Source organism: Ovis aries, chromosome 23, assembly GCF_016772045.2.
Source record: "Ovis aries strain OAR_USU_Benz2616 breed Rambouillet chromosome 23, ARS-UI_Ramb_v3.0, whole genome shotgun sequence".
In the NCBI taxonomy this organism is placed as follows: Eukaryota; Metazoa; Chordata; class Mammalia; order Artiodactyla; family Bovidae; genus Ovis; species Ovis aries.
The window spans coordinates 14,009,852-14,081,940 of NC_056076.1; positions in this window are offsets into that span (position 1 = coordinate 14,009,852).

Consider the following 72,089-nt stretch of genomic DNA (forward strand, 5'->3'; position numbering starts at 1 on the left):
AGCAATATCTATTCTAACTTGCTGTCCCAGAAGAAGTATCTCCATCCTCCACCCCCTCCAAAGGCAACCACATATTTTCCATCCTGCAAGACTGTCAGTAATGCTCACCTTCTTCCTCCTTAGACTCTTGCTGATTACCCTCTCCTCTTGACCTTTCCCTGAATCCCAGCATACATGAGTATATACGACCTTTCACAATTCTTAAAGGTAACAGTAAACTGCTCCCCACTAAGAACTTGGAGGCGGGGGGGGGGGGGGGGGAAAGAAGGAAATGAGCTAAACTGTGATCACATGTGGATCATATGTTACAGACTGAAGTGGAAATCTACAAAGTTACCTTAAAGAGACAGAATGGCTCTAAGGTCATCCATTAAAACTTGGTTAAAATTAGATTAGTAATATTCATACATGCATGGAAACAATATGGTATTTGCTTAAAAATTAGTTTAGAAAATCAGCAGAGGACAAAAGTACAGTGTTAGAAAAGGGGTAAGTGGTTACCATGGGCTGGGATGGAGGGGGTTTATGGGAATTGACTGCAAAGAGCACAGAGAATATTTTAGGCTGATGGAAATGTTCCAGAGCTTGATCATTTTGGTGGTACATGACTACATACACTTGTTAAAGCTCATTGAATTGTACTTTTAAAATTGGTTGATTTTTACTGTAGATAAAGTATAACTAAAGATAACTTTAAAATAGTTATCACTATAACAGTGTTTATAAGTAGTAACAAAATCAGAATGACATATATTACAATAGATTAATAAAAACGGGTGGGCACAGCATCCTATCTATGGTGCTGAATAACAAGAATATATGATCCTTCCTGCTACAACTCTTAGGGTCAGCATGCTCTTCCCAATCTGTGCTAGTTGCTTTGAAATTGCTTTCCTTTGGGAGCTCCTAGCTCTGCACAGAAGCTTTAGTGCATTGCATCATAATAAAATAAAAATCTTGTGCTTTATTTGAATATATTGAGAATGTCTCTCTTATTCAAACTGTACTCCTGGAATTGCAGCTTTTCAGAGAGCTTAAAGGACACATACAAATCTTTTATTTGTCATCAGATAGTATCTCACCCACACTGGGCTTCAAAATATCAGTGGCAGTGGAAAATGCCTGTCCTTCACTTTTCTTCTTCTATTTCTCAGGTAGGAGATGGGGAGAAGACCCCTCCCCCCCAAAAAAATGGTCTAATTGCATCCAAAATATATTTTTCTCTTTTGTTAGGCAAATAACAAACCCAGGAAATTCTAAATTCTAGAAGCTCATCTGTCAGCAGCTGGTTCCCCAGAGACCAAAAGAACGCTTTCATTTAGCTAAAGGTTGCTATAGGTAGCCACATGCCTGCCTGGGAAAATACATCATTTTTTGAAAATGTGAATATGACTGCTAAAATGAGGCAAAGACCTAGTTACATGTCCCATTTCAGAGCCTTCAGCCCCAGCTGCCGTGACCAAATAGGACAGTGATGACCCTGGGGATTCAGGAATTCAGTTTCTATGTGACATCCTCACAATCCCTAGGTCAAATTCAGGAAGAACTGCTACTATCATCAGCTCAGAAATGCCATCAAAGGCAGAGAGCCAGTCTTGACTCAAAAGGAGGCATTGCCAGCCTCTCACTCAGCTTTCACATGAGGGACGCTTCAGAGAACTATGTGTGAATTCAGTTCAGTTCAGTTCAGTTGCTCAGCCGTGTCTGACTCTTTGCGACCCCATGAACTGCAGCACGCCAGGCCTCCCTGTCCCTCACCAATTCACGGAGTTCACCCAAACTTATGTCTATTGAGTCAGTGACATCATCCAACCATCTCATCCTCTGTTGTCCCCTTCTCCTCCTGCCCTCAATCTTTCCCAGCATCAGGGTCTTTTCCAGTGAGTCATCTCTTCACATCAGGTGGCCAAAGTATTGAAGTTTCAGCTTCAACATCAGTCCTTTCAATGAACACCCAGGACTGATCTCCTTTAGGATGGACTGGTTGGATCTCCTTGCAGTCCAAGGGACTCTCAAGAGTCTTCTCCAACACCACAGTTCAAAAGCAACTACGAGTGAGCACAGCCACAAAAGTTGGTTCCAAGCAAACAGCTGCAGGAAGAGCAAGTATCTTCTTGCCTCAGCATCCAGCTAAACTGCCCAGCCTTGCCTATCTGTTCCTCAGTTTAGTACAATTCCTGACTCCGTAGCCCTGACTCCCATCTGTCACTCCCCATTTCTGAAAGCTCCCTCCCACCTCACTCCACATCTTGGCAACATTAAGGCTGAGCAGGTGCAAGCCCAACATGATTCAATTCCAGCTTTGTTAATCATAAATATGTTCATAGACTCTTTCTCTTGCCCACGTTTTACACATAGTACTTTAATACATATTTCTTTCATAAACAGGAAATAAAAATTTTCCACAAGAATTACTAGATACAAGATAATGATGAGAAAGGAAACACTCAGCCATTCTGAGATACAAATGCTGGGTGGGCAGTGGATCTACACATGAACTAAACCATATCACGAGGCTTTTTGCACTTGCTTCTCAGTGTGTGGACTTTCCAGGTGGCTCAGATGATAAAGAATCCACCTGCAATGCATGAGACCCAGGTTCGATCCCTGGGTCAGGAAGATTCCCTGGAGCAGGAAATGGCAACCCACTCCTGTATTCTTGCCTAGAGAATCCCATAGACAGAGGAGCATGGCAAGCTGGAGTCCATGAGGTTGCAAAGAGTTGGACAAGACTGAAAGATTAACACTTTCACTTTCACTTTTCTCAGCATGTACAATTCAACTTTGTGCCTTAAACCAAGTGCAAGTGGCCAGGAAGTTCCAGAATCCTTCACAAACACAGAAGGCTATGACTGTTGTATCTTGGATCATGGTATATCTTTCCATTTATTTGTTTTGCCTTCAATTTCTTTCATTAATGTCTTTCAGTTTTCAGAGTACAGGTCTTTCATCTCCTTGGTTAAGTTTGTTTCTAGGTACACTGACCCTTGAACAACGCTTTTGATAAAGGCACCAACTTCCCAGTTCGATCAAAAGTCTGTGTATAACTTTATAGATGGCCTTCTGTATCTGCAGTTTTACAGTCACAGATTCAACCAGTCATGGATTGTGTAGCACTGTAGTATGTATGTATTGAAAAAAATTATGTATAAGTAGACCTATGAAGTTCAAACCTGTGCTGTTCAAGGGTCAAATGTATTTTGTAATATGATTATAAATGGGATTATTTTCTTGCTTTCTCTTTCTGATACTTATTAGCAAGTAAAATACAGCAGATTTCTGTATTTTAATCTTGTGTTCTGCAACTTTACTGAATTCATTTGTTCTAATAATTTAGGGCTTTCTATGTATAGTATTATGTCATCTGAAAATAGTGACGATTTTGCTTCTTCCCTTCCAATTCGTGTGCCTTTGTTTTTCTAGCCACAGCTAGGACTAGCCGCAGCTAGTACGTTGAATAACAGTGGTGAGTCTGTACATACTTGTCTTGTTTCTGTTCTTAGAAGAAAAGGTTTTATCTTTGCTCTGTTGGATATAATATTAGTGGTGGGTTGTCATAAACTGTGTAAAGGTATGTTTCTTATATACCCCCTTTGTTGAGAGTTTTCATCATGAATGAGTGTTGAATTTCATTAAATATTTTTGCTGCATCTGTTGAAATGATAATATGGTTTTAATTTTTTCTTTTGTTAGTGTAATATATCACATTGATTGATTTGAGAATATTGAATTATACATGCATCCCTGAAATAAACCCCACTCAATCATTATGTATGATATTTTTAATGCATTATTGAATTTAGTTTGCTAATATTTTATTGAGGATTCATACATCTATATTCATCAATGACATTGGCTTGCATTTTTCTTTTTCTTTTTTTTTTTTTTGTAGTGTTTTTGTCTGATCTTAATATTGGGTTAATTCTGGCATCATAGAATAAGTTTGGAAGTGTTCTCTCCTCTTCAGTTTCTTGGAACAGTTTGAGAAGTATAGGTCTTAGCTCTTTGTTAAAGGTTTGGTAGAATTCCCCTGAGAAGCTATACGATCTTGGACTTTGCAAGCAGTGTTTTTCTAAATTGCTGATTCAATTTCATTACTGTAATCAGTCTGTTCAGATTTTCTATATCCTCCTGATTCAGTCTTGAAAGATTATATGTTTCTAAGAAAGCAAAGAGGAACTAAAGGGCCCCTTGATAAAGGTGAAATAGGAGAGTGAAAAAGCTGGCTTGAAACTCAACACGTATGTACACCTGTGGCTGATTCATGTTGATATATGCCAAACTACCATAATATTTTAATTAACCTCAAATTAAATTAATTAATTAATTTTTAAAAATTCAGCATTCAAAAAACTAAGATCATGGCATGTGGTCTCAACACTTCATGGCAAGTAGATGGGAAAACAATAGAAACAGTGACAGACTTTATTTTCTTGTGCTCCAAAATCACTACAGACGGTGACTATAGCAGAGGACAAGATGGTTGGATGGCACCACCGACTCAATGAACATGAATTTGGGCAAACTCTGGGAGATGGTGAAGAACAGGGAAACCTGGTGTGCTGCATTCCATGGGGTCACAAAGAGTTGAACACGACTGAGTGACTGAACAACAACAACAAGAACTTATCCATTTCTTCTAGGTTGTCCAAATTGTTGGCATGTAATCATTTGTAGTATTCTCTTATGACTATATATCTGTGATTTTAGTTATAACTTCTTTTTTATTTCTAATTTCATTTATTTGGGCATTCTTTCTTTTTTTATTGATGAGTCTGGCTAAAGGGTTTATCAGTATTGTTTATCTTTTCAAAAAGCAGCTCTTGGTTTCATTATCCTCTCTCTTTGTCTCTGTCTCTCATTCTCTTTCTCTCTCTTTGGTCTCTAGCTCATTTATTTACACTCTAATCTTTATTTTCTTTCTTTTACTAACTTTGGACTTTGACTATTCCACTTCTTCTAAGGATAAAGTGAAATTGTTTGTTTGAGTTTTTTGTTTGTTTGTTTGTTTGTTTTATGAGTCAGGCCCATATAAAGATATAAAGATTTAAATTTTTTAGAATCTCTTTTGCTGTATTTCATACATTTTAGAAAAATGTGTCTGTTTTCATTCATTTCAATGAATTCTTTCATTTCCTCTGATTTCTTCACTTATCCATTGGATTTTTGCTGGTAGAATGTGTATTCTGTTTGAGAATGGACTGTTCTGTAGATATCTATTAAATCCATCTGTTTATTGTTTATTTGTTTTTTGGCTGTGCCATGGGGCATGTGGAACCCTACTTCCCCAATTAGGGGTTGAACTCACTCTTCCTGCATTGGAAGTGCAGAGGCTTAACCACTGAAATCCATCTGTTTAATGTATCATTTAAGATCAATATTTCCTTATTGGTTTTCTATCTGGATGATCTATCCATTGATATTAGTGGGCTGGGCTTTGAAAGTCCTCTATAATTATGTAGTATTATCAATTTCTCACTTTATCTGATAATATTTGCTTTATGTGTTAGGTATTTCTATTTATGAATGAACTTTTTATCATTATATAATGCCATTCCTTGATTTTTGCTATAATCTTTATTTCAAAGTCTATTTTCAAAGTAAGTATTGTCACTCTATGTCTCTTTACATTTCCACTTGCATAGAAACTCTCTATACAATCCATTACTTTCCTTTTTATAGTTTACTTATTTATTGCATTTATTTATTATTTTATTTCTTTTCTTTCCCAGTGATACAAACACATGTATCTACTCCATTTCAAAGTCTTTTCCGAGGAACTGTGCTCAATATAATCCTTTATGGCCAGTCTGTATGTATTATATCTTTAGCTTTGAAGTGAGTCTTGTAGGCAGCATGTAGATGGGTCACATTTTCTAATCCATTCAGTCACCCTATATGTTTTGATTGGGACATTTAATCAATCTAAATTTAAAGTGATCATTGATAGGTTTATATTGTCAACTTGTTATTTCTTTTCTGGTTGTTTCTGTAGCTCTTCTCTGTTATTTTTTTTATGCTATTTCCTTGTGGCATGAAAATTTTCTTTGTTTTATATTAGGGTTCCTTTTCCTTTATGTAGTATATTTTTTTCATTTGTAATTACCACAGGGTTCATATATATCAATATCCATTAGTTCAGTTCACTCAGCTGTGTCTGACTCTTTGCAGTTCAATGGACTGCAGCATGCCAGGCCTCCCTGTCTATCACCAGCACCTGGAGCTTGCTCAAACTCATGTCCATAGAGTCGGTAATGACATACAACCATTTCATTCTCTGTTGTCCCCTTCTCCTCCTGCCTTCACTCTTTCCCAGCATCAGGGTCTTTCCCAATGAGTCAGCTCTTCCCATCAGGTGGCCAGAGTACTGGAGCTCCAGCTTCAGCATCGGTCCTTCCAATGAATATACAGGACTGATTTCCTTTAGGATGGACTGGTTGGATCTCCTTGCAGTCCAAGGGACTCTCAAGAGTCTTCTCCAAAAACACAAATCGAAAGCATTAATTTTTCAGTGCTCAGCTTTCTTTATAGTCCAACTCTCACATCCATACATAACTACTGGAAAAAACATACCTTTGACTAGACGGACCTTTGTCAGCAAAATAACATCTCTGCTTTTTAATATGCTGTCTAGGTTGCTCACAGTTTTTCTTCCAAGAAGCAAGCATCTCTTAATTTCATGGCTTCAGTCACCATCTGCAGTGACTTTGGAGTGCAAAAAAATAAAGTCTGTCACTTTCCACTGTTTTCCCATCTATTTCCCATGAAGTGATGGAACCAGATGCCATGATCTTTGTTTTCTGAATGTTGAGCATTAAGCCAACTTTTTCACTCTCCTCTTTCACTTTCATCAAGAGGCTCTTTAGTTCTTCTTTGCATTCTTCCATAAGGTATCATCTGCATATCTGAGGTTATTGATATTTCTCCCAGCAATCTTGATTTCAACTTGGGCTTCTTCAAGCCTAGCATTTCACACAATGTACTCTGCATAGAAATTAAATAAGCAGGGTGACAATATACAGCCTTGACGTACTCATTTCCCAATTCGAAACCAGTCTGTTGTTCCGTGTCCAGTTCAGTTGCTTCCTGACCTGCAAGTGGGTTTCTCAGGAGACAGGTCAGGTGGCTTGGTATTTCCATCTCTCGAAGAATTTTCCACAGTTTATTGTGATCCACACAGTCAAAGGCTTTGGTGTAGTCAATAAAGCAGAAGTAGACGTTTTTCTGGAACTCTCTTGCTTTTTTGATGATCCAATGGATGTTGGCAATTTGATCTCTGGTTCCTCTGCCTTTTCTAAATCCAGCTTCAACATCTGGAAGTTAATGGTTCACATACTGTTGAAGCCTTGCTTGGAGAATTTTGAACATTACTTTGCTAGTGTGTGAGATGAGTGCAATTGTGTATTTTGAACATTCTTTGGCATTGCCTTTCTTTGGGATTGGAATGAAACCAGTCCTGTGACCACTGCTGAGTTTTCCAAATATGCTGGCACATTGAGTGCAGCACTTTAATAGCATCATCTTTTAGGACTTGAAATAGCTCAGCTGGATATCCATCACCTCCTCTAGCTTTGTTCATAGTGATGCTTCCTAAGGCCCTCTTGACTTTGGACTCCAGGATGTCAGGTTCTAGGTGAGTGATCTCATCAGCATGCTTATCTGGGCAGTAAGATCTTTTTTGCATAGTTCTTCTGTGTGTTCTTGGCACCTTTTCTTAATATCTCCTACTCCTGTTAGTTTCATATTGTTTCTATCCTTTATCGAGCCCATCTTTGCATGAAATGTCCCTTTGGTATCTCTAATTTTCTTGAAGAGATCTAATTTTTTCTATTCCATTGTTTTCCTCTATTTCTTTGCATTGATCACTGAGGAAGACTTTCTTATCAATATCTATATTGATCTGTATATAGTATATAATTTGTTTTAAACTGATAGCCATGTATTCAAACACACTTTAAAAGCTCTACATTTTTTCCTTCCCTCCCAATGTTTTATGGTTTTGACATCACATTTTACATCTTTGTATTCACCTTAACTATTTATTGTAGTTATAATCAATTTTGTGGCTTTTGTTTTTGAAAGCATTAATTCTTCGGCACTCACCTTTCTTTATTTTTTCAGTTTATTTATTTTAATAGGAGGATAATTTTTTTAACTTTCATACTAACTTTTTAAGTAGTTGATCCACTGCCTTAATATATATTTTCCTTTACACTTGAGATATTTTCCTTTGTGTACTTTTTTTTTCTTCTTAGAGCATTTTCTTTTTTACTTAAAGAATACCTTCAACATTTCTTGTAAAGCAGTTTAGTAATGATGAACTATTTCAGTTTCTGCTTGTCAGGGAAAATTTATCTCTTCTTCAATTCTAAATAAAAAGCTTGCGGGGTAGATTATCTTTGGTTGCAATTTTTTTCTTTCAGCACTTTACATATATTATGCTACTTCCTTCTTGCCTGCAAAGTTACTGCTGAAAAATTAGCTGATAATGTTGTGGGGAATTATATGTGATTCTTATTTTTCTCTTGTTGCCTTTAAAATTCTCTTTAAGTTTTACTGTTTTAATTATGATATGTCTGGGTGTACATACATTGGGTTTATCTTTTGGTTGGACACTCCATGCTTCCTGCAGTTAAAGATCTGTTTCCTTCCATAGGTTAAGAAAGTTTTCAGCTATTATTTCATCAAATTTGTTTTCTTCCCTCCTTCTGGAACTCCTACAATGTGAACATTACTGTGCTTGATGTTGCCCCAGAGATTTCTTATGTTATTCTCATTGTTTTAAACTCATTTTTCTTTTTAGTCTTCTGACTGTGTGATTTCCACTATTCTATCTTCCTGGTCATTTATGTATTCTTCTATACCACTTATTTTGCTATTGATTTCCTCTAGTCTTTGGCTCCAAAGTCACTACAGATGGTGACTGCATCCATGAAAGTAAAAGAAGCTTGCTCCTTGGAAGAAAAGTTATGACAACCTAGACAGCATATTAAAAAGCAGAGATGTTACTCTGAGACATTATTTTGCCACAAAGGTCCATCTAATCAAAGCTATGGTTCTTTCAGTAGTCGCGTATGAATGTGAGAGTTGGACCATAAAGAAAGCTGAGTGCCAAAGAACTGATGTTTTTGAACTGTGGTGTTGGAGAAGACTTTTGAGAGTTCCTTAGGCTGCAAGGAGATCAAACCAGTCAATCTTAAAGGAAATCAGTCCTGAATATTCATTGGAAGATCTGATGCTGAAGCTGAAGCTCCAATACTTTGGCCACCTGATGTGAGGAACTGACTCATTGGAAAAGACCCTGATGCTGGGAAAAATTGAAGGCAGGAGCAGAAGGGAATGAAAGAGGATGAGATGGTTGGATGGCATCACCAACTTGTTGGACATGAGTTTGAGCAAGCCCTGGGTGTTGGAGATGGGCAGGGAAGCCTGGCCTGATGCAGTTCATAGGGTTGGACTCTTTGCAGTTCAAAGAGTTGGACATGACTGAGTGACTGAACTGAGTGAGTATTTTTTTCATTTAAGCTCATATACTCTTCAGCTCTGACTTTTTTAAAAAGTATTTTCTAATTCTCTATTCTCCTAAGTTCAGTGAGCATTTTTATGATTATTGCTTTAAACTCTTTATCAGCTGAATTACTTATTTCTGTCTCATTGCAGCTTCTTTCTAGGGTTGTATCTTGTTCTCTAATTTGGAAAATATTCCTCTCTCTTCTCATTTTGTGTGACTTTCTGTGTTTGTGTATAAATTAGGTGAAAGGGTTACCTCTCCCACTCTTTGTATGGGAGCATCCCTATGCAGACTGAATGGGCCCAGTTGTTTGACCAGAGGATTGGAGCTAAAGCAAGTGTGGACTGGAGATCTTTCTGAGACACATGGCTGCAATTTTGGCTGAGTGGGCTGCAGCTGGAACCTGATGTGGGCCAGGGCTTCTCTCAGGGCACATCGAATCCCACTGTCTGGGTGAGGAGGGATTTAGAACTAGGGCCCAGCTTGGACCAGGGCTTCTTCCAAGGTATACTGGAAGCTGCCACCCTGGCTGAATGGGTCTTGAGCTAGAACTGAATATGGACCAGGGCTTCTCTAGAAATGTGCTGGAACCAGAGTCATTTGCTGACTGTGGGTCACGTTGGGGTGACCTTGAAGGCCAACCAGGCCAACTCTAGTGGCCTGGTGCTTTCTAACTTGCTGCCTCTGTGCTGGAGCTCAGAGAAAGTGCATTTGTGGATAAGCCCTGCTTGTTTTTAGCTCATTTTTCCAGAGCCAGTCCCCAGGGCTGGAAAGCCCAAAGTGGGGCTCAATTTCCCTACTCCCTAGAAAGGACCTCTGAGTTTGTGATGTCCCCTTTCTTTTGGGGATCGCCCACTGGACATGTGGATTCTGACTAGATTCTTTCTTTTCCCTTCATGGTTTTTGTCCAAATATGTTTTTTCTTTAGATCCTTAATTGCAGTAAAACTGTGCTGCCAATCTTCAGATTTTTCTCAGAGAGAGTTGTTCTATATGTAATTATAGTTTTGATGTGTCCCTGGTGGTTCAGACGGTAAAAGAATCTGCTTCTCTTGCAGGAGACCTAGGTTTGATCCCTGGTTTGGGAAGATCCCTTGAAGGAGGACATGGCAACCCACTCCAGTATTTCTTGCCTGGAGAATCCCCATGAACAGAGGAGCCTGGCAGGCTACAGTCCATGGAGTCACAAAGAGTTGGACGCAACTGAGCAATTAAGTATAGCACATGGGAGGAGAATCTTCCTACTCTCGATCCCATTTCCAGACCTACTCATTTTTCCCAACCACTTTCATTATTACTGGCATCTTTCCTCCCACTCCAGTTTCCACTCTGCTTACCTCTGGCTAAAACAAACAAACAAATGTGTATTCATTTTTTATGGTTCAGTACAAGACTTAGCTTATCCACAAAGCTTTTCTGCAATTTCTTCATCTGGTGTTCTCTTTCCCTCCTCTTCAAGTGTCCTGATACATCTGTGATCCACACCACATAGGTTAACACTTTATTGTTTGCAAATTATTTCATGAATTTGTAACCTTTGAAACATCCCACATCACTCTAGCACCTGGAAGTCTACCAGACATGTAAAAGATCTCCGTACTGATTTCTAGGCTGAAACAATTTTCTAGGCTGAAACCTGTTTACAGCTACCTCCTTAAACCTGTTTAAAAAGAAAGAAAGAAAAAGAAAAACTATTCCTAATCCAGTAAGAGTGATGCTCAAAATTTAATAATTATCTTGTGAAATATTTCCATTCCCCATGCAATTTGACACTTTTACCCAGAAGAATATCTCTCGTCTTTTACGTTGCTAATTCTACTGTTTGACAAATAGAGTTCACCTAAAATCTCCCTTCAAACCATATTTAAACTTTCACCCTTTCAGAAAAGACTCTGAGCTATAACTCATGGAGCCAGTTAGCTTCACTAATTGTAACCAATTTTTGATTTACTAAATGCCAGTGTTCAGCTAGAAGGGAGATGGAAAAGCCCCAGGTAATTGCTGACCTTCTGATTAGGGGGACAAGATAACCATACCCAATTTCATACTGATATATCTAGGGAGATTGGGTGTAAAAGATTTTTCCCAAGATTAGAGAGAAGAAGGAAACCACATGGACTAAAAATGTCATGTGGTTAAAGGACTTCTGAAGTAATGGAAAGAGAGATTTATTATAACCTTCAAATGGATAAGAAATATGCTGGTGCTGGTCTTTTCTGAAAACTTGAATGCCATTCTGAGAAGGTTAGTTCTAGAAATGGATTTTATCTTCTAAATAAGCGGAATATACTATAAACAATAAAGAGTTTTACTCCTAATGAGAAGGACAAGTATTCTACTATGCCTACAGTGTTATAAAGAGCAGAGCCAGCTCATAACAGAATTGTGTACCATAACAGGTTTGGTTTGGTTCTTCTCTGTCCTCCTCCATGTGTGCAAACCAGTCCCAAATCCTTCCCCTAGTCTTTTCATGGACATCTTCAACCTCAGCCACTTGCACTTTTTCCCCTTCCTTTTATGTCCCAGCGCCATCTGAGATTCGCACTATTTTCAATGGAGAGATGACTTGATGTGTATTCTTCCCAAGAATATATGTGTTTGAACAGGAGAAAGATTGAGATAACCCAAGGGAGTAAGTTTCTGAAAGACAGTTTGCCTTGAGGATTCTCTGAACACAAATTATGTTGTAGACCATCTGGCTAATAAGATAGCCCTGGAAACAGATTAGAGTGGGGTCATGGTGCACAATCAGGCTCTCTGAAGTGACCCTGAGGAACAGCATCAAACATGAGCAGAGGACCTGTGATTAGGATGAGGAAAATCTTGGTAAAGAATCATTTAGTAATGAGTCATGCAGATGCCATGTCTGACTCACAGCTTGCAGGCAGTGAGGACTTCTGTCTGTTCCAGAGGGGCCTCTGAGAAAACCACAATAATGAGCAGCATCAACACATCACAAATAAGCTTTAGCCTCCGTGGGAAACCAGATCTGTCTGTATGGTTAGGACAGCCAGAATAGTAACAGAAAGATCCCAGAACCTTTCCCCTTTTTAAGTAAAAAGTGAGTACTTTCTATTTATATGTATATATGTTTCAAGGACATGCATAATTTCATCTTCATTTATATTCAGTCTTTCTTTTGCTATGAACCTATTTTTATATTCAGTTGACAAATAATATTTCTACTTCAAAGTTTCTATATAAAGATTGCACTGTCATTAGAGGTTCCATGTATGGGGGAATAATGTGGAACAAGAACAGATATGGTACAGTGCCAGGGGTATTGGTGGATTGGAAAATACCAAAACCAGCAGAGCCTGCATGAGATATGTTAGAAAGAGTCAGAGAATGACACTGGAAGGCCTAATCTGAGTCTACATGCCAATAGGATTCAACATTAGAAAAGAAGTTGCAAAGCCAGCTAAGCACATCCTCCACTGAGCCTCATTCAATCCCAAGCAACCTTACATGAGTCTAATGTTTCACTTCTCACTTACAGATGTGGAAACTGAGACTCAAAGATATTAAGTACCTTGCTCAAGATGAAGATAGCAAGCCAATGACAGAGCAAGGATTTTGCATAGAGGAGACTCTGAAAGCAATGATTTGGAAACATACAAACAAAGGGATGTTAGTTGAGTAACAGGAGACGATGAGCCCTGGGTGTCATATGAAGACCCATCTACTAATCCAATGCTTTAGGGAAAGTTTTAATTTGACATTACCAACAGAAAAACACTGTTAGATCATAAAAGACTCTGCGAGAAGTGATTTCATACTTTTAAATGATAATGCTTTCTTATTTTCTGTTCTTTTTGTCAGGATTGTCTGATTATTAGTCTTCCCTAAGTCCCTCTAGGAATGAAATAATTCCTCCTGCTTAATTAAATGATAAAACAAATGCCTCCACTGCCATTTTTATTTATGGTGTAATCAGCTCAGCTCCCCAGAATATGCCACAGACTCACAGCCTTTTCAAAATATGGACGATTAAGCTTGTATATGCTCAATAACAATCTGAATGTGTTTATTCAAACACTCTTCTCCTAATTATTAAGTTTGGGTGTATTTCAAGGGACATTTAATTCATCTCTGTATCATTTACTTTGAGCTCATTCAAATCAGTCAGAAATAGATTGCAAGAAATATTTGCTTCTTAGGTAGTATCAGGGGCTTCCCTGGTGGCTAAGAGGGTAAAGCATCTGCCTGCAATGCAGGAGACCTAGGTTCAACCCCTGGATAGTATCAGAGCCACTACTTACCTTAAAATTGTGTGCATTGGATCAAGATAAAATGAAAATGCAGCTTTCAAGTGAATTTTGGAACTTTGAGGTTGAAATAACAGATTGTCAGCAGAAAACTACGTCCTAACTTTATTTTATATGCTAAAATTTGCAGTTACTCCACAACATTTAGGAGTAAATGAGAGACAGACAAAGGAGTGAGCTAGTTTTCCGTGGCACCATCTCTTCTGCCCTGTATTTGTGTCCCTGGGTCAGTATTCATGTTTTTGACCTTTTCCCATGCACAACATTTCTACATGATCCTCTTAGGGAAAGTCAGTATTTGATTAAAAAAAAAAATCCAAGTCAGAAATAAATCATATTAAGTTACAGAGGAACCACGTTGAATACTGAACAACTGGTATGTCATGATAATACAATTTAGGGCAGCTGTAAATAAAATCCAAGTCAGCACCAAGAAACTATGCAAGGTGTTCCTTGCTGAACAGAGTTACTATGTAAATCAGAAGTCAAATGAAGAGTACATGCAAGATATTTTATCCCACCTGAAGATCAGGCACCTTTCCTAGAGGCACAATGATGTTGGCAATGAAAAAGAAAAATTAGTGATTTCCCAACTGGAATGCATCTTCCAAGTATGTTATTGAAATTGCTAAAAGTAAATAAATAAGTAAAAAGCCCTCAGTAGAATAATGCAACATTCAGGATTATATCTCAGTATAGTTTACATGTGAGGCATACTGTAGCCTGAATTCTTCTTCTTTTCCTTGGATTTATGGACAGTCAAAAACTTTCTAAAGGGCACAGGCAACCCTTTCATCCAAGGTTAATTTTTTGTTGGCCATACAACAAATTATCCAATCTCCCCAGTTTGATTTATGAAGTGCTGAATGGCATGGCCCAGCCTTAATTCTCAAACTCTCCTCCAGCCACTCACCTACAAGTGGTCAAATTTTCCACAACGGACTATGATCTTTTCATATTCTGTGGCATATTCAACTAGGAAATCTTTTTATCTCCTCTATGCTCCATATTTTACTAATAATCAGACATATTGACCAGAAGCCCTGGTTTAGGTATCTTTATACCTCTAAGTTCAAGCAAGGGCCCAGAACCCAGTAGGGATTTATATATATATATATATATATATGATTAATAAAAAGCTTCCTGACATGAGCTAGTAATCAAAATTTTCCACAACATTTTCAGCCAAGTGGAATCAAATACTACTTTCAATGCTTTGAAAAAGAACCTACTTCACCACTCACTTTATTAATATTCAAGTTATTTGGTTAGGATTGATGCCAAAACTTTTCACATATTCTAAGAAATATCATTGCAAATCTGGAAATGGAAAAAATAATATAAGTCCACAACTGAATGCTAGATGATGACTTCTCAGCTGGTGCCTGCATTTGATATGAAAGGAGAGCTCTCTAAAACTTCAGTGCTTAGATTCCACAGTTATATAGTCACACTTATTTAAGAAATATATTATGTAAAAGATGAAACTCTAATCACTTGCTGTAAATGGGAGCCATATTGAAATGACTCCTAGGGAATTTTAGCTTTTATCTTGACAACTATCCACAAGTCGGCAAATATTCACTGGTCTTTGCTATGTATCTGTGTGTGGGGACTAATGCCAACATTTGTCCTCTGCTGATAATCCCCCAAATTCCAGAACTACAATATTTTCAGTAGAAATATGAAACAACTCTTTTTCAGAAAGCACAAATTAAATACTAAATTGGGAGCCTTTACATTTTGAGCATATTATAGGGACTATCTTGTGCAATTTTGAAGTAATTTGAAGATTTTGTGATATAAGACAGACCAATGTCTGTCTCCATTATTATACTCTTTGGAAAGAGAAAAAATCAATTCTTTTTCTCAGTATCTTGTCTTCCTAAATCTGGTTGAATATATTCAGTAGAAATCCTCTTTGGAAAGATTTTATCATGGTGGGAGAGGAACACTGCCAATACAACGGCATTAATAACTATTAAAGAAATTTAAGCTGAGAGCTCAGAGGGAAATCTATTCTGACAAGAATCTCCTGAGAGCAATTATTGTTCATTTAGAGAATTCAAATCCTCCCTTAACACTGTATCCCCTATATGTAGCCTGGTCACAAAGAACCCTCCATGAAGAAGGCCAGATGAAATGATTAGGCCTTTCTCCAAATTAATAGTGGATTCTTTAAGCTTTACCTTTCTGATAAACAAGGGAGAGGTTGTAACACAGTTTTACCTTGCAACAGGAAAATAAAATAGGCTTTCACAGAAGTGTGCATTCCCAGGGCCTTTGTGATGAATCAGCATTCATAGATTCCTTTGACCTTATTAAGGGCAGACACAGCAGATAATATTAATAATGTGCCCTTCAATAGATCAAGAGTATTGCTTCCAAAGGCTGCATACATGAAAACACTAATTAATGTTGTTTCTCTGGGGAGGGAACTGGGGGAGTAGTGAGAAAGTAAAGCAGTTTTACCAGAGCTTGTATGATAAAATGCTGGCCTTAATTTTCCTTTTTCTTATCTGGCTTTTCATACTGTGGATCGAATGCAGCACATCTCGCCTGGCCTGTGGAACCATAAGCAGCCCGTAATCAATGGATTCCTAATGAGAACAGCCAGCCAAGCAGCTGCAATAATCACCTTTTGGACAATCAATACAGAAGGAAACGTGAAAAGAGTTTGATATCAGTTATTTTTCTAATTATCCCTAACCAGTTCTGATTAGAGGGATGTGGTATGCATTCCAGAGACCTTTGATGAGTAGATGTATTGGAATCTTTTCAAATAACAGAATTAAGACATATGAACTACACGGCCGGGATACATGAAATAGTAGGGGCAGAGAAACACGTGTAGGTTTGAAAGAAGGAGCCTCTATTTTCCCTTGGTGCTAGATATGACACACAATTGCCCAATTTAATTAACCTTAGCAGAAACAAAGATTTGCAAGAAAAAAGTGTATCTGTTCAAAATATCAGTTCATAACTACAACTAAAGAAACAAGCAAAACAAATACGCTACCCCCCTCCTCCAAACCAGAGAAAGAGCCAGCAGTGATTGACTGAGGTTAGTTTGAGCCACACACCCAAATTTCACAAGACTGGCTGTAAATCGCTCTCAGAGCTCTGTGCTGTTCCGGGATTATTCTGCTGTAGCGCACTCCTTCTGAAGCAAGAACTCTGGCTTCTGGTCAGCATAGAGAGCAACAGAAATCAGAGCATGCAGTGTGATTTGTCTGAACTCTGCATAGGCAGCAGCGTGAAACAAAGCTTCTGCTACCAGCTGTGTGACCTTCGCCACATCATCTAATCCCTCTGAGCCTCAATATCCTCATCACCAAAATGAGGACATGATAAGCACACCAGCTCCCCTCAGATCTAAATTCAGAGTCTACAGTGATCTGAGCAGCCTGCTGATACTTTCGTTTTCACCCGAGAGTTGATTCTCTTCCCTATGATCTGCAGTTGAACATTTGACAGATCTGACCCTGCTGTCCCTCCAAAGGAAGCATGAAGTCAGATGAGTACTAGCTAGGGATGGTGAAAAATCAGATAAATAGTAGAAGATCAGAACATTTTGGCTATTTCCAAACCCTGCATCTGTATGAGTGATGTCACATACACAAAACACTCAGATAATCCTCTGAAGGGTTTCTTTTTTGTCCAAATCAATCCAAATTATGCTGCACTGCTATATCTCATTTCACTCCCTATTGCTTTTGTCTAGGAGTGAAAATAAATACTCTGGTTGCTGCAAAATTCACAAACTAGTGAAGATCAAGACATTAAGGTACTTGGAACAGGTCACATCTTTCAGATATCTCATTTCTGTTCAGCATCCAAGAAACTGGAGCCAGATCCTGTATCTTGGAAGAATCAAAAAATGATTAAATACTATAAGTATTTTGATTCACAGGTCTTTTTAGATCACTACACATGGGGCCACTCCAAGGAGGTACAAGGTGAAAGGTAACAGAATACGCCAGCCCAAAGTATGTAGCTTTGGAATATAGATTATTTTGAGCTATAAGCACTCGAAAAGCAATAAATGCAGAGTGGTGCTTTGTCTGAAGTTCCCTTATCTGCCTAAAGACAGACCTTCTAAAAGGGAACTCAATTGTCATAAACCGTCTTCCCAGGACTTTCACCCACCAGGGAGAGAGGTCATCACCACACCCAGATATAATTTTTCACAAAATGTCATACTGCCCCTTTTTATTCTAAAGCCCCATTCATTTTCTTAAAAATCATTTACTCTCCCTTAGGAGGCTTACACCTTCCTTCTTTTTATTTAATATGGTATTTAATCCTGAATTCTAATGCTACCTCTTTGAACTATTCATTTTTCCTTGGCTATCTCCCATGATTCACATACTAATAAATTTCTATTTGTTTTTCTCTTGTTAATATATGTTTTAGCACAGGAATCTTGGTCAGGAACTCAGAGGGTAGAGGGAAATTACTTTTTCTCCCCTACAATAAGTTGGCTTTAAAACTCAACATTCAGAAAACTAAGATCATGGCATCCAGTCCCATCACTTCAAGGCAAATAGATGGGGAAACAAGGGAAACAGTGACAGGCTTTATTTGGAGGGGGGGGTTCCAAAATCACTGCAAATGGTGACTGCAGCCATGAAATTAAAAGATGCCTGCTCCTTGGAAGAAAAGTTATGACTAACCTAGACAGCATATTAAAAAGCAGAGATATTACTTTGCCAACAAAGGTCCGTCTAGTCAAAGCTATGGTTTTTCCAGTGGTCATGTATGGATGTGAGTGTTGGACTGTGCACCGAAGAATTGATGCTTTTGAACTGTTGTGTTGGAGAAGACTCTTGAGAGTCCCTTGGACTGCAAGGAGATCCAACCAGTCCATCCTAAAGGAGATCGGTCCTGAATATTCATTGGAAGGACTGATGCTGAACCTGAAGCTCTAATACTTTGGCCACCTGATGTGAAGAACTGACTCATTGGAAAAGACTTTGATTCTGGGATAGATTGAAGGCAGGAGGAGAAGGGGATGACAGAGGATCAAATAATTGGAAGGCATCACTGACTCAATGCACATAAGTTTGAGTAAACTCCGGGAGTTGGTGACGGACAGGGAAACCTGATGTGCTGCAGTCCATGGAGTCACAATGAGCCGGCCATGACTGAGCGACTGAACTGAACAAAGCTTTATGGGATTCAACCTGGGTCCATTGTTTTTGAAAACAGAAAAGTACTGGGTCAGCAAAGAGTGTTCAGTGGGTAGCTAAATTCTAGCAAATCCCATTTTCTATATCCCCATGCCTCAGATTGCCATATACTTGTCTGCTAATCAGGACACTTGGAGACCTAAAAGGGGACTTTAGTAATAATTATACCAAGGAGACAGAAGCAAATGAGAATGGAGTTAGGCAAACAGAACTATGGTCATTCTATTCAGGCCCCATAATGTGAAGGTTCTGAGTAACTAGAAATCACCAACCTATCCAAAACATCTGAAGAGCCCCAACCAAGAAGGCTTTCCTGGTAGCTCAGATGGTAAAGAATCTACCTGCAATGTGGGAGACCCAGAGTCGATCCCTGGGTGGGGAAGATCCTCTGGAGAAGGGCATGCAACCCACTCCAGTATTCTTGCCTGGAGAATTCCATCGACAAAGGAGCCTGGCAGGCTATGGTTCATGGGGTCTGACATGACTGAGCGAATAACACTTTCACTTTCTTTCAACCAAGAGTGCAAGGATTACAGCTGCATTGTAATTTTTGTATTCAGCCCTTCCATCCTTCCCTTTTCTCGCTTTCCTTCTGGAGCCCACTCTTTCCTTTTTACCCTTCCCTTTACTGCCCTCTCTCCCTTCTTCTATCCTTCCTTTCTTCCTTCTATCCTGTATTTAGGATTACTAGATACTAGTTCCTGTGCAGAAACTGAATATAAACCAGAAATGCTCTCTGCATTCATGGAGCAAGTGATCTAAGGGAATACCAACATTAACAAAAAAGTCACAGATAAACAATTGAATTATGAAAAGACTATAAATGAGGTTCTGGGCATAGTGCTTAAGATGTGTATATACATCATACAGTATTCAATTAAGAGTCAATAAATAAGGTAGGATGCTGCTGCAGAAGATAATGAATCATGATGGTCATCCCATTGAAGGCACCATCTCTCTGCTGTTTAAGCCATATGAACAACTGAATGTTCCCTAAGAAAACTTCACTTTTCAAAATCATTTTCATTAATCCCAAGAGTATCAAGATTCTGTGGTTTGATCTTCATTTTAAAAGAACACTGCAAATTCAGTCACTTTTATCCCCTGCATATTTGAGTAACTTATAGGCGTCCAAGTCTTACACCCCAGAGGCCAAGAAAGCAATTGTTTTGTTCATAATATGAATGAGGAAATACAAAGTTTGGCTCAATCTTAATGTCTTTCTTCCTTGGAAAGGAGGTACCGTAAGTGGATGTTGTTGTCTCATCACTAAGTTGTATCTGACCCTTTTGCAGCCCCATGGGCTGTAATCCACCAGACTCCTCTGTTCTTGGGATTTCTCAGGCAAGAATGCTGGAGTGGGTTGCCATTTCCTTCTCCAGGGGATCTTCCTGATCCAGGGATCAAACCCACATGTCCTCATTGGCAGGTAGATTTATTATCACTGAGCCACCAGGGAAGCCCTGTGGATGTGGATGTGTGCTTAATCGCTCAGTTGTGTCCAACTCTTGGCCACCCCATGGACTGTAGCCTGCCAGGCTCCTCTGTTCATGGATACTCTCCAGGCAAGAATAATGGGGTGAGTTGCCATGCCCTCCTCCAGGGGATCGTCCCAACACAGGAATTGAACCCAGGTCTTCCACATTGCAGGCATATTCTTTGCTGTCTGAGCTACCAGGGAAGCCCATGTATGTGGATATTATTATATTAATATTGAAAATGGGGAGACACAAGAGAGAGCTAAACAGACTCCATGAAAGAGAGAACAGAGAGCCTGCCACACACCCTGTCAGAATCCTTTTCTTTCCTCACCAGGCTTGGCTCCCTACTTCTTGTCAGGTTAGCTCTAAACCAAGCCTTAAAGTTCACTAAAGCATCCATAATTTAGATTGTGCTACTTAAAATCTGAATAATTCTGATTCTGGCTGAAATCTCCTTCTAAGTTGTCTGTGGGGAGACAAATAAGTTAATATAATGAAGTAGATTGTTAGGGGTTGGATTGCGAGATAGTTAAATAATATTTTAAGTGACTTCCAAACATATTAGCAGCCCTCATTTATATACAAACAAATGTGGAAATTAGAAATCACTGCTTTATTTCTTCTGAAACAAATATCCTGTGGAAACTTAACAAAATATGATGGTGGGGTTTCCTTGGTGGTCCAGTGAATCCACCTGCCAATGCACGGGACACAGGTTCAATCCCTAGTCCAGGAAGATCCCACAGGCCACAAGGCAACTAAGCCCACTCACTATACTACTGAAGCCCATGTGCCCTAGAGCCTGTGCTGTGCAACAAGAGAGGCCGCTGCGATGAGAAGCCTGTGCACACCACTAGAGAGTAGCCTCTACTCACCACAACTAAAGGAAGCCTGCACACAGTCATGAGGATCCATCACAGTCAAAAGTAAAAATAAATAAAATTTTAAAAGAGGAAAGAAAAATACTTTGTTTAAATTTCTTCTCAAACTTGTGGTAGTAAGCCTGAAGTTAAAAATGAGAGTTTACATTTCTGACTTAGCACTAATATTTCGCTTATTGAAACTCACAAAATGTTGGATATAAGTGATAAACACAGTGTTCTAATCTGCTGTTGCCACAGAGGTGCTTAATGATCTCTGCAGGAAATGTCATGGCACTCATGTTTTTGCACAATGAGGAAACTCATTTCTTAACCAGGACTTCAAAAGGGAAATAAGCCTTTCTGCAAAATGGAGTCTTCCACACCATCCCAATCCCAAAACACCACAATTCATAAAAAATCTACTCTATCAAGAAGACCCAAAATTGCAGCATCACAGAGCTGATGGCAGCAATTCTTAGAGACCATTGGAGAGGAAAAAGCCTTTACCAAACTCGGTTAATAGAAGTTCAATATTTAAATGCTTTGTTTTGAGTGAGTGTGTAAGCATAGACTATGCCTTAGTAGTAGTGCCTTTGAATCAAGAGCAAGATGCACTGGAATAGTATGAATGAAAGTGAAAGTGAAAGTTGCTCAGTCGTGCTCTACTCTTTGGGACCCCATGGACTGGAATGCTCCACGCCAGAATACTGGAGTGGATACTCTTTCCCTTCTCCAGGGGCTCTTCCCAACCCAGGGATTGAACTCAGGTCTCCAGCATTGCAGATGGATTATTTACCAGCTGAGACACAAGGGAAGCCCAAGAATACTGGACAGGGTAGCGATCTTCCTGACCCAGGAATTGAACTGGGGTCTCCTGCATTGCAGGTGGATTCTTTACCAACTGAGCTATACATTACTAGCAATATTATTCAGTATTACTCAGAATACTATGGTGCATCTAGAAAAAAAGCCTGAACCCAAACTGGTCCCTTAAGCACGCCACCAGTTAGGGTCATTACCAGTGCTTTCTGACAGATGAACTGGAAATGAATTCTCAGGAACTTTTGCCTATAACCAGGTGGTAATTGGTAAAGAATCTGCCTGCAATGAAGGAGATCCCAGTTCGATTCTTGGGTCAGGAAGATCACTTGGAGAAGGGATAAGTTACCCACTCCAGCATTCTTGGGCTTCCCTGGTGGCCCAGATGGTAAAAAATTCTCCTGTAATGCAGGAGACCTGGGTTCAATTCCTGAGTTAGGAAGATCCCCTGGAGGAGGGAATGGCAACCTACTTCAGTATTCTTGCCAGAAGAATCCCCATGAACTAGGAGCCTGGCAGGCTACAGTCCATAGGGTTACAAAGAGTTGGACACAACTGAGGGACTAAGCACAGCACACAGGTGGTAATATTGCAAAAAGTCATTTTATCCCCACCCCCCAAAAAAGTTTATTGCCTTTTAAGTCTTAGTTTAACGAAATAAAAGATCCCTTTGATTTAGTTGAACTAGACAATTCCACATTAACATTAGAGGCAAGATCCAGGTATGTGGAGACCCAGGTAAGAAGACTCTCAGCAAATTGTTTTAACTGGCCTAACTTCTACATTGGCTTCCTTGATAGCTCAGTTGGTAAAGAATCTGCCTGCAATGCAGGAGACCCCGGTTGGATTCCCTGATTGGGAGGATCCGCTGGAGAGGGAATAGGCTACCCACTCCAGTATTCTTGGGCTTCCCTTGCAGCTCAGCTGGTAAAGAATCTGCCCACAATGCAGGAGACCGAGGTTCAATCCTTGGGTTGGGAAGATCCCCTGGAGACAAGAAAGGCTACCCATTCCAGTTTCAGAATACTGGAGAATTCCATGGACTGTAGTCCCTGGGGTTGCAAAGAGTTGGGCATGATGGAGAGACTTTCACTTCAACTTCTACATGGATGTCTAACCACTTTCAATAGTCTGTAGCACATTTGTATGGTAGTCAATATTTTTTACAAAACCGTTCTAAGGGAGAAAATGTTAGAATTTCTGTTTGTATTTCTACAAATTCTTTGTAGATTTTATAATGTTCATACTAGAATAGTAAACTATGTTGAGTTATGAATACATAAGGATAATTGGAAAGCATATTAAAACATGTTTAGTGCTGGAATGTGAGATTTAAAAAGCTGAGGGCCATTGCTCTATACTAGAAGATCCTTAAAAAAGGATCATGTCTTACTTTATCCAACTAAGTTCTTGAAATGATGCAGGAGGGAGAAGAAGGGTGACAGGAAAGGCTCTTGGCTAGTATCTCTGTATCAAGAAGACAGGTTTAGGTTACATGTGCATTTTTGTAAACCGCCTGTGTTTATTGTGAACAAAGTTCATTCTCCATTTTGCAACATCTAAGATTTTTAAACATCCTGAGGTGACAATGTATGAGAAGAAGTAGAGCTAGTGAAGTAACCAATTTGTAAATATCTTTTAAAAAATAATTAATAGGAAAGCAGCATCTAAGACATGGAATATTTAAGCCATCTCTGAGTCAGATCTTGTTCATTAGCAGCAGAGGGGCAGAAGAAAGTGTATAGAGATGGATGTACGCAATGTGCTCATATTTACACTTTGATGATAACCATTGATATTTGTGCATCTACTTTGGCTCTACCATAGGAATACACTGTTCAGTAGATCAGTAGAAACAACTTCCTTGCTAATATTTTAATGCTATAGACTGGATAATGAATTCTCTTAGAAGCACTAAAAACAGAAATGAAAAAGAAAATAAGAGACTGTTTATAAATGTCTGTTGAATAAACAAATGAATGAGTAATAAGTGGACATGGGGCTATGAACTTTGTATTCTCATACTCTGTTTTAGACCATTATAAGGAACAACTTCAGTGAGGCAAGTGTTCAGGCTCGTTTCATACAGGATACAAGCCTGACCTCATTACCTTCTCATCCATTACTAGACCCCTTTGGAAGAGGCTCTGATACCTGTTTAGAAATTCTGGCTTTTCTCATTTGCAGGCTCACTATAGCACAGACAGACTAGAACATTTTTTATTGGGAAAGAAAGAATCAGTTGGAGGAAGTTTAGCCTCTGAGGAGGAAAGCAGTTGTCTTGTAGAGACTGAGAAAATTTATCTAGTCCAAAACATGCCCCTCTTCCCCTCAGGCACAAACCTGGCCTTTCTCACTCTCATTCATTCCGGCTTTGTTGTGATGCCCACAAGCAATGTTGTTGTTTTAATCACTAAGTCATGTCTGACTCTGTGATCCCATGACTGAAACATGTCAGGCTCCTCTATACTCCAGTATTTCCCAGAATTTGCTCAAATTCATGGCCATTAAGTCGGTGATGCTACCTAACCATCTCATCCTCTGTCGTCCCCTTCTCCTTCTACGCTCAGTCTTTCCCAACATTACGGTCTTTTCTAATGAGTTGGATCCTCATCAGGTGACCAAAATACTGGAGCTTCAGTTTCAGCATCAGTCCTTCAAATGAATATTCAGGGTTGATTTCCCTTAAGATTGATTGGTTTGATCTCCTTGCAGTCCAAGGGACTCTCACGTGTCTTCTTCACCACCACAGTTCAAAAGCATCAATTCTTTGGTGCTCAACCTTCTTTACCGTCCAACTCTCATATCCATACATGACTACTTGAAAAACTGTAGCTTTGATTACACAGCCTTTTGTCAGCAAGGTGACATCTCTGCTCTTTTTATGTAATTTATGTTCCAATTTTTCCATTTCTCTTTCTTTGTTGTTGTTTCTCATAACTTTATCAAGTGTTATAGGAAAGCTTTTGTCAATTATAACAAAGATATTTACAAATTGTTTAATTCACCAGCTCTACTTTTTATCATACATTGTCACTTCAGGACATCTAAGAAGCCTAGATGTTATGAGATAAAGAATGAACACTGTCCACGATAAACATAGGTAGTTTGCCAAAATGCACTATAGTTATAACCTAAAACTATCTTCTACATTAAAAAAAAAAAAAGGCCAGCATCTTAGAGATGGAATTGTTACACCATCTCTGAGGACATCAGCACTTGTTCATTTATGTTGGCAGCAGAGGGGCAGAAGGAGGGGGAGGGATGAATGTGGATGTGCTCATATTTATGGTCTGATAAGAACCATTGATGTGTGTACATCTCTTGGCTGTACTATAGGAATGCATTGTTAAGTAATTCAGTGGAAACATACCTTCTTACTAATACTTTAATAGTTTAGATTGGATAATGAATCCTCTTAGAAGCACTATATTTTGTGTGCTCTGTTGCTTTATGTCTCATTTTTAATTGAACATTAAAGGAATGTAGTATTTTAATCATAACTCTGCCAATATCTTCATCTAGAAGCCTGTTGCCATTTTTGTCTTTTCTGAAATTTCTGTCACCAATACCTTGCAAACTTCTAGAAGCAATGTAATCTAAACCACAATTAACATCCCTTGTGCCCAGACTGTGGCCTTTATTACTGTTCTCCATGGAAAGAAACCAAGGCTCCTTGGAGAAATGGCTGATTCCAGTCTAAGAGAGAAAGGGAACCGGTGAATCTGGGACCTCTTTTGCCAGAAGGCAGAAGTCCCTGCAAAGATTAATGGTAATGTGTCAAACATCCAGGAACCAATGTGAAGAACCTGCATTGGTCAAACAATTTAGACCTCAAAAAGAATAATGAGTTTAGTGGATTAAAACAGATCAAATCAATGAAAAATCAATGTGTGCATAATGATACTATAAAAAAGAAAGTCATAGAAAACTCATTTATCACTACTTGAGGTAAGAATCAACACAACACCTCTTTTTGAAAATTGGAAAAGAAAAGAAAAGAATTGATCCTTTACCTTGCCTTTCTGGCAGGCACTGGATTTCCAAGTAAAAGCCCACTTGGTGAGAGAAAGCTCTTCTTTGTATAGGAATGTCAGCTGAATAATGAAGAAAGAGTGGTAGAATTTTTTTTAATTTTTTCTTTTTTTTAAATTTAAATTGGACGCTAATTACTTTACAATATTGTAGTGGTTTTTGCCATACACTGATATGAATCCGCCGTGAGTGTACATGTGTTCCCCATCCTGAACCCCCCCCCCTCCACCTCCCTCCCCATCCCATCCCTCTGGGTCATCCCAGTGCACCAGCCCTAAGTGCTCTGCCTCATGCATCAAACCTGGACTGGCGATCTGTTTCACTTATGATAATATACATGTTTCAATGCTATTCTCTCAAATCATCCCACCCTTGCCTTCTCTCACAGAGTCCAAAAGACTGTTCTATACATCTGTGTCTCTTTTGCTATCTCTCATATAGGGCCATCGTTACCATCTTTCTAAATTCCGCATACATGCATTAGCATACTATATTGGTCTTTTTCTTTCTGACTTACTTCACTCTGTATAATAGGCTCCAGTTTCATCCCCAAAATAAAAAACTAAAAATATTTTAGAAACTCTAATTAAATTAACTGCTTCAGGCAAAGATGATCAATTGGTATCAAAACCAGTAGGTGAATGGTTTGTACAACAATATATTCATATAGTGTAAAGTAATAATGTACAGATTAGTTTCTAGTCCCAACAGAAAAACATAATTCTACAATGGAGGGACTGAACTGCTCTTACTAAATTTAATCTTGAGGGCAATGTTAGTAACATTAGTGGTGAGTCAACCAAATATTATGTGTCTTTTGGAAAATCACAATCAATTCAGTTCAGTTCAGTTCAGTGGCTCAATCGCATCCGACTCTGCGACCCCATGAATTGCAGCACGCCAGGCCTCCCTGTCCATCATCAACTCCCGGAGTTCACTCAGACTCGCGTCCATTGAGTCGGTGATGCCATTCAGCCATCTCATTCTTGGTTGTCCCCTTCTCTTCCTGTCCCCAATCCCTCTCAGCATCAAAGTCCTTTCCAATGAGTCAACTCTTCACATGAGGTGGCCAAAGTACTGGAGTTTCAGCTTTAGCATCATTCCTTCCAAAGAAATCCCAAAGTTGATCTTCTTTAGAATGGACTGGTTGGATCTCCTTGCAGTCCAAGGGACTCTCAAGAGTCTTCTCCAACACCACAGTTCAAAACCATCAATTCTTTGGTGCTCAGCCTTCTTCACAGTCCAACACTCACATACATGACTACTGGAAAACCATAGCCTTGACTAGACGGACCTTAGTCAGCAAAGTAATGTCTCTACTTTTGAATATGCTATCTAGGTTGGTCATAACTTTTCTTCCAAGGAGTAAGCGTCTTTTAATTTCATGGCTGTAATCACCATCTGCAGTGATTTTGGAGCCCAAAAAAATCACAATATTATATATCTAAAACAATTAAAAGCTAGGAATGTTTAATTTGAATCTATTTAGCCTTTTGATATAACCTCCAGTATACAGGAAATATGTTGGCTATCATAGTCAGACACATGTAGAAGGCAATACATTCTACAGGGCAAATGATCTCTTCTCTTTAACAAGTCAGTGTCATAAGAAAAAAGCCACAGGTATGCAATGATGGATTACAAAGTGTGCTGATGAACGCTTCTCACTCAGTTCAGAGAGATACTAGAAGTTGGATTTGCAGTATTTGTTGATTTTCATGCTGTAAACAGCCCCACCAAGGCAATTTCAGGGTACCTGTGTGATCTCAAACAGCTCACAAAATCTTTTGCACCCAGCTTTGCCTGGCTCCTTGTGGTCCTGGATTAATTCTGAAAAAAAAAAAAACTGTAAAAGTAAAAGTCACTTAAATGTCATTTGGGAGAATATTTGATGAGTTTATCATCTAATAAAATGAGAAGCTGGACATCTGGACAACAATACTGGCAAAAGAAGCAGGTTGCAGAATAGCATATACAATATGATCTCATTTTTGTGTAAAATATCCTAGATAGGCATAGACAAATATGCAATAAGGTGTGAATGATGGTCACTTCTGAGTGATGAGAACATGCTGGTTTGGGGATATTTTCTCTGAAATTTAGCAATACATCTCTACTGATCCTCTAACATCTGGCTGTAATGTCACAGAAATATTTTTAAAAGAGAGATGATAAATGAGGCAAAAAGAACATCTTGGAGCAGTAGAGGTATCACATGGACCGTGTTGGAGGGACCGATGTGTCTTCTCTCATCCTTTGAGGAGCCTTTTTGGGCATGGGTCTGACTGAGGCCCCTAAAGAGGAAACAGGCTGCACTTGTAGGTCACAAATAAAATAGGAATTCCTGGCTCATCAGTGTGCCCTTCTTTCAAGTTCTCTATGACCGCTGCAGCCGAGTCCACCGTGAGTTCTTTCTCAGCTCTAGTCCGACAGGGCACTTTCTAACTTGTTTGTTCACTCGATCACTCACTTCTTTACTCTGTCCACTGTTCTTGATCCCCAGCTCCCTGGCAGGCTAACACAGTCACTGGACTTGGAAAAATGGATGTGTGTGCCCTGCCCTCAGCAGCTCACTGGGATCCAGCTTATTCCTCTTCCTCTTCTGCATTATGGAAGAGTTTTGAGGGCAAAGGCCATCACTCATTTCTCTTACTTTCTGTTGCAAACTTCAGCACAAGATCACTTAAACACTAGGTATTCATAAAATAATTATTGACTATAAGGTGGACTGACTGTGTAATTGTAACTTCCCAAGGCAATAAACATACCAACTAGTGCAGGAAATTGGCTGGTTTTTGACTTGATACTCCCCTCAAAAAAAAGAAAAGGCGGTATACAATATATGTAGATATCTATATGGATATATATTTGAGCATCATCTCTTAACATATACATTTCTTTATTTATGAATTGTTTACATGTTACATACCACCATGCAATATAATACATCTATTTTTTTTCTCATTTTTACGTGACAAATTATTTCATGCCCATGCCTCTGAAAAATACTAGACTAAACTAGCATCCTTTATACCCCTTTTTCCTTTCTGCCCTCATTCCCAAATCCACATAGACAAGTATGAAATTCTCATAAAAAGAAAGAAGATATGGGAATCATCACCCCTGGAGTTAAAGACAATTTTCCTGGGCTCCCCTCTTCCTGCTCCCTATATGTGGAGGAAATGGCAGTGGATGGGCCTGCTCACATATCCCCCACTCACACACACCCATATGGCTTCAATCTGGAATGTGAGCCAAGTGAATATAGCCTTGTTACCCACTGCATAAATAATGCCAGCCACAAGACAGCTTCTAAATGATTCCAGATGTGCTCTCTTCATGTTGCCAGAGAGAAAATAATTTTGAGCTACTGTTATTTCAGCAGAGAGCTTACTCCGTGATTGCATCTGGATGAAATAAGGAAGAGCTATCCGGACTGGTCTATTACCCACGGAGGTAAGAAAGGAATAGAAACATCCTTTCTGTCAAGTTGAATGGCCTCATGGTTTAGCACTCTTAGACTCTGGTTTAACATCAAGATGTCTCAGGTTTTAAATGAAATGTCAAATATAATTTGGCTCTGGATTCCTAAGATATACGATCGCCCTTGGAGAAAACTTGATAACTCAGTGTTCCCGTGTCAAATGTGTATCTACCTGATCTGTGAAGCTGATGCCCCTACTCTCCCTCCACTGCATGAAAAGCCTCAGCCAGCCTGAAGAGCCAGGTTCCTTCCCCTGCTTTAATATGCATGAGATGCCACAAAGAAAAACTTTATGTCCGTGAGACAAAGGCCACTGTTCAGAGTTCTCTTTGAGAATCTAATCTGCACAGAATATGAAATTCAGTATTAAAATGCAGAGACTTTCAAAATCTTTGGACACAGGTGGCCACAGCCATGACAACAAATCACACGTGTTCCTTTCCTTTCAAAGTCTTCTTTCTGAGTGCCTCGTTTCACTGCCTCTAGATTGGCCTTACTTTTCTTCATTTGTGGGAGAATCAGACTCAGTTCCAAAATCCAACTAAAAAAAGTAAAGAAAATAAATATATAGCTGCCTGCTTCTTTAAAGTAAAAGAATCTCACAATTTAAACTTGGAAGCACAGAGGGACTGGCATTTGTTAAGCAGCATCGGACAGTGGAGATAGGGTAGTAATTACAATCACAAGACACAGTCTGGCCTACCGTGACTTATGAAAACTAACGTGTAGGTAATGAAATCTGACAGCCTGAGTCTTGAATAGATGTAAACATTTTGGTGGAATTTGATCCACCGAAATTCCATAGCGAAGAGTCTTTCTCTCACTGACACACTGCAGCGTCAGAAGTTCCAAACTACAGCCAGTGTGCTGAGTGCAAACTTTGCCGTGAAGTGTGTCTGTGGGGGGAGCAAGGAACCATTCTGTTAGGAACAAAACTGCTCCTTATTGACATTTAGATGAGCCTGACTGCTCTGATCCATTACCTTTAATAATTAGACCAGCAAAGGAAGGTTCTATGCTCTAAGCTGTGTCTCCTGAAACCTCTGTTGAAGTCCAGAATGTGACCATATTCTGAAAGTGTGTCTTTACAGAGAAATCAAGAGAACATGAGGTCTTTAGGGGCAAACCCTATTCCAATACGGCTGGTATCCTTGCAAAGAGGGGGAATTTGGACACAGAGACAGACATACACATGGGAAAATGATGTGAAGATGCAGAGAGAATGTCATGTGAAGATGGAGGATCACAGTGAGGCACCTGCAAGTCAAGGAAGCCTGAGGCCACAGGAAGCTGAGAGAGAGCCAGGGAGTAGAGCCTTCTCTAGTGTCTTTAAAGGCAGCATGGGCTACAAACATGCTGATTTCAAACTTCCAGTCTCCAGAACTGCGAGATAATGCATTTCTATTGTTCTAAGCCACCCAGTTTGTAGTATTTTATTATGAAGCACTACCAAATATAGAGGCAACTATTACCATTCATATGTTGCAGATGTAAAAACTGAAGCAGATCAAATGAATATTGTAAAGCAATCATCAATCAATTAAAAATAAATAAAAACAATTAAAAAAAAAACTGAGGCAGAATTCAAATTCAGCTCCATCTGACTTCAGGACTTATACAACTATAGCAATATTTTCAAACTGGCTTCCACAAGACTGGGATTCACATACAGATGCCCCAAATTCAAAACATTCAATCCAAACAATTTGTAATTTTCTATTTGCATTTTAATTTTTAAAAAATAATGATTATACTTAGACTTATCTTAATAACCATCTAATAACCAAAATTACTCCATGATTTCTGTGTCCAAGCTTGTGTTGTGTTGGTGATGGAGTTGGTAGCAATTAATGCAACTTTAATTTTTAATTGTCCCAGGATAATGGAAAAAGTACAATATATTTACGTAAATAGTAATTTTGGCACAATGCAAATTCTGAATAGCATCACAGTCGTTTGTATGAAAAAAGGTCACAATAGCTGAAACAAAAGAACTGTGGGCAAATTGAGTCATCATCACATAACACATAATGGTACACTTATGATGACTTCAAAAGGCCTGTGCCTTGGCAATCAGAGCCATAGTAATGCCTAGAACAATTTTTCTTCATATATCATCATTACATATGAGTTGTAGCATTAATGTAAGTTTTAATAGGTTGCATATTTGTTTCTATTTAATTAATAACTTTATTATGCTTATCATTGTGCTAAGAACTAGAGACATTAAAAAACTTAACGTCTACTTTTACAACTATACAAAAGGTAGAGAATTTATCAAGATGTTTGCAGTCTGTATGACCTACTCTTCTGTTCCAGCAGTTAATCAGGTGCTTTGTATTCTCATCAGGAGCATTTGTGGGGCCACGAGTGGAACTACTACAAAAACACATCACAGAGGGATTTTTGTAAAGACCTCACTTATTTATGCTGAGTACACTAGCAGGGTAGGAAAGGGGCAAAGCTTCTCATTAGAGTTAGAGGAAGGTATAGAGAATAATTTTTCCAAGTCTGGGGGGGATGATAAGGCTCTGAAGGTCTCTCAGGTAGTGGGATTCACACCTTACCCCTTCTCAGGATGAGGCTTGGGAAATGGGGTAAATGACTGCTTGGCATACCTTGGACAATTAGATACTATGGATCTGGAGTCTAATTTCTGTCCCCCAAACATGGTCTAGAGGGAGCAGAGCAGTAGACTTTAAGATCCCCTAAGAATTTGGATGACGCCATCTCACTGATGGCTTACATGCTTTGTCACTGCCTAAGACCCTTGCAATATCTTTATACAGCCTTTAGTATATGCGTCATCTGGGCTGCAAGGAGCCCTTATAAGACTGAGATTCAATTTTCTGCTGACCTGGCAGGACTATTCAATCTGAATTAAGTACATAAAGTAAAGGAACATGTCTGGCACACTCAAATGATCTACATACTTATTTAATTAATGTTATAATTTAAAATTATCTAGGTTAATATTTGGGGCCTGAGTTTTGTTTGTTTGTTTTTTTTTTTCCCTCCTTCTAAAAGAAGCCTGAATAGTTCTAGGTTTAAAATGCATGGCATTACTCAGAGTTGTCTTGATATGGTAGTAACTAATGGCTGAGCATGAGTTAATCTCCCTCCTAGCTAGCTATCACCTTGGAAACCGAGAAGCAGAGCCCTCAGGGATAAGGCAAGCAGATTCATAGACTTAAATAACAATTTCAGATAACAAGAGATGAAATGTCACAGATAGTTCATGATTAATTGCCAAATGAGTTACAAACAATATCTGCTTAAAAATAAGAGCTCTCTGTATTTCCTCAGGTTAGAGCTTTAGAGCTCATTTTCAGATACCTGCTTCACTCTTACGTGGCCGTGTGAACCTGCACTACCACCACCAAATAAATCTTTTGCCACCTATTTACCACTGTCTGTCACCCCTCTAAAGGGGAACACAAAAGGTGAAGATATCCAAGAGAGTAAAATTGTAAAGGTAAATGGGGTGACCTGAGGGGCCTGGGCAAGGCTTTATTTCTGCTCACAGAACTGAGTTCCACCCAGCCAATTTCCAGGCTCTGTCTGAAGATCTTTGTCCAACCAGCCCTCCTCTCCAAGTCTATCCTACTTAAAGTAGGCCTTTTTTACTGCTCATCTAGGCCTGGCACAAATCTCTAGCTATCCTCCCTGCTCACCATCCTAGGTGCCTTCTGTCTAGCAAAGTATATCACATCATATACCCGCCACATCCTTACACTCTGGTTCCAAGTGGCCTTTGCATTTTTAACGCCCCTCCACGCCCCCCACAGACCTGACTTGCAAACTTACTGTGCTTTGAATTCATCACACTCTCTGTCATCAGACTTGTTCTCACATCCCAGCCTAGAGTGTCCTCCTCACTTCCTTCAGAGCCCACTCCTCCTGCATGTCTGGCCACCTGAGGTCCCCCTGTCATTCTTCCCCTTGAATTTGCTGATTGCCTAGCTCCATTAACAGTTATCAGTGTGGCTCAGAATATTTTGTATTGTGCGCTGTTGTCACAGAATCTAGGCTAACACTAAGAACAACAGGTAAGTACTGACACATTCTAGAGAGAAGCTGAAGACCACTAAGCCATCCAGGCTGTGAAATAACTCTAGGAATGTGAAAGGAGTTTCAGTAAATGAATAGAAAGTTCTTGGCTTCTCTCAACCAAGAGGCTGAAGGAAGGGCTTGATGAGCATTATTTATAGATCCTGGGAATAGCTGCAAGAAGGAGAGGATGGAAGCCCACTCCTCAGCAGGATGTTTACCTTACTGTAGAATCACAGGCCTCCCAGCAGCTGGGGACCCAAGTGAGACACAGAACGAAGAGATTGAGTTGGGAACACATGTGGACACAGAGATTGGACCTGCTTGCAATCCCAGAGGCATAGGGATACCAAAGCAGCCCAGGATGACAGTGAGAGGGCAGCAGGCAGCGTCAGAAAAGTGTTGGGCCTGACAGGTACATGAGAGTTTCCTCCTGCCAAGTGCAAGGCTGAGAGGATAACCAAATGAGAGGCAAGTGAGACTTGAGATCCTGCCCAAGAGGGCTGGATGCCTGGTTGGGCAGGACTTCTTAGAGAGATAAAGGTTAGAAAGGAGTTTCCAAGAGTCATCCAGAGATTGTGGCCATTGTGCTAGGAAACTGCCCTGTGGAAATCCCCATGTTGGACGTGGGCTGGTGGCACTGGGCAGCAAACCCTTTGAACAACCTACAAGGTGCCTCCCATAGCATTTGGACACCTGCTGCCACCATGGCATGGATGCCAAGCTTACAGACTGTCAGCCGTGTGGTTGTGGTCTCATCTTTGCAGTGTCTAATGCCTGAACTTACCTCTCCTGGCCCCACCTCCAACTCTGGAGGAAGGTGAAGCAGAATGATGATGGAGAAAGAATGGATCAGACTGCCTTCCATCCTGGTCACCAAGACATAAGTTAAACACACTTTGAGTGAATAAGAGAAGTTTTAGATCAAAAGAGACCTTAGAGTTTGGAATAGGACAGAATTAGGCTTTTAAATGTTCAAAAAGGACTTTATACTGTCAAAAAGAAGTAAAAGGAATTGGACAGTTATGGAAACTGCCAGAGATGTCATCAAGAGGCAAAGAATAAAAATGCTGAAGGAAACAGTAAGATAATAACAAAGTTGTTTCCTGTTTATACTCTACAAAGTTCACCCAAGTAAAAAAATTATTTTATTCATTAAATATATGTGTGTAAAAGGTATGCATGTGTATATATGCATATGTATGTATATGCTGCTGCTGCTACTAAGTCGCTTCAGTTGTGTCCAACTCTATGCGACCCCATAGATGGCAGCCCACCAGGCTCCCCCGTCCCTGGGATTCTCCAGGCAAGAACACTGGAGTGGGTTGCCATTTCCTTCTCCAATGCATGAAAGTGAAAAGTCAAAGTGAAGTCGCTCAGTCATGTCCGACCCTCAGTGACCCCATGGACTGCAGCCCACCAGGCTCCTCCGTCCATGAGATTTTCCAGGCAAGAGTACTGGAGTGGGGTGCCATTGCCTTCTCCATGTATGTGTACATATATATATATATATATATATATATATATATATGTAAAAAGGAGATATATGTATATATGTAAACATACATATCTTTTTAGTCTGCAGCTTTTTGAGGAAAGAAGCTCATTTATTCTTTTTATACCTTCAGCCTCTGGCACACTGTTTATGGAGAGATGCAGTGAAGGGTGACCTGGGTGGATACAAACACACTTTTCCTGGTGCATTCACAAGTGTCATGCTGTCAGACACAGTAACCTTGGGACCACACCTTGTTCTCTTGTCCCACAGGTCACTTCCAATCAGTACCGTGAACCCAGGTGGAATCCTAAGAAGGCCTGGAGTAATTTCACCCTCTCAACTCTACTAGTCTTCCAAAGGCCCACTGAGAGATGAGGTGATAAATCTTATGACCAGGGACACACTCATATGTCACTCACTCCCTTTGTCTAAGGATTTCTACCTGTCAGTTATGTCCAAATGACAAATGTGCTCAATATGAAAATGGAAACTCCTAGGGCATCTTTTACAAAAATGACTTATCTGCACAAATAGGCTTGTGTGATAACAGCAGCAAATGAAATTTCTACAGTAGAACTTGAAGGTAAAGTGGGCAGAGAAGAGGAAGCTGCTTTGGAGTATTTTCCAGAATAGACTAATTAAAGGTATTGTTCACGTCATCTGTTGCTATGTAGCACATTACTCCAAATGCAGTAGCTTTATCTGGCTCACATTTTGTGAGTCAGGGGTTTAGCAGAGGCTGGACTGTTGGTTTGAGCTCTGAACCATGTAGCCAGCTGAGGAAGGATTCACATCCAATATCTTTGCTTACTGCTCTGAGGCCTGGACAGGACGCCTGGCAGTTGGTTCTTGCAGATGGTTGGGAGCCTAGCTGTGGCTGCCGGCCAGAGAGCTGACACTTGGTCTCTCCATGTTGTTTGATCTTCTCCCAGCAGGTGGCCAGGTTCCAGAGAAAGCATCTCAACAGTGAGTGTACCAAAAGGCATAGGCACATGCTGCAAGGCTTCTTATAACTAATCTCAGAAGACCCAGTATGTCATTTCTGCTTCATTCTTTGGGCCAAGCAAAGCAAGTCAGTAGGTGAACAGAATTAGACTCCATCTTTCAACAACAAAAATAACAAAGAATGACCATTTTAATCTACTACAGAATGAAAGTATTAGGTGCTCAATCACATCTGACTCTTTTTATGACCCCATGGACTGTAGCCCTCCAGGATTCTCTGTCCCTGGAATTCTCCAGGCAAAGACACTTGAGTGGGTAGCCATTCCCTTCTCCAGGAGATCTTCCCAACCCAGGGATAGAAGCCAGGTCTCCCACATTGCAGGCAGATTCTTTGCTGTCTGAGCCATCAGAGAAGTCTGTTGAGAAGTATTACACATGAAAGAGGGACACCCCGCTCCCCGTTTCAGCTATTCCTTCCTTCACTTCACCTTAGTGTAAACATAGTACAGAATGGACATGATAATGAGATAAAAGCCAGCCTTCTGTATGTCCAGAGTCAACTAACTGTTAACACCTTGAGCAAGTCAATTAACCTCTCTTTGCATGTCAGAAAGCTGAGATTTCCCAGGTTTTTGTCAAGTCATGGATCACATGCTTGTAGAGCAGGTAAGCCAAACCCAGCCCACAAGTTCGCTCAGTGTGAACACTGTTAACACCCATATACATGCATTTATACCCACATGGCAACCCACTTTAATATTCTTACCCAGAGAATCCCCATGGACAAAGGAGCCTGGAAGGCTGTAGTCCATAGGGTCACAAAGAGTTGGACACAACTGAAGCGACTTAGGACACATATAGCTACATATGTTCACATATACACATACACATATGAAGGCAATATTTGCTTAATTGCCACATTTAAAAACTAAATAATGTCTTTTAAAATTCAGAAAATCAAGCAACACTGTATATGCTTTCTAGCATGGCAAAAACTACCTGGCATTGATGGTCACCTTCAGTCTTTGGAAGGGCATGAGCTATCACTCTTGTGCTCCTACATCACTCATGCATGTCTCAGGCCAGAGTAAGATAGATATTAGAGTTTGCTTCTTAACCACATGGTATAATCGTTAAAAGCATGCAGATGCTGGCTTTGATGCCATGTATTCAAATCCTAGCTTTAACATTTATAAGCTACATGACTTTAGGGAAATTATTTAACTTTTTCTTGCCTTAGTTTCATCATCTGCCTAATAAAAATAAAAATAGTGACCTTCCTAACAAAGCTTTCTGAGGATTAAGTGAATTTACACACATTAATACATAATTAATATAATATGATAATTATATAGTAGAACAGCACTTAGGATGTATTATTATCACTTGCACAGTATTATAACATAGTAAGAATCAGATGAAAAGATTAATGTAAAATTACTTTTAAAATGTATAGGCATCATACACAAGTACGACTGCTGCTGCTAAGTCGCTTCAGTCGTGTCCAACTCTGTGCGACCCCATAGACGGCAGCCCACCAGGCTCCCCCGTCCCTGGGATTTTCCAGGCAAGAACATTAGAGTGGATTGCCATTTCTTTCTCCAGTGCGTGAAAGTGAAAAGTGAAAGTGAAGTGGCTCAGTCGTATCCAACTCTTAGCAACCCCATGGACTGCAGACTACCAGGCTCCTCCATCCATGGGATTTTCCAGTTAAGAGTACTGGAGTGGGATGCCATTGCCTTCTCCATCACAAGTACTAGATTATTATATATATATAATTAATATATATATCCAATGAATATATATATATTTTTATTACATGTAGTACAAAAGACTTCTGATAGATGATTTTCTAGCATTCTCTAGAATACATCCACTATAAGAAACTTACCTTCATTTGTGATAATCTTACAATTCATTTCATAGTTACTAATTTTATTTTTAGAAAGTTCATTCTTAAGCCTACACAAAAATTGCTGTAACATATCTCCACATAACTGAGTTTTGTCACTCCTGTGAACTACTGTAAGGCTTATTTCCTGTACCTTGATTTCAGAACTGACTTCTTATTTTCTTTTATTGTTGTTCAGTCACTAAGTCATGTCCAAGGCTTTGCCACTCCATAAGCTGTGGCATGCCTGGCTCCTCTGTTCTCCACTATCTCCTGGTTTTCTCAAATGCATGTTTATTGAATCAGTGATGCTATCCAACTATGTCATCCTTACCATCCCCTTCTACTTTTGTTTTTGATTTTTTTCAGCATCTGAGTTTTTTTCCCAATGAGCCAGCTTTTCACATCAGGTGCCCAAAGTATTGGAGCTTCAACTTCGGCATCAGTCCTTCCAATGAATATTCTGGGTTGATTTCCTTTAGGATTGACTGGTTTGCTCTCCCTGCAGTCCAAGGAACTCTCAAGATTCTTCTCCAGCACCACAAATTGAAAGCATTAATTTTTCAGTGCTCAGCCTTCTTTATGGTCCAAATCTCACATCCGTGTGTGACTACTGGAAAAACCATAGCTTTGACTATATGGACCTTTGTCAATGGCAAAGTGATGTCTCTGCTTTTTAATATGCTGTTGAGGTTTGTCATCCCTTTCCCTCCATGGAGCAAGCATTTTTTAATTTCATGGCTACAGTCACTGCCTGCAGTGATTTTGGAGCCCAAGAAAATTAAATTTGTCTTTTTTTTTTAATTTTTATTTTTACTTTGTTTTGCTTTACAATACTGTATTGGTTTTGCCATACTTTGACATGAATCAGCCATGGGTGTACATGAGTTCCCAATCCTGAACCCTCCTCCCACTGCTTCCACTTTTTCTCCTTCTGTTTGCAGAATGATCTCTGTTCATTTCCAAGGCAAACCATTCAATGTCACAGTAATCCAAGTCTATGCCCTAACCAGTAACGCTGAAGAAGCTGAAGTTGAATGGTTCTATGAAGACCTACAAGACCTTTTAGAACTAACACCCCAAAAAAGATGTCCTTTACATTATAGGGTACTGGAATGCAAAAGTAGGAAGTCAAGAAACACCTGGAGTAACAGGTAAATTTGGCCTTGGAATGCAGAATGAAGCAGAGAAAAGACTAATAGAGTTTTTCCGAGAAAATGCACTGGTCATAGCAAACACCCTCTTCCAACAACACAAGAGAAGACTCTACACATGGACATCACCAGATGGTCAACACTGAAATCAGATTGATTATATTCTTTGCAGCCAAAGATGGAGAAGCTCTATACAGTCAACAAGAACAAGACCAGGAGCTGACTGTGGCTCAGATCATGAACTCCTTATTACCAAATTCAGACTCAAATTGAAGAAAGTAGGGAACACCGCTAGACCATTCAGGTATGACCTAAATCAAATCCCTTATGATTATACAGTGGAAGTGAGAAATAGATTTAAGGGCCTAGATCTGATGAGTGCCTGATGAACTATGGAATGAGGATCGTGACACTGTATAGGAGACAGGGCTCAAGACCATCCCCATGGAAGAGAAATGCAAAAAAGCAAAATGGCTGTCTGGGGTGCCTTACAAATAGCTGTGAAAAGAAGAGAGGTGAAAAACAAAGGAGAAAAGGAAACATATATGCATCCGAATGCAGAGTTCCAAAGAACAGCAAGAAGAGATAAGAAACCCTTCTTCAATGATCAGTGCAAAGAAATAGAGGGAAAGACCAGAATGGGAAAGACTAGAGATCTCTTCAAGAAAATTAGAGATGCCAAGGGAATATTTCATGCAAAGATGGGCTCGATAAAGGACAGAAATAGCATGGACTTAGCAGAGGCGGAAGATATTAAGAAGAGGTGGCAAGAATACACAGAGAACTGTATAAAACAGATCTTCATGACCCAGATAATCACAATGATGTGATCACTCATCTAGAGCCAGACATACTGGAATGCGAAGTCAAGTAGGCCTTAGAAAGCATCACTACGAACAAAGCTAGTGGAGGGGATGGAATTCCAGTAGAGCTGAAAGATGATGCTGGGAAAGTGCTGCACTCAATATGGCAACAAATTTGGAAAACTCAGCAGTGGCCACAGGAGTGGAAAAGGTCAGTTTTCATTCCAATCCCAAAGGAATGCAATGCCAAAGAATGCTCAAACTACTGCACAATTGCACTCATCTCACACGCTAGTAAAGTAATGCTCAAAATTCTCCAAGCCAGGTTTCAGCAATACGTGAACCATGAACTTCCAGATGTTCAAGCTGGTTTTAGAAAAGGCAGAGGATCAAATTGCCAACATCTGCTGGATCATGGAAAAAGCAAGAGAGTTCCAGAAAACATCTATTTCTGCTTTATGGACTATGCCAAAGCCTTTGACTGTGTGGATCACAATAAACTGTGGAAAATTCTGACAGAGATGCGAATACCAGACCACCTGACCTGCCTCTTGAGAAATCTGTATGCAGGTCAGGAAGCAACAGTTAGAACCAGACATGGAACAACAGACTGGTTCCAAATAGGAAAAGGAGATGTCAAGGCTGCATATTGTCACCCTGTTTATTTAACTTATATGCAGAGTACATCATAAGAAATGCTGGACTGAAAGAAACAAGCTGGAATCAAGATTGCTGGGAGAAATATCAATAACCTCAGATATGCAGATGACACCACCCTTATGGTGAAAGTGAAGAGGAACTAAAAGGCCTCTTGATGAAAGTGAAAGTGGACAGTGAAAAGTTGGCTTAAAACTGAACATTCAGAAAACAAAGATCATAGCATCCGGTCCCATCACTTCAGGGGAAATAGACAGGGAAACAGTGGAAACAGTGTCAGACTTTATTTTTCTGGGCTCCAAAATCACTGCAGATGGTGATTGCAGCCATGAAATTAAAAGACTCTTATTCCTTGGAAGAAAAGTTATGACCAAAATAGATAGCATATTCAAAAGCAGAGACATTACTTTGCCAACTAAGGTCCGTCTAGTCAAGGCTATGGTTTTTCCAGTGGTCATGTATGGATGTGAGAGTTGGACTGTGAAGAAGGCAGAGCGCTGAAGAATTGATGGTTTTGAACTGTGGTGTTGGAGAAGACTCTTGAGAGTCCCTTGGACTGCCAGGAGATCCAACCAGTCCATTCTGAAGAAGATCCGCCCTGGGATTTCTTTGGAAGGAATGATGCTAAAGCTGAAACTCCAGTACTTTGGCCACCTCATGCGAAGAGTTGACTCATTGGAAAAGACTCTGATGCTGGGAGGGATTGGGGGCAGGAGGAGAAAGGGACGACAGAGGATGAGATGGCTGGATGGCATCACTGACTGGATAGACGTGAGTCTGGGTGAACTCCTGGAGTTGGTGATGGACAGGGAGTCCTGGAGTGCTGCAATTCATGGGGTCGCAAAGAGTCGGACACGACTGAGTGACTGAACTGAACTGAATGGGACTGGATGCCATGATCTGATTTTTTGAATGCTGAGTTTCAAGTCAGCTTTTTCACTCCCCTCTTTCCCCCAAAGAGGCTCTTTAGTTCCTACTTGCTTCCTACCATTAAGTGGTTCATCTGCATATTTGAGTTTGTTGTTATTTCTCTGAGAAACCTTGTTTCCAGCCTGTGATTCATCCAGTCCAGCATTTTGCATGAAGTTAAATAAGCAGTGTGACAATACACAACCCTGCCGTACTCCTATCTCAATTTTGAACCAGTCAGTTGTTCTATGTCCAGTTCTAATTATTGCTTCTTGACCTGCATACAGGTTTCTCAAGAGATAGGTGAAGTGGTCTGGTAGTCCAATCTCTTTAAGAATTTTCCACAGTTTATTGTGATACACACCAAAGGCTTTAGTGTAGTCAGTGAAACAGAAGTTGATGTTTTTGTGGAACTCCCTTGCTTTCTCCATGATCCAACGAATATTGGCAATTTGATCTCTGGTTCCTCTGCCTCTTCAAAACCCAACTTGTACATCCAGAAGTTCTTATTTTCTTACTAAACTATTAATAGTTTATTTGCTTCAAACATACATCATGTGTCATACATGACCAGTTCAGTTCAGTCGCTCAGTTGTGTCCAACTCTTTGCAACCCCATGAATCACAGCAAGCCAGGCCTCCCTGTCTATCAACCAACTCCCAGAGTTCACTCAGACTCATGTCCAACGAGTCAGTGATGCCATCCAGCCATCTCATCCTCTGTCGTCCCATTCTCCTCCTGCTCCCAATCCCTCCCAGCATCAAAGTCCTTTCCAATGAGTCACTTCTTTGCATGAGGTGGCCAAAGTACTGGAGTTTCAGCTTTAGCATCATTCCTTCCAAAGAAATCCCAAAGTTGATCTCCTTCAGAATGGACTGGTTGGATCTCCTTGCAGTCCAAGGGACTCTCAAGAGTCTTCTCCAACACCACAGATCAAAACTTTCAATTCTTAGTGCTCTGCCTTCTTCACAGTCCAACTCTCACATCCATACATGACCACTGGAAAAACCATAGCCTTGACTAGACGGACCTTAGTTGGCAAAGTAATGTCTCTGCTTTTGAATATGCTATCTATTTTGGTCATAACTTTTCTTCCAAGGAGTAAGCGTCTTTTAATTTCATGGCTGCAATCACCATCTGCAGTGATTTTGGAGCCCAAAAAATTAAAGTCTGACACTGTTTCCCTATCTATTTCCCCTGAAGTGATGGGACCGAATGCCATGATCTTCGTTTTCTGGATGTTGAGCTTTAAGCCAACTTTTTCACTCTCCTCTTTTACTTTCATCAAGAGGCTTTTGAGTTCCTCTTCACTTCCTGCCATAAGGGTGGTGTCATCTGCATATCTGAGGTTATTGATATTTCTCCCAGCAATCTTGATTCCAGCTTGTGTTTCTTCCAGTCCAGCGTTTCTCATGATATACTCTGCATAGAAGTTAAATAAGCAGGGTGACAATATACAGCCTTGACATCTCCTTTTCCTATTTGGAACCAGTCTGTTGTTCCATGTCCAGTTCTAACTGTTGCTTTCTGACCTGCATACAGATTTCTCAAGAGGCAGGTCAGGTGGTCTGGTATTCGCATCTCTGTCAGAATTTTCCACAGTTTATTGTGATCCACACAGTCAAAGGCTTTGGCATAGTCCATAAAGCAGAAATAGATGTTTTTCTGGAATGCAGAGGACAAAAATGTAACATTGACTAGCACCCACCCAGTTCCTACACAAGAGAAGCTTATAGACCGTGTACCTGCCAATATGTATGGTAGGATGCCACACGCATGAACTGTTCTGTTCTTTCTTGCATAAAAGTAACATCACCTTTCATATCTCCCATTTATAAGTGCTTCATAAATCTATGTCAATCAATTTTTAGAAATATTCTGTGCAATATACTTTGCGATTACAATTTTAGAGATGAGAAAACTGAAGTCTTTTCAGTATTCCTTCCACACCATCCATCTGATCTTTCATCTCCATGCCTAAAGAGAGGGTTAAGCCCCAGAGTACTCTTGGAAAAGCATTCAAAAGATAAATAAATCAGACCTGGGTCAGCAGAGAGCTGAGGTTGTTCTGGCCATCAAAGCGAAGTAGTTAGTTCCGTTCAAAGACAATGGAGCTTGTTAGAAAACAATGCATCTAGATTGGAAGAGTGTGATAATGGAGGGTTCCAAAAGGAGCATGTCCAGGAAAATAGGGAAATTATGAGCTGTCTGACATATCTGACTTTACTGAAGCTTGTACTGAGAAGCCATAGAAGTATATGAAGAATTAGTAATAGATGTATAGAAAACCTATAAAAATTAGGCCAAACTTTTAATTGAGGCAATTATTTAATCTGGAAAAAGAAGAAAGGAAACATAACTTAGTCATAATATATAGCTCAAAAGTAAATGGCACTTAGTGGTAATGAATTAACTAAATATAGTTTCATAACTATTACATATTGGGAGAACAGGAGGAGCAGAAGAGAGTTGTTGAAGAATGCTAAACCTTTGCTATAGTTACAAAATAGTAATGACTGAAACAGGTAAGTCAAGAGATAACAGTATTAGCATATTATTTAGGATTATGTATATATGGGCCAGAAGAACAACTGAAAGAGTTGAAAAAAGCTGCCTTTGGGGATCATGATTGGAGGGCAAAGAGATAAGGATGAGAGATAAACCCTTTAGAAGTACATTGACTTTTTAACTTTATGTACATTTTATACAATAGCCAAATGATAGAAACAGCCCCAAGAGCCTATTAATGGATGAATGGATAAGCAAAATGTGGTATATACATACACTGAAACACTATCCAACCTTTAAAAGAAATTATTTTCTTTGGCCATGCAGCATGCAGGATGTTATCCTGCCGAGGGATTGAACCCATGCCCCCTGCCGGTGCCCTCTGGAGTAGAAGCATGGAGTCCTAATCACTGAACCACCAGGGAATTCCCTTTAAAAGAAAAAAAATTCTGACACATGTTACAACATGAATAATTGTGAGGGCATTATGCTAAGTGAAATAAGCCAATCACAACAAGGCAAATACTACATGGTTCCACTTATAAGAGCTACATAGAGTAACTCAGAGTAAATTCATAGGAATAGAAAGTAGAAGGTGGTTTCCAGGAGCTGTGGGGGAAGGAAGAATGGGCAATTATTGGTTAATGGGTACAGAGTTTCAGTTTTGCAAAATGAAGAGTTCTGGAGATTGGTTGTCCAACATGTGAATGTACTTAATGTTAACAAACTCTATACTTTAAAACAGTTAAGATGGTAAGGTTATCTGTAATTTACCACAATAATTTTTTTTTTAATTGTGCTGTTCTTAGTTGCTCAGTTGCAGCCAAGTCTTTGCAACCTCATGGACTGTAGCCCGCGAGGCTCCTCTGTTCATGGGACACCCCAAGCAAGAATGCTAGAGTGAGTCTCTATGCCCTCTTCCAGAGGATCTTCTCAACTCAGGGATTGAACCCAGATATCCCGCATTGCAGGCAGATTCTTTACCATCTGAGCCATCAAGGAAGCCCAAGAATACTGGAGTTGGTAGCCTATCCCTTCTCCAGGGGATCTTTCTGTCCCAGGAATCAAACCAGGGTTTCCTGCATTGCAGGCAGATTCTTTATCAGCTGAGCTACCAGAGAAGCTCTTTTAAAAATTAAACAACAACAAAGACAATATAACCTAGTGGTGGAGTCATAACCAGGTGATATACAAATACCAATCAATATGGCATGAGAAATGGAATAATCAAAATGGACACAAACAGTTAAAAGCGGAAAACTTAGCAGCTAGCTATGTGCCACTCCATGATATTAAAACCCAAGGTTTGATCTTTTTATCTATTTTACTGTCTCATACTATGAGTATATAATATAACTTTGCAGGAATTGAGCCTATAGTACAAGTTAGGAGATCCAAGCATGATGTAACAGAAAGAGCACTGAAACCACTGCCCCTCCTTTTTTTGCACCCTGCTTAAAAATTTTTAAAAAAGAATGTTTAAAAGAGATCATAAATATGAAAGTATACTGTCATTTCTATTATACTCTGTAAAATAAGGACTTCTAGCAAAATTATCCTTTTCCATGACTAAGACAGTATCTAGTTATGATTTAGAGTCTTCCTTAGGGCTCCTGAAATCACCCCATTTCCAAAGTGAACACATTATCTTCAAAGGTTCCTCTTACTGCAATTTATTTATTGAAACAAGCTAGGAACTGTATTGCAATGGAGAAATCAAACGTACTTCATCAACAGTTGAAGGTGCCAGCTAAAGTCACCCTGAGCACAAAGAGATAGAGACTGTCTTTGACTTTTCAACAACACCTGGTCACTCTGGGGGGACAGTCTACTTGACATCTGTACTTTCAGAAACTTTTTGTAAGTATAACTGATATTAGAGGCCTAAACCCTCTAAAGAATAATTTAAGATATTCCTTGGGCTAACTTACATACTCAAAACCTTGGAAACTAGAAATATGACCACTGATAAACTCCTTGACACTAGCCTTTGCTATTGTGTTTTGGATTTGACACTAAAAAGAAAGAAAACAAAAGCAAAAATAGACAAGGAGGATGACATAAAACTATAAAGCTTTGCACAACAAAGGAACCCACCAATGAAACAAAAAGACAACCAGCAGAATAGGACAAAACATTTGCAAATCATATATCTGGTAAGTGGATAATATCCAAAATACATAGAGAATTCACACAACTCAATAGTAAAAATATCTGATTAAAAAATAAGCAGAGGATCTGAATAAATAAATAATTTTTCCAAAGAAGATACACAGATAATCAACTGGTACCTGAGAGGAGGTTCAACATCATTAATCATCAGGGAAATGTAAACCAAAACTACACAGAGACGTCACTTCATACCTATTATAATGGATTTTATCAAAAAGAAAAGAAACAAGTGCTGGTGAGGATGTGGAAAAAAATGAACTCTTGTGCACTGTTGATAAGAATGCAACCATTATGGAAAACATTATGAACGTTCCTCAAAAAATTAAAAATAGAACTATTATATGACCAAGCAGTTCCCCTTCTGGGCATTTATTTCAGTAAAGCAAAAACACCAACTTGAAAAGATATATGCATAATCATGTTCATTGCAGCATTATTTACAATAACTATGATATAGAAACAACTTAAGTGTCTATTAACAGATGAGTGTATAAAGAAAATTTGGTATAGATAGATTTAGATATATATAACGGAATATTATTAAGCCATATAAATGTGGAAATTGTCATTTGTGACAACATGGATGGACCTTGAGGGAATATGCTGAGTGAAAAAAATCTGTCAGAGAAAGACATTTGTCGATATGATCTCACATATATGTGGAATCCAAAATAAAGAAGCAAAGCTCATAGATACAAACAACAGATTGTTAGTTGCCACTGACAGGAGTAGAGAGTGGGCCAGATGGATGAAGGGAGTCAAAAGATGCAAACTTGCAGTTACAAAATAAACGTCATGGGGACACATCGTACAGGATGGTGGTTATAGTTAATAATACTGTATTACATATTTGAAAGTTAAGAGTAGATGTTAAAAATTCTCATCACAAGAAAAAAATCCTGTGGCTGCATATGGAGGTGGATATATGCTAGATCTGTTGTGCTAATCATTTTGCAATGTATACAAATGTTGAACCATTACGTTGTACGCTGGAAACTAACATAATGTTGTATGCCAATTATACCTCAATTTTTTTTAAAAAGACACCCTCCAAAAAGAGAATGACCACTGAGATGTTTTCCAGCCTGCTCCAGGTTGCTCAGATGTGATGCAATCCCCTTACTTTCCAAATTACTCAACAAAGTTGGAATCAACCCTTAGGATTTTCCCCAATAAGTTCTCAGGGTTGTCAACAACTGAATTTACTCTCTAACGAAATAAAACTTAAAAAGTAAACAAACAACAAGAAGGTGGGGACTAAATCTTGAGCCCTCTAATGCATAAATCAGAAAAATAATAGTCCCTAAAACAGTTCATTTCAGCGGGATACAGCACTGTAAGGCATGCATAGGCTGAAGTAGTTTGTAAAGAGAGGTCTTCAAAATAGGGAGGTGAGGACTACAGAGACAGACCTTTGAAATTCACTCTTCCAACTAAGGACAGTCTCAAGTGCAGATGTGGCTTTCGATTTCTGTAACCTCCTTTCAGAATTATAAATTGGAAAGATCACAGCCCTGGGAAGTCCAAATCTTGGATTTAGTGGTTCTTGCATATTAACTAGCCAGATGGGCCCAATGCAGCCTTTGTGTGTGTGTGTGTGTGTGAACCTCAGCAGTTGCATCTGTAAAATAAAATCTGTGGTTAAGGTTGTCTCTCAGTACCCTTTTAGCTCTAATGTTCTTTGACTCAATAAGTCTATTCCCCTGAAGAGTCTAGGAGTTTTATTACTGGGAAAACTTGGTGACAACTTCTTAGCCACTGCTCAATAAAGGGAAGAACCCGAGTGGGAGGTGAGGCCAATTGGTTCAGAAAGTATTCTGTCAGTATTTTAGGGCATAGGAGAGACTGTGATCAATATCATGAATATTGTTTGGTGACTATATACACACTTTTGGGATTGACATGACTAACAGACTGACTTCCAGTTAAAGGGAAAGGAGAAAAGACAATCTACCCACAACCACTGGGGCATTGGGAAGAAGGAGGGATTGGAGAAACTAACAGACTTCAAGGCTTATCAAGATTAAGAATATTCAAAAGAGCCAAGTCATTCATTCATTTCTTCATTCTTTCTTCCAACAGGTATTTATTTGGTCCTTCCATGTGAAAATAATTTAAAACAAGGCAAAAAACATTTCTGCTAAATTGGCTTCATAATTAAAAATACAGTTTTATTTTACAAGTTTCATCCAATACAACTCTATGGAATATAAATTCCTGCTTAAGACAACAGCAAAGCTCAGAGAGAGGTTGAGTGTAACAAATATCACAGAGCTAATTAACTGAAAAATCAGAATCAAATTTAAGTTCTCTCATTCCTGCTTTTTTGTTTCTCCTGCTTTTTTGTTTGTACATCACAAATATGAGCTAATTAACTGAAAAATCAGAATCAAATTTAAGTTCTCTCATTCCTGCTTTTTTGTTTCTCCTGCTTTTTTGTTTGTACATCACAAATATGACCATCTGCTCCTGAAATTTCCTATCTTTGCCCTAACAAGTGGATGGTCTTGGACCCCAATATGCCAATACCCTTATTGGGGCTGAGGATGGGCCACCACATAATATGCCTCAATGACATATCGATTATTTTGCATTAAATTTATTTAAGAAACAGCCAACTCAAGAGAGACACTCTGACCCTCCTCTCTGTCTCCCTGAAAGCAAAAAATAAATCTCCACTGTGAAAGCTATATTTCTTGAATCTGGATTTAAAAAGAAACCTTTATATATCAGAATAGGGAATTCAAGTTGAGACACCTGTATGAACAAAACACAATACTTTTTAGATTTACCATCTCATGCCCAATGTTTCTCGTGATATATTCTGCATATAACTTAAATAAGCAGGGTGACAATATACAGCCTTGATGTACTCTTTTCCTGATTTGGAACCAGTTTGTTGTTCCATGTCCAGTTCTAACTGTTGCTTCCTGACCTGCATACAGATTTCTCAAGAGGCAGGTCAGGTGGTCTGGTATTCCCATCTCTTTCAGAATTTTCCACCGTTTATTGTGATCCACACAGTCAAAAGCTTTGGTATAGCCAATATAGCAGAAACAGATGTTTTTCTGTAACTCTCTTGCTTTTTCAATGATCCAGTAGATGTTGGCAATTTGATCTCTGGTTCCTCTGCCTTTTCTAAATCTAGCTTGAACATCTGGAATTTCTTAGTTCACATATTGTTGAAGACTGGTTTGGAGAATTTTGAGCATTACTCTGCTAGCATGTGAGATGAGTGCAGTTGTGCAGTAGTTTGAGCATTCTTTGGCATTGTCTTTCTTAGGGATTGGAATGAAAACTGACCTTTTCCAGTCCTGTGGCCACTGCTGTTTTCCAAATTTGCTGGCATATTGAGTGCAACACTTTCATAGCATCATCTTTTAGGATTTGAAACAGCTCAACTGGAATCCATCACCTGCACTAGCTTTGTTCATAGTGATGCTTCCTAAGGCCCACTTGGCTTCACATTCCAGGATGTCTGGCTCTAGGTGAGTGGTCACACCATCATGATCATCTGAGTCATGAAGATCTTTTTTGTACAGTTCTTCTGTGTATTCTTGCCACCTCTTCTTAACATCTTCTGCTTCTGTTAGGTCCATACCATTTCTGTCCTTTATTGAGCCCATCTTTGCATGAAATGTTCCTTGGTATCTCTAATTTTCTTGAAGAGATCTCTAGTCTTTCCCATTCTATTGTTTTCCTCTATTTCTTTGCATTGATCACTGAGGAAGGCTTTCTTATCTCTCCTTGCTATTCTTTGGGTATTCAAATGGGTATATCTTTCCTTTTCTCCTTTGCTCTTGGCTTCTCTTCTTTTCACAGCTATTTGTAAGGCCTCCTCAGACAACCATTTTTTTGCATCTTGGGGATGATCTTGCTCCCTGTCTCCTGTACACTGTCACAAACCTCCATCCATAGTGCATCAGCACAAGCTGGAATCAAGACTGCCAGGAGAAATATCAATAACCTCAGATATGCAGATGACACCACCCTTATAACAGAAAGTGAAGAAGAACTAAAGAGCCTCTTGATGAAAGTGAAAGAGGAGAGTGAAAAAGTCGGCTTAAAGCTCAACATTCAGAAATCTAAGATCATGTCATCCAGTCCCATCATTTCATGGCAAATAGATGGGGAAGGGGAACCAGTGGAAACAGTGGCTGACTTTATTTTTCTGGGCTCCAGAATCACTGCAGATGGTGATATCAGCCATGAAATTAAAAGACATTTACTCCTTGGAAGAAAACTTATGACCAACCTAGACAGCATGTGAAAAACAGAGACATTACTTTGCCAACAAAGGTGCATCTAGAAAAGGCTATGGTTTTTCCAGTGGTCATGTATGGATGTGAGAGTTGAACTATAAAGAAAGCTGAGCACCAAAGGATTGATGCTTTTGAGCTGTGGTGTTGGAGAAGACTCTTTAGAGTCCCTTGGACTGCAAGAGATCCAACCAATCCATCCTAAAGGAAATCAGTTCTGAATGTTCATTGGAAGGACTGATGTTGAACCTGAAACTCCAATACTTTGGCCACCCGATGGAAAGAACTTACTCATATGAGAAAACTCTGATGCTGGGAAAGATTGAAGGCAGGAAGAAAAGGGGACAACAGAGGATGAGACGGTTGGATGGCATCACCGACTCAATGGGCATGAGTTTGAGTAAACGCCAGGGGTTGATGATGGACAGGGAGTTCTGGCGTGCTGCAGTCCATGGGGCCATAAAGAGTCAGCAGGACTGAACGACTGAACTGAACTGATCTCATGCCCAAACTCTGTTTAGACGTTTCACTGATTGAATACCTCAAATCTGTTTCTTTTTCCTGTGACTCCCTCATAAATTTAATATTTATTTGTCCAAAAAGTATAAAAGCTGCCAATGTTGGACTCTTTCTTTTAAAAATAAAAGATAATTTCACAATATTGTGTTGGTTTCTGCCATACAACGACATGGATCAGCCATAAATATACATGTGTCTCGTCTCTCTTGGGTCTCCCTCCCACTACCCTCCCCTGTCCCACTCCTCTAGGTCATCACAGAAGGCTGGATTGGGCTCCCTGTATTATACAGCAGCTTCCCACTAGTTATCTATTTTACATATGGTAGTATATATATGTCAACTTGACTTGGAACAACTGGCTCAAAATTGAGAAAGGAGTACAAGAAGACTATATACTGTCACCCTGTTTATTTAACTTCTTTGCAGAGTACATTATGTGAAATATCGGGTTGGATGAATCACAAGATTGGAATCAAGATTGTCAGAAAAAATCTCAACAACTTCAGATATGTAGATGATGCCACTCTAACAGCAGCAAGTGAAGAGGCAGTAAAGAGCCTCTTGATGAGGGTGAAAGAGGAGAAAGAAAAAGCTGGCTTGAAACTCAACATTCAAGAAACTGAGATCATGGCATCTAGTGCCATCACTTCAAGGCAAGTAGATGGGGGAAAAGTGAAAGCAAGGACTGATCTTATTTTCTTAGGCTCCAAAACCAGTGCAGATGATGATTGCAACCATGAAATTAAAAGACATTTGCTCCTTGGAAGGAAAGCTATGAAAAACCTAGAAAGCATAGTGAAAAGCAGAGACCTCACTTTGCTAACCAAGGTGCATATAGTCAAAGTTATGTTTTTTCCAGTAGTCATGAATGGATGTGAGATTTGTACCATAAAGAAGACTGAGCACAGAGGAATTCATTCCTTTGTTAGTAGTGCTGGAGAAGACTCTTGAAAGTCCTTTGGACAGCAAGGAGATCAAATCAGTCCCTCTTAAAGGAAATCAACCCTAAATATTTATTGAAAGGACTGATGCTAAAGCCAAAGCTCCTATACCTTGCCCAGTTGATGCAAAAAACTGACTCATTGGAAAAGACCCTGATTCTGGGAAAACTTGAAGGCAAAAGGAGAATGGGGTGGCACAGAATGACATGGTTAAATAGCACCACTGACTCAATGAATATGAATTTGAGCAAACTCTGAGATATAATGGAGAACAGAGGAGTCTGGTGTTCTACAGTCCCTGAAGTCACAAAGAGTTGGACTCAGCTTAGTGACTGAACAAGTGTATGTGTGTCAAAGCGGCTATCTCAATTCTTCCGACCCTCTCCTTCCCACACTGTGTCCACAGTCTGTTCTCTATGTCTGTATCTCTATTCCTGTCCTACAAACAGGTTCATCAGTACCATTTTTCTACATTCCATATATATGCATTAATATATGATATTTGTTTTTCTCTTTCTGACTTACTTCATTCTGTGTATCAGGCTCTAGCTTCATCCACCTCAGTTCAACCGACTCAGATTTGTTCCTTTTATGGCTGAGTAACATTCCATTGTTTATATGTACCATATCTTCTTTATCCATTCATCTGTCAACACATACAGCAACTATGGAGAACAACATCGAAATTCCTTAAAAAACTAGGAATAAAACTACCAAATAACCCACTACTGGACATATACCCTGAGAAAACCATAATTCAAAAAGATGTATGTACTCCAATGCTCATTGCAGCCCTATTTACAATAGCCAGAATATGGAAGCTACATAGATGGCCACTTCTTGGGTCTAATTTCTAGGAAAGCATTGTGTGCAAGAAATATTTTTTTCTTTTTCTCCTGTTAATCTGCCTTGTGTTAATTTTATTAGTCTAGCCATATGAACTCAAGAGGATTAAAGGGGGAAATATCTCCTTTTTTCTTCATTTGGCTACATGAGAACAAAGAACCGAAAATAAAAGTCCTAGAGAGTTTAATTTTGTCAAATAGGAAGGAGAAATGTGCATTTTCTTCCCAAGAGGTAACACATTGGTATTCCTAAACTAAAAATATGCTGAAGGTGGACTCTGAAACTGGCTTTATATTAACTTATCTGGACCTCAAGCCTCATCTGCCTAACAGGTGACAGTGTCTGCCCAAATCCAGTGTAGAGTTTCTTTTCTAGTATCAAATAAAGTGGAATACATAGACATCTATTAAAAATAAGAAGTGCAGCTATAACTGTGGTATGGTTCTTATCGTTATTAAATGTGTGGTTTGGAGAATAGATAGTAGCCAGTTCTGGCTTGACTTCAGGCTTGGAGATCCAGCAAATTCATAGAAAAGAGATCGGACACAAAGGAGCAAAGTCCATAAGCAGCTCAATGCTTAGAAAATAAGGAACAGTTGGTCTTACAGCTTGGCTGGGCAGGAGTGTTGGCACAGATCCTCAGATTATCATGCTCTGACTGGTGAATCAAGTGGGCCTCACCAGGGGCTGGACATTAGCTTCCTTCTGGTTAGAGAGAAGCAGGGGAGGTTGCGACCATCTGTTCTGCTCAGGATGTCACTATACCTCTTGCAGATTTTCTTGCAAAAGCATAGTCTAAGCCAGGTCCTTGGCAGAATCACAAAGCAAAATATCTCTGTTTCCACAACTTCTTCCCTCTCCCTTTTCCCTCAAGTCATAGTGCCACTCAATCAGCCCCAGCAGCTCACACTCCTGACTCTTGTAGCCCTCAAAGCCAGTATGTGGAGACAGCACCCTGTGTGGTCCAGATATCTCTGCTCCTCACCCCCAAATTCACTGAAAGTGAACCATATCTTTCTTGTCTTCCTCTCAGCAAGCTGCCAGTTGGAAATCAGAGCAGGTAAGTAGCTCACGGAAGAGCTTATAAAAGATGACCAAAGTTAAAAGCAACCCCTCTCAAGAATACTAGCATGTTAATAATAATAGGATCTTGAATAATTCAGTTCAGTTCAGTTCAGTTCAGTTGCTCAGTCGTGTATGACTCTTTGCGACCCCATGGACGGGAGCACGCCAGGCCTCCCTGTCCATCACCAACTCTCAGAGTTTACTCAAACTCATGTCCATCGAGTCAGTGATGGCATCCAACCATCTCATCCTCTGTCGACCCCTTCTCCTCCTGCCTTCAATCTTTCCCAACATCAGGATCTTTACAAATGAGTCAGTTCTTCACACCAGGAGGCCAAAGTATTGGGGAATTAAATAATGCCCCCCCCAAAATAAGAAATAATGAATGCCAAATGGATTATTACCAAGAAAAGCAATGGCATTACAGGGTGGATATCTTGAAGCTAAGTAGTGAAAGAATTCTATTTACTCACCATCAGAAACACTGCATTTCTTGATCCTGATAAAGTTCTCCTCAAAAAACAGAATTGTTACACAATAACCAAAAAACAAATAAGAAGCACATGACAAAGCATTCAGTTCAGTTCAGTTCAGTTCAGTCGCTCAGTCCTGTCCGACTCTTTGCAACCCCACAAATTGCAGCACACCAGGCCTCCCTGTCCATCACCAACTCCCGGAGTTCACTCAGACTCACGTCCATTGAGTCAGTGATGCCATCCAGCAATCTCATCCTCAGTCATCCCCTTCTCCTCCTGCCCTCAATCTCTCCCAGCATCAGAGTCTTTTCCAATGAGTCAACTCTTCACATGAGTTGGCCAAAGTACTGGAGTTTCAGCTTTAGCATCATTCCTTCCAAAGAACAGCCAAGGCTTATCTCCTTTAGAATGTACTGGTTGGATCTCCTGGCAGTCCAAGGGACTCTCAAGAGTCTTCTCCAACACCACAGTTCAAAAGCATCAATTCTTTGGCGCTCAGCTTTCTTCACAGTCCAACTTTCACATCCATACATGACCACTGGAAAAACCATAGCCTTGACTAGATGGACATTTGTTGGCAAAGTAATGATTCTGCTTTTGAATATGCTATCTAGGTTGGTCATAACTTTTCTTCCAAGGAGTAAGCGTCTTTTAATTTCATGGCTGCAGTCATCATCTGCAGTGATTTTGGAGCCCAAAAAGTAAAGTCTGACACTGTTTCCACTGTTTCCCCATCTATTTCCCAAAGTGATGGGACCAGATGCCATAATCTTTGTTTTCTGAATATTGAGCGTTATCGGAGAAATGCAAATCAAAACCACAATGAGGTACCATTTCATGCCAGTCAGAATGGCTGCGATCCAAAAGTCTACAAGCAAGAAATGCTGGATATGGTGTGGAGAAAAGGGAACCCTTGTACACTGTTGGTGGGAATGCAAACTAATACAGCCACTATGAAGAACAGTGTGGAGATTTTTTAAAAAACTGGAAATAGAATTGACATATGACCCAGCAACCCCACTGCTGGGCATACACACTGAGGAAACCAGAATTGAAAGAGACATGTGTACCCCAATGTTCATCGCAGCACTGTTTATAATAGCCAGGACATGGAAGCAACCTAGATGTCCATCAGCAGATGAATGGATAAGAAAGCTGTGGTATATATCAATGGAATATTCAGTTCAGTTCAGTTCAGTGGCTCAGTCATGTCTGACTCTTTGCGACCCCATGAATCACAGCACGCCAGGCCTCCCTGTCCATCACCAACTCCCGGAGTTCACTCAGACTCATGTTCATCGAGTCCGTGATGCCATCCAGCCATCTCATCCTCGGTCGACCCCTTCTCCTCCTGCCCCCAATCCCTCCCAGCATCAGAGTCTTTTCCAATGAGTCAACTCTTCTCATGAGGTGGCCAAAGTACTGGAGTTTCAGCTTTTGCATCATTCCTTCAGCCCTTAAAAAGAATACATTTGAATCAGTTCTAATGAGGTGGATGAACCTGGAGCCTATTATACAGAGTGAAGTAAGCCAGAAAGAAAAATACCAATACAGTATACTAATGCATATATATGGAATTTAGAAAGATGGTAATGATAACCCTTTATGCAAGACAGCAAAAGAGACACAGATGCATAGATCAGTATTTTGGATTCTGTGGGAGAGGGTCGGTGCGGGGGGGATCATTTGGGAGAATGGCACTGAAACTTGTATATTATCATTTGTGAAACAAATCACCAGTTCAGGTTTGATGCATGAAACAGGGTGCTCAGGGCTGGTGCACTGGGATGACCCAGAGGGATGGGATAGGAAGGTAGGTGGGAGGGGGGTTCAGGATGGGGAACACATGTACACCCATGGCAGATTCATGTCAATGTATGGCAAAACCAATACAGTATTGTAAAGTAATTAGCCTCCAATTAAAATAAATGTAATAAAAGAACCACTGATCTTTTTCAAATTTTCATTTTGAATGTGTGGGAATTTAAGTTCAAACATGGGAAGTGACTGGTCTCAAATTCAAATCTCCATACTTGTAATCCGAAGCCTTTTTTAAAAAGTATAATATGTCATCTTACCAAACACAGCTTTCATCCCTAAATAAAAATCCTTTGTTCTTTAAGAAGTGTAAGTTACTCTATCTCTCCTAGCCCTGGACTTATTTATCAAAATAAAAATGAGTCATCACTCTCTAAAATAAGACCCAAATACACGACAGACAGTGCATTACTCCATCAGAACAAGTCATTACTCCATCATGCCTTCTGATAGGAATCCAGTCCTCCCCTTAACAGCAGTCAGCTGCTTAGCACTGGAGAGGAAATAGTGAGGGATTCCAGAATGAATCATGCCATCACTGAGATAGGAAAAAGATTGTTAGTTTTCACTGCAAGCTGTTCTGACACACACTGGCCATTATTTTCCTATAACTTGACATAAAAGATGCATCTTCTTTGCTCTTAGAAAGTAATGATTTCTACAACTCAACATCCAGGTAATATGTAGATTACTCAGGTTTGTATCTCCTGCAAAGCCACTCTGAGTCCTCTCTCAACAGGCATTTCATCATCATTAAACACTTTATCTTTTAAAATATTGGTAGAAGAAAGCAGAATTCAACTCATATCATTGCAACTAAGTAAAATTAATAGAAAAACAGTATGACTTAACGATGACCATGTCTAGGCTATGGGCTTGAGATCTGAGACAACATGGCAGGGAGGGGCCAAAGTGAAGGAGACTATGACCAAAAGTCTAGGCAAGATGCATGATGAAATGATGGGCAATGGCCTGAGGACACAGGCTACACTCGGGCCAATTATTCCAAGGCAAAGGGGAACAGGTATAATAGGCAGAAAGTTGAAGGACTGAGAGGATCAGGAAAAGGTTAAATTCCTAGAAAAGAGACCCACGTTATAAAGCAATGCAGTTTAAGTCACCAGTACAATGACAATTCTATAAAAAAAAAAAATTTTAAGGGTGGAGTAGAAGGCATTGTAAAATGTGATTCCAAGAACTTCTGATTCCAAGTACCAAGAACTTCTGGTTTTTTTCACTAACAAGTTTTGTGACTTTTGACAAGATATTTCACATTTCCAGGCTACAGTAATATGATAACAAGTGTGGTCTATATCAGTCAACATACATTTACTGAATATCTTATTTGAGTCAGGCACTGTGCTAGATATAGTATATTCACTGATGAGAAAGAGAAAGAGATTCTTCCCTATTTTCCTGGAACTTAGGTCCAGGATATTTGATTTCTAAATATTTTGATGTGACCCATTGTAAGAAATGTATAAATAAATAAATAAAGCACATGTGTATGTATGTATGAGTAAAATTATTTTTTCATGAAGCAATATCTAATCTTATTATGTGAAGAGAATTAGACTATTTTGATTCAATTTTATTCTAATTTTTTAATGCTGCTAAATTTATTTCATGTCTAACTAAAAGGTCATGACCAGTGGTTTCTTCTTTGCAGCCTTTTAATTCAATGGTTCTATCACTAAGATTTCTTTCATTTCTCAAGCTTCTCCAAGAAAGTGATCATTTATTTAATCCATGTTTAATGTTTGGCTCTTTGTAATAAGGTGGACAAACAAACTAAACTTCCAAATCTAGAAAAATACACATATGGAGTTATTTTGGCCACAGAACACAATATTACTTCTAACACACCCTGCCTACTAACTTCCATGAAATTCCTGATGCTGAATAGCTTTGAAATGTCCTTGCCCTTTTCCCTGAACTTTATGCTCTTTTATGTCATTAGACAAATTTCACTTTCCATAATACCTCAACTTCACAGAAAAAACCACTGCCCATAATAGAAGGTATATTCAAGAATGATAATCAGTTCAGTTCAGTTCAATTGCTCAGTCATGTCCAACTCATTGAGACCCCATGGACTGCAGCACACCAGGCCTCCCTGTCCGTCACCAACTCCCAGAGTATACCCAAACTCATGTCCATTGAGTCAGTGATGCCATCTAACCATATTATCCTCTGTCATCCCCTTCTATTCCCACCTTCAATCTTTCCCAGAATCAGGGTCTTTCTAAACGAGTCAGTTCTTCTCATCAGGTGGCCAAAGTATTGGAGTTTCAGCTTCAACATCAGTCCTTCCAATGAACATTCAGAACTGATTTCCTTTAGGAAGGACTGGTTGGATCTCCTTGCAGTTCAAGGGACTCTCAAGAGTCTTCTCCAACACCACAGTTCAAAAGCATCAATTCTTTGGCACTCAGCTTTCTTCACAGTCCAACTCTCACATCCATACATGACCACTGGAAAACCATAGCCTTGACTAGATGGACCTTTGTTGGCAAAGTAATGTCTCTGCTTTTTAACATGTTGTCTAGGTTAGTCATCTTCCTTCCAAGGAGTAAATGTCTTTTAATTTCATGGCTGTAGTCACCATCTGCAGTGATTTTGGAGCCCATAAAAATAAAGTCTCTCACTGTTTCCACTGTTTCCCCATCTATTTGCCATGAAGTGATGGGACCAGATACCATGATCCTAGTTTTCTGAATGTTGAGCTTCAAGCCAACTTTTTCACTCTCCTCTTAGATATTTCCAGGAGGACATCGTTCCTCCCTTGTTCTTTTGCCCATGGTAGGCTGGATTTATCTGAAAACACAGTGTTTTTACCAAAGGTACTCTTCTTGCAAAAAGGAAAGTTACTTTTGGAATAGATCTGTGCACTGGAATGAGAAAAATGCACTTTCCGATCAACAAATCATTTTTTTTTCCTGGTTTTATGAAGAGCAATTGGATTAAAGATGATTCTTCATTTCTGTGGTTGGTTGGTTGGTTGCCAATTTTCCAAGAAAAGAAGGAAATTTCTAAAGATAGAGATTGCAAGAAATTTTTTCAAATATATGTTATTAAGAATGCGGCCTGCTCAAGTCTAAGCGAATGTAACTCTTGCCTTTCCTTAATTAGACAGTGTGATCTGATGAAAATACCATGGAATCAGAGATAGAAGATAAAAATTTCAGTCTAGCCTCTCTCATGTGCAGGTTGATACACATGATGACCCAAAACTTCACTCCCTATAGATGATTTTGCAAAATATACAACATGAAATAATAAAAGATCATGGTTAGAGCAAAGACTTTATAAAAAAATGCATAGTAAATGTGAAATTTCTACTACCCAGGAACTCCACAAATGCCAAATCCCTCCTGTCACACATGTCACATAGGAGGCCTACCAGATAACAGAGAAGGCAGAGGTCACAGACACTGGGAGATAGGTGTGAAAGCATCATATTGAAGGTTTGATGTGATCCCAGGTGGGAGTGTAGCATTTCTAGAGTCATGGGAGAGGGACTCTGGTGACTATTTCATTAGAGGAATAATAATTGTGATAAAAACTCACTTTAAGTAAAACATAATAACTTGAATTCCACATTGACTTTCTAACTCTGATCTTGGCCAGGTTCCATTTTGTCTGATTCTCAATCTCTTTATGTAGTAAAAAGTAGTTAACATTGCTTGCCCTACCTTAGGGCTTCCCAGGTGGCGCTAGTAGTAAAGAACCCACTTATCAATGTAGGAAACATTAGAGATGCTGGTTCTATCCTTGAGGGGGATGATCTTCTCAAGGAAGGTACTGCAACCCACTCCAGTATGCTTCCCTGGAGAATCCTATTGATGGAGGAGCCTGGCAGGCTACAATCCATAGGATGGCACAGAGTTGATATAATCTTGTTTGCTTTATAAAAATAGATAATTAAAGTAAAAGAATTCTATAAAATTTAAATTATCTTAGAAACAAAAACTAATAATACTCATTCCATAAATATGTCTTGAGAGCCTGGACTAGAGTCTAGAACCATGATCCTGAATAGCCTGGCTGCTTCCTTCCAACTGCCTGAAGTGACGTTAAGTAGTAGGAGAGAGCTAAGTGAAGGTTCACAAAAGAGGTAATATATAAGCAGTGAGTACAAGAAAAAAAGTAGGTCAGCAGTCACAGAATGCAGCAGGGTGGAGGGAAACACGACTAGAGGATAGAAGAGAGAAAAGAAGATTCCCAAAGGAGAGAGAACATGAGCAGAGACCTGTAGTTGGTTCAGTTGGATGATATGTATATGCCTTGAACTGTGGAACCAAGATGAATGTGACATAGCCTCTGTCCCTCTACATAGACAAAGTCAGTGTAAGGTAGTAAGTGCTGGTGGGGAGCCAGTCAACGCATAAAAATTTAGCCAGGTGACATAGGATATCATAGATGTGATATCCATCACATCTCAGACTAGTAAACCAGCTTGTATGAATGCAGGTTGTTGTTCAGTTGCTCAGTCGTGTCTGACTCTTTGTGACCCCATGGACTGCAGCATGCCAGGCTTCTCTGTCCTTCACCATCTCCTGGAACTTACTCAAATTCATGTCTGTTGAGTCGGTGATGCCATCCAACCATCTCATCCTCTGTCATCCCCTTCTCCTGCCTTCAATCTTTCCCAGTCTCAGGGTCTTTTTTAATAAGTCAGCTCTTCACATCAGGTGGCCAAAGTAATGGAGCTTCAGCTTCAGCATCAGTCCTTCCAGTTCAGGACTGATTTCCATTAGGATTCACTGGTTTGATCTCCTTGCAGCCCAAGAGACTCTCAAGAGTCTTCTCCAACACCACAGTTCAAAAGCATCAATTCTTCAGTGCTCAGCCTTCTTTATGATCCAACTCTGACATCCATACATAACTACAAGAAAAACCTCATCTTTGACTATATGGACTTTTGTCAGCAAAGTAATGTTTCTGCTTTTTAATAAGTTGTCTAGGTTTGCAATAGCTTTTCTTTCAAGGAGCAAATATCTTTTAATTCCATGACTGCAGTCAGCATCTGCAGTGATTTTGGAACCCAAGAAAATAAAGTCTGTCACTGTTTCCATTATTTCCCATCTATTTGCCATGAATTGATGGGACCAGATACCACGATCTTAGTTTTTTCAATGTTGAGTTTTAAGCCAGCTTAAAATTGGTTTAATGAATGCAGGAGAGCGTGTGAAAGCATGTAGCATGCAGGGAGAAAAAAATGGCCAGTTTAGGGGAAAGCAAAGAGCTCAGCCTGTCTATTTTATATTAGCGAAGTGAAGTGGCTCAGTCGTGTCGAACTCTTCATGACCCCAGGGATTGTAGCCCGCCAGGCTTCTCTGTTCATGGGATTCTCCAAGCAAGAATACTGGAGTGGGTAGCCATTTCCTTCCCCAATGTTATGTTAGTAGTGATAGAAAATAAAGATGGTTTACACACGGCTTTCAATAGACAGCTAATGAGTTTATTCTTTGTTTTATGCATGGTGGGGCACAGAATACTCTTCTGAGCACAGAAATAATAGTCTGATATTATAACTCCTATTATAATTTTGATAACAGTGAAATGGATGTATTTCAAGGTGAAGAAGAACCAGAAGCAGAGAAGACTGCTTAGTTGGCTGCAAAAATAAACCAGGCCTGAAATTGTGATAGGCCAATCTAAAAGAGGGGCAGGGTAAAGAATCAGAAATATTTTTCTGATCCATCATATATAGGTGGAGTTACTTTCGCAGCACAAGTTGAAGGTTTTGACTAAGGTGAATTTATATCATTTGAAAACTGATAACAGACAATTTTCTTTGGCATACATTAAAAAGATAAACAAAGTCATTAAGCCCAGCCCTGAACTGGATCAATGAGGAGGCTAAGGCCAGAAAATAGCGAGGACTGTTCTGAATCAGCCAGTTTTAGTAGCAGATAAAGAACAGCCCTGTGGCTATGACTCTAGCGCACTTCTTGTCACACTTCGCCCAAGAAAAACTACCATCCATTATTGTCCAGAGAGACCGAGGCACAGAATGAAGGTTTGCTCCTGACAGAGGTGACGGCAGCTCTCAGTTCTTGCTGCTCTGGTCGCTCAAAGTTCGAGGCACAAATCCTTCACCCCTCAGGCTCGGGCCTCCCACTTCACACGTTCACTGACAAACACTCACTGAACCCTGCTAAGAAACACCCCTGCTGCTAGATGCTGAAAGGACAGAGCCAAATAAATCCCAGGACTGTGACAGGTCTAAAATGAGTTTTCATCAAGGTGGACAGCACTTTGGTAAGGTGAACGGCATGGACCCGCTGGCTATCGAACTCTGGAAGGAACTTGGCTCTTATTAAGTCTGGAATGCTATCCACAGCAACAATGCCCACTCTGTGTGTTCACTGAGGTTGAAGCATTATTTGAACTTTAGTCTCCCTCGGCTGAGATAGCTCAGAGCCTGCCTTGTCAGCTTCTCTCTGGCAGCTAGGCCATGTTCCTGAACTCTTTAGCTACTGACTGGCGTGCTACTTGCAGCCAGACAGACATGGGTCTGACTTACAGCATCCTTTAAGCTCAGAGGCCCTCACTGTTATGTTTTACCCAAATCAGAGTCTTGCATTCAGCTTGAATTAAATCTCAATTTTTCATGCATTTGTATACAAGCATTTTCACTACAGGAGGCTTCCTTTGGGGTTAACTTGGTCCCTTAGTCCTAAAACAGGCTGATCCAAGGCACTCCTCTTCCCAAGTTCCGTGCTGCAATCCCAGAAATGCCTTCCAGCAAAACCACTTGAGACAGAACAAAAGCAACAGGTATAGAAGACATTATTTCCCAGGAAACCCAGAACAAAAAGGGGCTTCCCCAGATACTGGCAAGAAAGTACTAGTAAGAAAAACAGAAAGGGCAGGTGTTATACTAAGTGCTAAGCTCTGGACAAGTAAAACTCAGATATGTGGCTATTTGGACACTGCTTCATTTTACCTTGAGTTTATTTAATCTGGGCTCAGCTATCTCAATTATTCTGTTTGAGTTATTTATATGTAAGTATTGAGCTGCTGTGGGTATTCTCCATCCACAGCTACCAGGCTTATTCATGTTCTCACTATGATTCTCAGGGCAAGATGAAAAGCAAAACAGAAATAACAGAAAAAACAGAACCATTAAAGTGGGGCTCCTCCCTCCTCTAATGAGCCAGCACGGCAAAACAAATGATGCTTTTTGATACTGCACACATATTGCCGTAGCCATGGAAACACACTTAGCAGCAAAGAAACCTTGACCTTTCCCCATCTGTTTAGAATCTTCACAGTGACACATTAATTTCAACATATGAAAACAAAAAAAGAAGGGCATAAATGTTACATTTTCTATAATTTCCATGCAGCAACCAGCTCAGTGTGAATAAAATGCCTAGATGAGGAAGTAATGATGCAGTTAGTTTAAGCTCAATACCCCGAGGCAGAACCGGGTGACATTTTCCTGGCATTAAGCAAAATGACTCTAATATAATAAGCTCAGCAACTTACCGAGAGACTACAGGAAAGGCTCCAAAATTGGACCAGAGATAAACAGCTACAAGAACAAACACTAGCCAGTGTAAATATTCCCCAGAAACAATAATAGATGTCTCCAAAAATAACATTCAGTGAGAGCTAAAGCATTTTTTCCAGGCAGCTATTGTTAGCAGCTAAAAGTTTAAGACAATTGAAACAGATTCTTACCAATTCTATTCAATCCAATAAACATTTAAGGAAGTTTTCTCTTTTTATTGATAGATAAGAATTGGGTATAGAAGACTATATAACACAGGTTCTGTTTGTTGTAAATAAGAAATATTAACTCACTTAAATCCATTACAAAAACTCTGTGAAAGGCAAGATAAATGTAGCAGATGTAATGAGGGAAAGTCTGTACATAAAGTATCATTAGAGCTCAATTTGAAGATACCAGGACATTTTTCAATAAACTCACTGTCATATGAGTATAGAGAGATGAATCAAAGATGTATCTAAAACTTTTATGAAAAACCAACAATATGGCAAAGCTAATTTGAAAGAGGAGTTGAGAAACTGAGGCAGAGAGGGATAAATCATAAGCCTGGGATGAATATGCACACTAATATTATACATGTAAGATGAACAACAAACAGGGACCTACTTTATAGCACAGAGAACTCTACTCAATATTTTGTGATAATCTATGAGAAAAGAATCCGTAAAAGAATGAATATATGCACATGTAAAATTAAATTACTTTGCTATACATGTGAAACTGGGCTTCCCATGGGATACTAGGGTAAAGAACTCACTTGCCAATGCAGAAGACTTAAGAGATGCAGTTCGATCCCTGGGTCAGGAAGATCCCCAGGAGAGGGGATGGCAACTCACTCCAGTATTCTTGCTGAGGAGGAGCTGGGCTACAGTCCACAAGGTCACAAAAATTAAAGTAACTTAGTTTGTCAAGCAAAATAAAGTAAAAATAAAAATTTAAAAAATAAATAAATAAAGTAACTTAGCTTTAATTGAAGTGACTTAGCACACAAACCTATAGTGTTGTGTTGTAAATCAACTATAAATAAACTATACTTATTATAAATTATAATCAACTATACTTTCGTAAAATGAAATAAGATTATATTCAAGTAAGAATAAAGGGCCCCTTAAAGGCTAAATGAAATTGAATATATAATATAATCATCTCCTCAGATGTTTAACCATTTCATACATGTTTAAGATGAAAACAGAAATAAAACTGCTATTAGTTTTCATCAAAAAAGAAAAACTCTGTTATATTTTGGTGGAACAAAATAATAAAAGTGCAAACTTAGACTGAAATCTTGTCAATGTCTTACAGGAAAATAAAACCATAGCTGTTGGAGATATCTTTTTTTTATCCAATATAAATCATTTGTAATATATAAATCAGCCATGATTTAACATCTAACTTTAGAGATTTGAGTTCTAAAAAAATAATAAATATAAAAAGCTAAAGTTATCTTTCTCCAGAGTATGAGATAACCCTTGGGTGGATTTGTTATAAAATTCTTAAAGTTTATGTCAGGCAGGATTCTTTCTGCCTTATTTCCAAGCTTTGAATAATTCTCCTTTAGAAAGGTAGAATATAAGTAGACAGCAACAGTGGAAAGAAACATCATTAAAACTGAAGGAAGAGTTGGGATGACAGGGTCTTCCACTCAGGTGCACTCTTAGGAGAAAAACAACACTTTCATCTGTGGACTGAATAAGAGAAAATAAAGATTCATTCACGATCTGAGAAGTATAGGATTGGGCAGATGATCTTTACAGCATTAGAAATATGTTGAGAATCAATTTTTTTTCCTATTTACTAAAAATCCTGGTGTGTAGGTTACAGACAGACTACAATTTGGTAGAAAGTCACTTTTGGGAATTATTAACCCTGTACCAAAGTAAAAATTTTTAAGAAATTTTCTTTATGTGATGCTATTTCCTTTATAGAAATATAAAATGCTCAATACTTGCCATTTCTTCTGCAACACCGCAGTTCAAAAGCGTTAGTTCTTCGGCGCTCAGGCTTCTTTATGTTTCAACTCTCACATCTACACATAACTACTGGAAAAACCATAGCTTTGACTACATGGACTTTTGTCGGCAAAGTAATGTTTCTGCTTTTAATATGCTATCTAGTTTTGTCATAGCTTTTCTTCTAGGAGCAAGCATCTTTTCATTTCATGGCTGCAGTCACTGTCCACAGTGATTTTGGAGCCCAAGAAAATGAAGTCTGTCACTGTTTGCATTGTTTCCTCATCTATTTGCCAGGAAGTGATGGGACCGGATGCCATGATCTTCGTTTTCTGAATGTTGGCTTTTAAGCCAGCTTTTTCATTCTCCTCTTTCACCTTTATCAAAACGTTCTTTAGTTCCTCTTTGCTTTCTGCCATAAGAGTGGTGATATCTGCATATCTGAAGTTACTGATATTTCTCCCAGCAATCTTGATTCCAGCTTTTGCTTCATCCAGCCCAGCATTTCACATGACGTACTCTGCATATAAGTTAAATAAGCAGGGTGACAATATACAGCCTTGAAGTACTCCTTTCCCGATTTGCAACCACTCAATTGTTCCATGTCTGATTCTAACTGTTGCTTCTTGATCTGTATACAGATTTCTCAGGAAGCAGGTAAGGTGGTCTGGCATTTCCATCTCGTGAAGAATTTTCCAGTTTGTTGTGATCCACACAGTCAAAGGCTTTAGCATAGTCCATGAAGCAGAAGTAGATGCTTTTCTGAAATTCTCTTGCTTTTTCTGTGATCCAGTGGATGTTGGCAATTTGATCCCTGGTTCCTCTGCCTTTTCTCATCCAGCTTGAACATCTGGAAGTTCTCAGTTCAAGTACTGCTGAAGCCTTACCTGGAGAATTTTGAATATTACTTTGCTAACATGTGAAATGAGTGCAATTGTGCAGTAGTTTGAACATTCTTAGGCTTGCCTTGTGGCTCAGCTGGTAAAGAATCTGCCTGCAATGCGGGAGACCTGGATTTAATTCCTGGGTTGGGAAGATCCCCTGGAGAAGAGAAGGCTACCCTCTCCAGTATTCTGGCGTGGAGAATTCCATGGACTGTATAGTCCATGGGGTCGCAAACAGTTGGACATGACTGAGAGACTTTCACTTTCACTTTGAGCATTCTTTGGCATTGCTCTTTGGGATTGGAATGAAAACTGACATTTTCCTGCCCTGTGGCCACTGCTGAGTTTTCCAAATGTGCTGGCCTATTGGGTGCAGTACTTTCACAGCATCATCTTTTAGGATTTGAAATAGCTCAGCTGGAATTGCATCACCTCCAATAGCTTTGTTCATAGTGATGCTTTCTAAGGCCCACTTGATTTCACACTCCAAGATGTCTGGTTCTAGGTGAGTGATCACACCATCGTGGTTATCTGGGTCATTAAGGTCTTTTTTGTATAGTTCGTCTGTGTATTCTTGCCACCTCTTCTTAGTATCTTCTGCTGCCCTTAGGTCCATATCATTTCTGTCCTTTATTATGTCCACCTCTGCATGAAATGTTCCCTTGGTATCTCCGATCTTCTTGAAGAGATATCTAGTCTTCCCCATTCTATTGTTTTCCTCTATTTCTTTGCACTGATCACTGAGGAAGGCTTTCTTATCTCTCCTTGCTGTTCTTTGGAATGCTGCATTCATATGGGTACATCTTTCCTTTTCTCTTTTGCCTTTTACTACTTTTATTTTCTCAGCTATTTGTAAGGCCTCCTCAGACAACCATTTTGCCTTAGCTTCAATTAAGAGCTAGCTAATATGTTTAACATAAACAAATAGGTGCTAAAAATAATATGATACTTCAATTTCATGTTTATGCAAGTTGGAATGGAAGAAATGGACAGAAAGGTAGGGGGAAAAATAGAGAAATAAAAAAGAGACTGGATAGAAGAAACATGAGTAACCAGACAGGAATCGAAGAAGCAAAACCAAAGGCTAGGAGGAATGGGGGAAGGGAACAGTTGAGATAATTGGAATTAGGAAAAGTCCCAAACAAGGAGGAGCAACATACAGAAGAGATTTTAAAAGAGATGAGGTTAAAAGAGCAAAATGCGAAGGCACAGGCAAAGACAGGGGGTTGAGGATTAAAGCCAGTTGAAATCACCATTCCATGCGGATTCATTTTCTCAGTGGATTTCTTTGTCTCTCTTAGAAGCAGTAGTCAATATCTGACCATCATTCAAAGTCCTTCAATTACTCTATTAACCCAGAGGGGAGAAATTATACTCTAATCCATAAGCCAATGCCACACTGCTTTGAATGAACTCTTATCTAGTTGGAATCCCAGACTGATTCCCTAAGGTTTCTGCTCCCAGTGAAACAGCAGCTGAGACAGGGCGGCCTCGTAGCAGACATGCAGTAGCAGGCCTTTGCCCAGTAGGGTGACGTGTGACGAGTAAGTCCCAAGGCCCCAGGCTATCTTCTCCCATGTGCCCATATATTCAAGAAGGAATACTTTTCTGTCTCGTAAAATGACAGAATAAAACGTGCTGCCAGGTGATGGGCAGCCTCTGGTCCCCAGGCAGGGGTGGAGCCAGTTATGGCCACACCCTCGAAGCGGCAGGACACTTCCATCACTGTCAGCCCTACTACTCTCCTGCCTCTCTGTCTAAACGTTCTCCCAGTTTCCCCGGGGCTCCAAATGCAACCAAACAGGTTAAGGCAAGTTAGAGAGCGGCGCCTTGCAAGTTTTCTGCTTTTAATTTCTGTTTCATGATGTATTGGCCAAGGCACTATTACATCGCCTTACTTAGCCTTTCGTGGACAGTAAACTGTGCTGGGCACCCACCTCAGCACACAAAGCTTGCAATTAAGTGATCATTTGTCCTCGCAGGCTTGACAGAAGCAGAAGTCGGAGGAAGGCTGGGAGGAAGCCGGATTTATTAAAGTAATAAATAACCTGGAAGCCCCCCACCAAGCCTCTGCCTCCCTGTTATTTATTTTCTTTTTGTGGTTTCTGAGATGGGGAGATTGGGGACTTAATTGCTTGGCAAGAAAGTTGCCTAGGAACTACATAGCACTCACATCCCAGAAACAATAAAAACTGGGAGGCTTTAGGGCTACAGCTTAATAATAGCTCTGCTGATGGCTGGGCTGGGCTTCTTCGCAAGCACTCACTCATTCTGTTTCTAGAAGAGCAACACTTAGTCCTGCACATAAACGTACTCCGTGAGGCAGGAGTCATCTAGCTGGCCAAAGGGAGGCCTTCTAAGAGGAGGTTCTGATTCACCTTGTCCTTTGTTTCACTTCCTTTTGTTTTATTTTTAATTATGAGAATCTTTTAAAATAATTTTGCAAATATTAAATGTAGAGATTCCTGGATATTATTTTGGACTTAATATTTTTTCCACCTTTTAAAAAGATGTGTTTGTTTATTAGTGACTGCACTGGGTGTTTGTTACTCTGTGTGGATTTTCTCTAAGTTGCAGCGAGCTGGGGCTCTAGTTTTGGTGCACAGGCTTCTCATTGCCGCTTCCTCTCTTGTCGCAGAACATAGTCTCTAGAGCGTGTGGACTTCAGTTTCTGCGGTGCACAAGGAAACGTCACTTTTTCCCCCTCACATATTCTGTCTCATTTGGTCGTAAATTTTTAATTATTATCACATAATATATTTACATGGCTCAGCAAATTATCTAGCCAGAATTCATCTTTCTAGAATATTCTTACATGCAAAACACAATGTAAAAGCATTAAAAAGCAAAATAGTTTCCTAGACAGTCAAAATAGATGTCCTATATACATACATATATATATACATATATATACATACACATTCACTTTATTTTATACACAATTCTCACAAATATACTTGTTAAGGCCCCAATCCAAAAAATAACAATCCTTCCTACAGGTTCATTTTTAAAGACAAGGTGATCCTCATCCTACTTCCTTTGCCCAAACTGAGCTCATGAATGTCACATCACAGAAAATTAGCCATTTTAAAGTGAACAATCCAGTAACGTTTAGCATATTAACAGTGTTGCACAACTGCCACCTCTATCAAGTTCCAAAACATTCTTGTCACCCCAAAATAAAACCCCATTCTATTAAGCAACTATTTCTCCTTACCCCAGCTGCTGGTAACCACCAGTCTGTGTTCTTTCTCTACGGATTTACAGATTCTATGTATGTCAGGTAAATGGAGTCATAACATGTGCCCTTTTGTGCCTGACTCCTTTTACTTAGATCAATGTTTATGAGTTTCATCCACAATGTAGTGTGTATCAGCACTTCATCCTTTTTATGGCAGAATAATATTCCATCTTGCAGATATACCAAAGTTGTTTTTTTTTTTTTATCCATTGATAGATATAGGTTGTTTTCAGGGTTTTTTTGTAAATATGATGAATAGTGTTACTATGAACGTGTACAAGTATTTATTTAAACAACTGTTTTCAAATCTTTGGTATAAATACCTAGGAGTGGAACTGACGTATCATATGATAATTTTATGTTTAACTTTTTTTCTGTAGAGCTTCATATTTTTTTATTTTATATTAAAGTATGGTTGCTTTACAATTTTGTGTTAGTTTCAGTTGCACAGCAAAGTAATTCAGTTATACATACAGAAACATCTATTCTTTTTCAAATTTTTTCCCATTTAGGTTATTAGAGAATATTGAGGCAGAGTTCCCTGTGCTATATAGTAAGTCCTTTCTAGTTATGTTTTGAATTTAGTAATGTGTACATCTCAAACCAAAACTCCCAGACCATCCCTCCCCACCAACCCCTTCCCCTAGTAACTGTAAGTTTATTCCATAAGTCTATGAGCATTTCTGCTTTGTAGGCAAGTTCATATGTGTAATTTTTATTAGTCTCTGCATATAAGCAATATCATATGACATTTGTATTTCTCTGTCCGATTTGCTTCACTTATTACAATAATCTCCAGATCTGTCCATGTTGCTGCAAACAGCATTATTTCATTCTTTTTAATGGCTGAATACTATTCCATCATGTATATGAACCACATCTTTACCCATTCATCTGTCAACAGACATTTAGGTGGCTTCTATGTCTTGGCTATTGTAAATAGCACTGCAATGAATATCGGGGTGTATCTATCCTTCTGAGCAATATTTTTCTCTTGATATATGACCAAGACTGAGATTGCAGGATCATATGATAGTTCTATTTTTAGATTTTTAAGGAAACTTCATTGCTGTTCTCCATAGTGGCTGTACCAATTTACATTCCCATCAACAGTGTAGGAGGGTTCCCTACCCTCCACAGCATTTGTTGCTTGTAGACTTTTTGATGATGGTTACTCTGATTAATATGAGATGATATCTCATTATAGCTTTAATTTGCATTTCTCTAATACTTAGCGATGGTGAGCACATTTTACTTGCCTCTTCACTATCTCAACGTCTTCTGTGGAGAAATGTCCATTCAGGTCTTCTGCCCATTTTTTGACTGGATCATTTGTTATTTTGATATTGAGCCATATGAGCTGTTTGTAAGTTTTAGATATTAATCTCTTGTTGGTCACATTGTTTGCAAATATTTTCTCTCATCCTTTGGGTTGTCTTTCTGTTTTCACTGTGGTTTTCTTTGTTGCACAAAAGCTTTTGACTTTAATTAGTTCTCATAATCAGATATTTCTTAAACCAAGAAAAAAGCCAAAATAGAATAATAGAAGACCAAATATAAATCAAAACCTATAAATATTCTGCCTATTATATTCAACAAAAGTGTATTTCACAGACATCAAAATTGTATGATGCATTAAGGTCTAGAAAGTGCTCACCAAAACATTATAAATCTTACTCCTGTATTTGAATAAAATTTCAAATTTTTGTGCATCAATAGAATTTCCAAAATCCTTTGCATAAATTATTTCACTTGATTTATGTCACAATCCTATCAGACAGGCAGCCAGGCCTAGGCTAAGTCATAAATATTCTGATTCCTAGTCCAGTGTGTTTCCAACATAGAAAGTCTTATCAACTCTTTTTACTTAATGTCATTGTTTCTTCTAGTTTTAAACTATAAAAATTAATATAGAGTTTCAATGTTCTAGTATATATGTTGTATATTGTATTGCATATTATATGTATATAATGAACAGAAGATAATTTATTTATATTGCTATAAATCACCTTGGTAAAGCCATATATAAACATAGGCAGATCTTTTAATATAAACAATCCTGGCTTTTAAAAAATAACAATGGCAATACTAACAACTAATTTTTATAGTACTTTATTGTTGCTTAGTTGCTAAGCTGTATCTTACTCTTTTGTGACCCCAGTGGACTGTAGCCCACCAAGCTCTTCTGTCCATGGGATTTCCCAGCCAAGAATACTGGAGTGGGTTGTCATTTCCTTCTCCAAAATATATATAAAGAGGTTTATTTTAAGGAAAAATAGCTGCTGCAGTTGTGGAAGCTGGCAAGCCCAAAACTGTAGGGAAGGCCA